The 72,089-nt window shown below is 39.2% G+C and overlaps 1 long non-coding RNA gene across 1 annotated transcript; it reads left to right on the top strand.

Annotated features, from left to right (window-relative positions):
* Positions 1 to 23,368: 23,368 nt before the first annotated feature.
* LOC107326849 (uncharacterized) lies at positions 23,369 to 42,250 on the top strand. Its single transcript, XR_001560322.1, has 3 exons — positions 23,369 to 23,405; positions 36,790 to 36,821; positions 42,205 to 42,250. It is a non-coding gene; the product is annotated as an uncharacterized LOC107326849 (long non-coding RNA).
* The last annotated feature ends 29,839 nt before the right edge of the window (positions 42,251 to 72,089 follow it).

Raw genomic sequence — 72,089 nt, 5'->3', positions numbered from 1 at the left:
ACCAACCAGATTCTGATTTGGTTTATTGTGGGCTCTTGCTCCTAGTTCTGTGGGTCCAGATAAAGACTGTGGCAGAGCTCAGCAAGAGAGTCTTGGAAGAATTTCAAACTGCAGCCTAAGCTGCTTCTCTCCCATGGAGCTATCAGATATTTCCTAAGCCAGCTTCAGAAATTCCAGTTTGGATTGCAGGGGATTTGTGATAGGGCCAGGCTGGTTATTGTCCTGCTCTTGCTGTTCCCATCTATGCAGGGAAGGCAAGCCTTGCTGGCTGGCTCTCATGTGAACCAGTCCCTGCCTTTTCCTTAGGGATTGTTCCCTTTTCACTAATCCCTATGACATTCCTTTGCTTTCCCAGATATATGCATGCATGGATGCCTTCACACACCCTTTCACCTATGATCTCCTTTGATTCTAACACAGAACCTTTCTTTTCTCCCCTTATGGAACCATTGTAGTTCCGATGCTATAGTAATCAAAGTAGTAAGGAACAGATTGTTCTCTGGTTCCTATGATTCTCTGTAGGTCCATGGAAACATTTGGTAAGGAAGTACTGATAAGTAAGCTTCATAGAAGTGAAGTAGCAACGTTCTTATGTTGCAAGTTGTTGTTGTTCAGTCATTAAGTCGTGTCCAACTCTTCGTGACCCCATGAACCATATCGTGCCAAGCCTTCCTGTCCTTCACTGCCTCCCTGAGTTTGCTCAGTTTCATGCTCATTGCTTCAGTGATGTTATCTAACCATCTCATTCTCTGCTGTCCCCTTCTCCTTTTGCCTTCAATCTTTCCCAGCATCAGGGTCTTTTCCAAGGAGTCCTCTCTTCGCATTAGGTGACCAAAGTATCTGAGCTTGAGCTTCATTATCAATCCTTCCAATGAGCAATCAGGGTTGATTTCCTTTAAGATTGACTGGTTTGACCTCCTAGCAGTCCAGGGGACTCTTAAGAGTCTTCTCCAGCACCACAGTTCAAAGGCATCAATTCTTTGGTGCTCAGCCTTCTTTATGGTCCAGCTTTCACAGCCATACATTACTACTGGAAAAACCATAGCTTTGATTATGGGGATCTTTGTCAGCAAGGTGATGTCTCTGCTTTTTAATATGTTGTCTAGGTTTGCCATAGCTTTCCTCCCAAGGAGCAAGCATCTTTTAATTTCATGGCTGCAGTCTTCGTGATCTTGGAGCCCAAATAAATGAAGTCTGTTACTGCTTCCATTTCTACCCCTTCTATTTGCCAGGAATTGATGGGTCCAGATGCCATGATCTTAGTTTTTTTAATGATGAGTTTCAAGCCAGCTTTTGCACTCTCCTCTTTCACCCTCATCAAGAGGCTCTTTAGTTCTTCTTCACTTTCTGTCATTAGGGTGGTATCGTCCGCATATCTGAGGTTGTTGATGTTGCTCCCTGCAATCTTAATTCCAGTTTGTGATTCTTCCATCCTGGCATTTCTTATGATGGATATAAGTTAAATAAGCAGTATGCAGCCTTGTCGTACTCCGTTCTCTATTTTGAACCAATTGGTTATTCCATGACCGGTTCTAATTGTTGCTTCTTGGCCCACATATAGATTTCTCAGGAGACAGGTAAGGTGGTCTGGTACCTCCATCTTTTTAAGAATTTGCCAGAGTTTGTTGTGATCCACACAATCGAAGGCAATGTTGCAAGTTAAAGAGGTTTTAAAAAAAATAATAAAGAGAAGGCAAGGAAAGCGTTGCAGCACTGCGGGCAGGTGTTGCTTCCACCAACTGCAATCAGCAATTACAGATCAGTGACTGCAATACCAATTTACTGAAATATCCAAGAAGGTTGCTACATTTTTAGTTGTATCAATTTGATGGTGGGTTTGCGGTATCATTAATTAAGTCAGCTACTCTGTTTTCTATTTGCTGTTAAGTGCCTTGAATGTTTTTGTCTGCTCCACTTCTTCTACAGGAATTTGCTATGACAATCCCCACTACTTTCTCTTGGACTTGATTCACATATGCCACATCGGGTCGCTGACGTATAAGTTGGTTACAAAGCTCAGCTGCTTGCAGGCTTTTTCTCTCTTTCAAATTATTTTGTAATTTCTGCTGATCTTTGATGTCGTGTTGGCCTATGGCCATTCAGCTAGCAAACAAACAAATAAATAAATAAAACATGCTTGATTTTGTCACTGATTAACTTGGGGGGGAAATTAGGTGACTGACGTGATTAGGACCGATGCAAAAGGGATGGGATAGGGGATGGCCAATGTCATACTGGTATAGTTTTCTGCCAGCTTAAGGATGGGTGGATAATGCTTTAACTCACCAACAAGGGAAAGACTCATTGGTGGGAAATATAGCTGATGTAATTTGTTCTATGTCTCATTGGATGGTTCCAGGTACTATTATTATGAGGGACTACTGTTCTATTCTTTAGCCATTTCTCCACATAATGTGCAATTTGTAAAGATACTTTAATTTAACTTTTTTCCTAGGCTAAAAAGTTATATAGTTTTTGCAGTTTTTCCTTCATTTAGATGTGTCTACCCTTTTTCCACCCCCCCTTTTTTTTTTTTTTTTGTGTCTTTGGGTGAGTGCTGAGTCCCAGCAACTGCCTGGATTAGTCCCTGAAGTTTTCTTGGCAAGACCTTCGGAAGTGGTTTGCCATTGCCTGTTTCCTAGGGCTGAGAGAGAGTGACTGGCCCAAGGTCACCCAGCTGGCTTTGTAACTACTACATCAACCTGGCTCTCCAACCCTATGTTGTTCCTTTTTGGGTGCTATGATCAGACTTGTGTGCACTATACCCCATTTTTGGTTGTGTGCTAAATTCATCCTTTCCTACTCTATAATACATTTTTTCCCTACTTTTCTGAAAGTAGGTTTGCAAGCGTCAGCCTGGAGATCATGCCATTAAAAAAAAAAAAACCCTACAAAAGTAGGACAAGTTTCAGAAAACCATTCAGCATGCACATACTGTAACTTTGCACAAAAAACCCCTGCTAATACTAATTAGTTTCTTCAGTTCTATCAATATGAATGAATTGCTTCTGTATTTGCAGAGGCTGATTTATCTTGCTTCATTTCCTGCCGAGCTGTGGTAATCAGTGTTTAATTATTGAAATATGATGGGGGGACTAATACAGCTTTATTGTACAGTTTGATGTTCCAAAGTTTCATAGGTAGAAGATATTAAAAGCACTTTGGCCATACGGTATAATTTATGTAGGATCTTGTGTAAAGAAGGGATAGGTCAGGAATGCACTCATACTTTGCCCCATGATTATTTTTAACAAAAAACAAAAACCAGCCAGAGGGGAGAGCAACCCTTCCACTCCCCAGCTGCTTCTCACTCCACATTATAGTTCCTTGCAGCTGCTTTTCTTCAAGGTCTTCATGTAATATAATGTGCAGTTTAGGTGTTAAACATAGGATTGCTATGAGATAAAAGGTATTCATCTCTGATAGCAATATTTTAAAAGGCCGGTTAAATGCAAACAGATTTATATCGGGAAGGATCATTCAACCATATAAAATGTTTGCATGAGTCTGATCTCTGGTCACTTTAGAAAGAAATTATATAAAACAGTGAAAATGTGTAGTTATGCTTGAAATGAAATGAACAATTGGTTAATGTATTGCTGATTTTAAAAGTAAAGTTGCTATTTAAAGTAAGTACCATTCCATCCTCTTGAAAAGAAGGTTATAGCATAAAAGCAAAAATATAAACAATCACCCATGATCTTGCTATAGATAAGTACCAACTCCTTTAAAGAGTTCTTAGGTACCAGTGGCACAAGAGGCTTGCCAACCAATTTTCCCTAGATGGTGTCCTCTGGATAAGCTGGATCACTACTTTAATTTGAAGTCAGCATGGTCATGTCAAGTGGGAATCATGGGAGCTGCAATCTAATACATTTGAAAGATAAAAAGTTGAGGAATACTATTCTAGAATAGTCCTGTACAGAGAACCAATTTTCTAAGTTGTGCAGGTTGGTTTGACTATCTGTGGTAATGACAAAAGTAACATGGCAGGGTTCTTTTTTTTTCTGCCATATGTTCTAACATGTAATAAAACTAGGAGGCCTACTCAAGTAGGAAAGTTTTCTCATATTTACTCTTAAAAAGCTAGCATTCTATGTTCACTCACTGTTTAAAGGTCTTCATCTCCCTCTGTCTCCTAGTATATGCTTTGCAAATATCCCAAAAAATATTTGTTTCCATGACCTCATACTTCTGTCTACTCCTGGATTACCAGGTAGCACCTCTGCTTTTGATTATATTTGATGCATTAGCTATGTTCCTTTTTAATCTGTCCATTTTCTTAATTACCTTGTCATCTACCAGATTTCAGAGCTACAATAATGATAAAATGTTGCTGCAGAATATACTATATAACACAAATCCCCTTTCATTTGCACTGTCATCTTATGACTACTAAACTGTTTATTGCCAACAGTTCATAGATCTGTACTTCCATTTTTGGGTTTTGAGCCAAGTACTCTGCTTACATCTACAGCAGAAAACAGAATATAAAATAATAAACACAGATATATAGGCATATATCAGATTTCTAAGCATCAGCTAGGCAACAAGACAATTTGGTTATAATTTAATTTTTTTCCATGGTGGCAGTTAGGTAATTTTAGACTTTATGCCAGGGAGCTTCTTATAAGATGCTATTGTGAATAATTTCATTTCAGATTATGGCAGGTCAGGATGACTGCATTTGACACTTCTCCTGAATGTTCTGCTAAATGGGACATGGACGTCTGCTGCAAACTCCTGTCCTGATGGTACCAGTTTTTTTTTAAATAAACTAAATATGTTGTTTCATATTTCAGTGTAAACCACCTTAAGCAAAATAGTTATTTGGAAAAATGGCCAAATAAATATATCAATAAAAAAATTTCAACCATAATAGTCTAGCTGAGATGGTAAACAAATGTCATTGTTACAAATGAACTGAATATTATCATTTGCAAAGATGAAGGCTCACATTAAATGCAAAACAGAAAACCCAAAAATAAAACTGAAGTCCTTGCATGCCTCATTCAGAGGAAATAGGTAGTTAACTGGAGGTCAGCCTTCTAATATAACTGTCTTAGTAAAGAGGAAGATAAAATCAAATCAAGCTGTTGGTTATTTAAGAAAGGAAGTCATGAGGACTGTTGTATGAGACATTTTAAACTGTTAGAGATGATGATTATAAACACAACATTTTTCTGAAGAACATTTTTGCTTTTTCACTTCTAAGGACTGACTTTGTTTCTAAATCTTAAATATTCATACCCATTTCCATTCTCATAAACATCTCATTAGATCACAGACAAAATTATACTATTTAAGGGAAAATGTAGATCCATACTTGAAAAGTCTGCTAAAACTTTATGGCATTCTTCGAATATAATCTGTAAGCAAATTATAGCAAACATAAATGTATGTATCTCCCCATGATTGCTTTATCTGGCATAAAATCTGCATCCTTAATCAGGAAGAGTTTGTAATGTACAGTATGTTTTTGAAATATCACAGTAAATGGATAGATAGACAGACAGACATTAACTAAAAGGCATTTCTAAACTACTTTTCTGTATGCTGGGGACACATTTTCATCATGCTAGTCTAGTTGCGGGTTGTGACTTGGCATGTTTTATAAACCTAGCCAATATGTTTATTTGGCAAAGCATAGTAAAGAAGATATGGCTTTGTGTGATGTGTAAACCTGGTCAGTAGGATCTCTAATGTGATGGGTTGATTTGCAAAATGTGGTTGTCAATCAATCAAATTTTTATTACAGTCAAAGACCAGCATAAGGAGGGCGGGGTATAGTCAATTTAAAAAGCACAGAAAATACATCAGAAAAATAACAATAAAAGGCTAAAGGATATAAAATAGAAAGTATATGTCTAAAAGGTATCTAAAGGAAAAATTATGAAAAGCTAGAAGATATAAAAAAAAACATATTAAAACAGAAAGTATATATAAAAAGCAAGAGTCTAAAAGAATCTAAAAGGAGGGGTAGGAGCATTAGATGGAGGCCTAAAGGTTAGTATGTGGCAGATGATATCAAATTATAGAGCACTCAAGTATGATGAACTAGATGTCCATTTAGATTAGTTTATGACCCTAATGGGTCACCCCATGGGTTGATTTACAAAATGTGGTTGTCTAATTTGTTGTTTAGTATATTGTACAAACCGGTCAGCATCGTTAGTTCATAGTTTAGTACATTGCATGAAACTGGACATTTGGATTAATTAAACTGATTTAGTTAGCAGATAATTTTGCAAATACAGTCATCTAAACTATCAAATCAAATCAAATCTTTATTATGGTCATAGACCAGCATAAGGAGGATGGGGCACAGTCAATTAAATAGCATAAAAGTTACATTGGAGATTATAAAAAAAAAATTTGAAAAGTTAAAAGATATAAAACAGAAAGTAGATATAAAAAACAAGAATCTAAAGGGATCTAAAAGGATCTAAAATGGGGGGTTGGAGCATTAGATGGCTATGGGGGAGCATAAAGGTTAGTATAAGGCAGACTATATCTATCAAATTACAGAGCACTCTAGTATGACGAATTATATACTCATTAAGTCTAGTTTATGGCCCAGGTCATCATCTGACAAATTTTAATCACTGCTATGTAGAACCTGGCAACATTATATGTTGTAGCAGGGTTGGTATCTGAAAGCAGAAAGGAGGTGTAAAATTGTCCTTTGCTTGTGCAGGAATGGTGCTTATGTAGTAATAGTGAGATGAGGCTAGTATGAATGTGTCTGTAATACAGGTACTGGAGAAGCACATGCTCTGTTGTTTCTTTGTGTCCAGAGTCACAGGGGCATTGTCTCTCCGGATAAGGGATCTTCCAATAGCAGCCTTCAAGGACAGCTGAGGGGAGGGCATGACATTATGCCAGAGTAAAGGTCCTCTGGTTTCAGGTACTTCGAGTTTAGTTAAGTATGCCATAGGGGAGGCAGAATACCTGTTGGATTCACTGGCAATAAAGGTTGGGGACCTGGCTAGATCCAATTGGTGCTCTGTGTCTGCTACATGCTGTTTGATGAATGCTTTGGCCTGATCATATCCCATGCTGAGTAGAAAACCTGGTGAGAAGCCCAAGGATGAGATTTTAGTTGCCACTGCCTGTTTCCATGAGGACTGAAAACTATCACTCATAGTTAATGGGGCAAGGCCAAGAGGAAAAATGGATAGTCTGAGCCAGTAGTTGAGTATGGTCACCCATACTTGAGCCTCCACTTTCATGAGGCCTGTCTCCAGTCTCAGGGTGGCATTAGAGACACATTTTGAGACTTGAAGGGGCATCTAAACTATTTTATGGGGGCTGATTTTGATTAGATCTCTATTGCTTATGGAAGAAGTTAACCCAATGCAAGGATTCTGTGAATTAATCTAGTATAGTATATGTAACCATATTTCCCCACATCCATAGTTAATAGTAACATACGAAGAGGATTAAAATGAGAAAATTGGCATGAAAAATGCTCAGTGCACTGGTTTTATTGAAATAAAATGTTCAGTATACATTAATGGAATTGCTATATTGCACATAGTTTGCATTTGTCACTCAGGTAAGGAAAATGCCTTTGAATACTAAAAGCTGGATATCTCCAGGTTACCACATCCTGCTCCTTTGTTATATTTAGATGACTTCCACCTAAATGCCATCCCACAATGTCACACACTAAAAATAAAATTACTAAAATCTTACAGGATTTTGGCCATATCTTATAATAAGTCCCCAAAATCTCAGGAAATCTCACATGAGATCACTAAAATCCTGCAAGATTTTAAATATTTTTTTTCCTTTGGATTATGTGAGATGCTAGAAACCTCTACAGAGATATCAGACAAGACCGATCATAATCTCAAGATATTTCAGTGGTTTTGAACTGTTTTAACTGAGGGTATAGGAATCCTTTTTTGAGTCTATCATGGACCATGGTGCCCACAAACATCAGTCCTTGATCTACGGGATTTCCAGCTGACATAGGAACATGCAGAATTTACTACTTGAATCACTCTAAGTAGAAATCTCCTTTTTAATTTTTTAAAATTGCATTACTGCCAAATTGGTAAATAGAAAGGTTTTTTGTCTAAATTAGCTAGCTACCTGAGCTTCTTATCCCTACTGAAACCTTAGTGGGTAATTTAAATCAAATATTTGATACTTCAGTGTCAAAAAAATGGCAGAACTGAACAGTGTGATAACTGAGTCACAGTAATTACTCAGCTTGAAAACTTGGAACAGATATGGCAAATGTTTTTAAATTAAACTAAGATCTTCATGATGAAATTATCAACCTGTAAGCTCATCATCACATAAATACTTTTTGCTTTTGAAACATTCCTTATATTACTGAACAGAATCAGCCTATAGAAGATTTCAAGAAACAAATCATACATGAGATATATGAGATGCAGCTAGAGTATAAACTTAAAATTGAAACTGCTTATCAAGTAGGCTTTCATTTTAATTCAGCTGAAAAACTGAGATTGGTTGTAAGATTCCTGAGATCTACTGGACAGGCCATATTGTACGTTTGTCAGAGCAAGCTCCACAGCAAATGGGAGCCCTTGAAAAAAAAGAATGAGTTTTCTAGAACTTCCTCCACAGAAGGTTCAGAAGGAAAAGCTGTCCACTAAAGCCCTTTTGCTTGCTAAACAAAAAAGGAATTTTTTTTTTTTCTGAATGTGGATGTTTGGACACTATCATGAAAAAATTTCATGACTCAGCTGCTACTAAAAAGTTTGTTGATGTGGGATAATCTGAACTAAAATTATAGAACAAAAACTAAAAAAACCCTAAAAAACCCCATATTTTAAAAATTTTGTTCTATACCTTTTCTTTTCTTTCCCTTTAAAAACTTTCTTGTTTTTTAACTACAGACATTCTTTTCTTTATTTTTTGTTATGTTTATGTTTTTGTCTTTTAAAATGTATGATGGGCAACCATTTTTGTTTTCCTTGGCCTATGGAAATTCTCCTTCTTAATCTTAGCCCAATATAATATCTTTGTTAGTTTCATAGAACATTAAAAGACCTTAGGTGCCCACTTCAAGTGACTGAGCTCTGAAATGCCAAGGTGTAGATGTATTAAATTTCTTCCTCATTTATTGCTTTCCTGCTCCAAACAATCCATTGTTTTCTTTCATGGGGTTGCAAACATATTTATCTTGTGTAGGTCCCCTTAGGTACAAGGAGTTGTTTAACACTGGCCATTTAAAATGGAAAATATCAGTTGAAGAAAGTCCTTTTCCCACTGCTTCTCCAGTATCAATTTACCACCCAAATGCTCCTTAGTTCAAAAATGTCTCTCAGAGGAATTTTGTACATATCTGTAAATAACACTGAGAGTTCTCTGATATTAGTGGGATCTTAGATATGGCATAATTTCTCTGGAATGTAGTTTCTGTAATTAAGAATGATATATTTGTCATACTCAAGTACCACTGACTCATTTCTAAAGGTGTCAGTCATATTTTATTTTGAGCAGTGGGCTGCAAGTCTATCTATACATAACCTTTTTTTTCAACATAGTCCTCTTCTTTCAGAATCTTCTTTCTTAATAATCTACAGATTAGAGCTGCCCAAAGATTTGATGGAGTAATTTAATTTGATGGTGATTTGACTTAATTACCCCATTAAAGCAGATCACCAGAATCTGGTGCACCCCCTTTTAAAAAAGAAATCACCTCTCTGCAAGTTCATCAAGAATTGCATTATTTCTGTGGCACAAATTTCCTTGTTGAACCAAACCCAAGGTGCCTTGCATAAACCTACTACAAATCTCACTATTTTATTTATAAGATAGTTCTTCCAGACCATGTTAGACCTTCTCAGCATTTCTTTAAAGAACTCACATTCCTGGCTAAAATGATATGATCTCCATTACATTCTGTATACTTATACAACACCAACCTTCACACAGCAGCTTTTAGTCATGCCTCTTGCCCAGTGTGTTCTAACCTTTGTTCTTTGAAGCTGTTAGAGCCCATTGAATGTTTCCTTTGGCCAGAGTCAAGTTAACAAAACAAATCTTGCCAGCTGAAAATAACATGCAACTGTTTCTAATAGTGACACCCCTGTACCCATTCCTCTGCTGACCTTGGAGAGCAGTTTAATATAGTCATAATGCAAGAACGTGAAACAGGTGTGGCAAAAGCCATCTAATTTGAAAACGGAGTTGGCATTCTGTATTAAGATGTAACTCTAGAGGATAAATAACAGTTATAAAACTTCCAGGCAGCCTGAAAATAGACTGCTTGTTTATATTTGGCAGATATTTGGAGATGTAGAAAAGATAGAAATTGAAACTTTCATTGGACCAACAAGTTGGTTAAAACCTTGCAAATTTCAAATGCTATTGGATCATAATCAGGTACAGATGTTCAAATTATTATGACCACAGTTGGGACCGGAACTTCCATCACTAAGCGATGTAGTTGTTAAATGAGTCACATCCAATTTTACGATCTTTTTTGCCATGGTAATTAAGCATATCGTGGTTGTTAAGCGAATCTGGCTTCCCTCATTGACTTTGCTTGTGGGAAGCCCCCTGGGAAGGTTGCAAATGGCAGTCACATGACCCTGGGATGCTGCAATCATTGTAAATACATGCTGGTTTCCATGCGCCCTAATTTTGATCACATGACCGCAGGGATGCTGTGACTGTGGTAAGTGCAAGGACTGATTGTAAGTAATTTTTTCAGCACTGTTGTAACTTTGAACGGTTATTAAATGAATAGTCATAAGTCAAGGACTACCTGTAATCTATTTTTATATATTAAAAACTGGTGTTTATGACTGTAGTTTGTCGGCAGTCATGTGGATATCTGACAAAATTTCCATTTCTTGATGTGCTTCCTTTTACATATGTAATTTTATCTGCTACTGGAACTTATGCAAATATCTCAAGCAGTGAGAAAGAAACTCCAAACATCAATGAACATCAGAATATTAGATGTGTGCTGGATAAGATTAAAGGCCTCTCTGGTATGGACCAATAATGACCAGCGAGATGCTTCTCAGAAACTTATCAACGAGATATGAATGCAATGCCATCTTTCCACTCATGTTGCCCAGCAACTGATATCCCAAGACCTGCTTGAGATGTGGAGTGTCCATACTCTGCTGACTATGGACACTCCATTGGATTAGTAATTAAGTCACTCTCTCTCTCTCTTTTTTTCTCTTCTTCATTCTGTCTATGCCTGGATGAACTTTTCTTTCTACTTAAAACTGTATGTCTGCTCTGCTGGCTATGTATACAGCAGAGTAATTTATTACAGCAGGAGTTCTACAGGCAAAAGTCTCTTTCAGGCAATTCTATGAGATGGAGATTGTACATATCAAGAATGTTGTACTGAAGATTTACAAAGGGATACATCATCATGCCTTATGTGTAAAACATGTACTATTGTACCAATATCCAAGAACTGCTAGGAGTCCTGTCAGATTTTCAGCAAAGTTAGGGTTACAGTTAGGGTTAAGTCTTGATAGATGACATTTTTTAAGTGAAAGGACCCGGAGCATGCTAACTCTGTCTGATGTAACTGGCCTGGCTGATACCATGGGAGATAGATGGTCTCTCAAGTAACCAGGCCCTGTGCCATATTGCCCATGCTGAGTGTTCTAGGCAAAATGCTAATGTGTTCCATTATTAGGACGTACTATTATTCCTCCATTTCTCTTCTCACCCCTGTAGTTTCTGCCTCCTGACCATTAACTCTTTCCTGTGACCCTGAAAGAAGTTTGAATTTGCTATGGTTCGAATGGTTGCATTTAGTGTCTTAATTTTTCCAGAGGGACACTAATGGAATGAAGGAGGAGTTCTCCCCTCAAAAAAAGTATGTTCTACTCCTAGTGACACTATGAATTAAGCCCCTAGCATCTGCATTTAATCAGGTAGCAAATAATACAAGTAATGCAAAAATAAATAAATATTTTTTTTTAAAAAAGCAAAACATAACAAAATACCTTGCCTGAAAACCTGAAATGATATTGCCAATAGAAGTAGAGAAAACTCAATTTAGTATTGACTATGAAGACTAGTGGGCATTTCTGCAAAGCAGGCTGGTGCTTTATTTTAGTATCTAAGTCTAAATGGGTGATCAAACCAGAGACTTCAAAGAAGCATCCAGTAGGATTCAGAAATGCTCATGGTTTTTGGTATAAGAAGTCTTCCTGCTGCGTCATTTTATTCCTCCTACACTTGCTATAAATATGAGCATTTTTTTTTCAGAGAGATGCATTTAGAAGTCCTATGAATTTGCCAACATTGGTGGAAGAAGAAGTAAAATAAGACTGAACACTGACTCTTTCCTTCTCCATGCATGGAAATGTTCTTGTTTAAACAAGAGCTTAATGTGCTAGGGAACAATTCTCACTTAAGAATCATACCCCAACCAAGAGAATTTCCTGGTAATTTATCCTTAAGCCTATCCTCAGTAAAACACTAGAAACAGCTAAGCTTTTATAATATTACAGATGCCATATGCTTCACTGTAGTGAGGTATCAAAAACTATTATTGGGTAAGGTCATTGGCATTGTATAAAACAACATTAGGATATCAGTCATCACTCCTATGTTGAATAATCTATGTTGCAGAGTTCTACAGTGAAGGTCATGCTGTATCTCATCCAGAAACATGGTTTACATGTTTATAGTATAATGTGGGTATGCAAGAACAGCAATTAGAAGAACCTAAACTATAGTTTGTGTAGTGGTTAAAGTGCTGGCCTAGAAACCATGAAACTAAGTTCTGGGCCTCCGTTAGGCATGAAAGCCCCTGGGTGACTTTGGGCCAGTCACTGTCTCTCAGCCCAACTCACCTCACAGGGTTTTTGTTGTGGGGAAAATTGGAGGCAGGAGTTGAATTGATCTATGTATGTGTGTGTGTGTGTGTGTGTATGGTAGGATATAATAATAATAATAACAACAACAGCAGCAGCAGCAGCAGCAGCAGCAGCAGCAGCAGCAGCAGCAGCTATTTTAGCAGTAGCTTAAAGCCATCTTCCAGTAGATTAATCTCATAAACAAAACAAAAACTCCTGCTGGAATAAGTCCATTTTGAACTTTTTAAAAGCCCTGCAATCAATTATCCATCGGGATGAGCAATGTTTATGAATGAATGCATAGTTCCTTTTTTCTCTGAACAGAAGAGCATTATGCATTTATGTTGCTAAATCCTTCATTGTAAGGGAAAGGTAAAATTCCCTTGAGCTGAGCTCAGCTGATGACTCCATAGGCATTGCCACGTAACCTCCTCACAACAGGGTGGAGGTAATTTGCAATTGCCTTCTTCCAGAATTTTTAAAACTTTCCTGTCTTCCCTATAGCCCTGAACTTTCCTGATGGTCTCTCATTCAATTACTAACCAGGTCTGATCCTACTTAGGTTTTTCAGGATTAGCCAAATTTGGCTAGATGCTTCACCATAAGATCTCCAGTTGAGGACTCTAGTGGGCAGTCTTTTAGCATCTTATTCATCCATCCATCCATCCATCCATTCATTCATTCATTCATTCATTCATTCATTCATTCATTCATTCATTCATTCATTCATTCAATTTCTAAGGCCACCTACTCTCCAACACTCTGGGTGGCTTCTAAAGGATCAAAACAAATAATACAGTCAATTACGAAAGGTGATTAAAAAACAGATATGCTAGTGGGGGTGGGGGTGGAGGGAAGAACAACAATTAACAATAAAACTTCACACAGCATCCAAGCCTGTGGGAACAGCCAGGTTTTTAACGCTCCTAAAAACTGCAGGGTCAGGACCACAGGGACCTCAGGGGGGAATGCTGTTCAAAAGGACCTCCTGAGTCATTAGCATGCTCAGATTTTGGTTAAACTCAAGTTAAACTCTGGAGCAAGGGTAGCCCCTACCCAATGAACTCATCCTATAGCATGAAGAGGGGGATCAATTTCCTCTTCTGAATAAATTCAGAAGCCTGAGGAATTGGTTATTATGGGATACAATTTATATTCCTTGCTTAACTGATTGATTAAATACTATCAGTTACATGTTAACTCTTAGTGACCACATACTGTAGATAGATCTTCTCCAGGATGATCTTTCCCCAACAGTACCCATCACTGCTGTAATTGAGTCCATCGACTTTGCTGCAGTTTGGGCCTTCTCTCTCTTTCTAACTTTCCCAATATTATGGATTTTTTAGGGTCTTGGGTCTTCACATAATGTGTCCAAAATATGATAGTTTGAGCCTGGCCATTTGTGTCTCAACTGAGAACTCTGGATTGGTTTGTTCAGTGATCAATTTGTTTGTTTTCTTGGCTATCCCTGGCCTTCTCCAACACCAGTGTTCAAAAGCATCAATACTCTTTCTTTTCTTTGCTTCCATAGAGTTTCACAGGGAACCCATTGCCTGTACAGTTCTGATCTTTGTAGGCATAGACATATCATAGCATCTGAATATCTTTTCTAAGGCTTTCGTTGCTATCCTACCAAATGTTTGTGATGTATTTCTTGACTGCTGGTTCCTTTACTGTTGATAATCAATGCTAAAAGGCAGAAGCTATCTACCACTTGGGTATCTTCAATGTCTATTTTAACTGGTTGCTGTTGTCATTAATTTGGTCTTCATTATATTTAAGAGTATTCCCCCCCCCTTTTTTTTTACTGTGGTCTTTGACTTTCATTACCAGAACTTGCAGATCATTTGCATTTTCAGTTATCAGAGTAGCATCATCAACTTATTTGTTGATGGTTATTGATGTTCTTCCAGTTTTAAAACCATGCTCATCTTCTTCCAATATGGTTTACCTCAATATATAGTCAACATATGTAGGTTGAATAAATGAGGAGAGTATATAACCTCATCCCCTTTGCTGACCTGGAATCAGTCTGTTTCACCATGTTCCATCTGGACTGTGGTTTCCTGTCCTGTGTGTCCTGTCTCAGGTCAAGCACATGCACACACAGAGGTGTAGGGGGAAACGGGTTTTACTTGGGAGATGCAAATACAGGTAGAAGCAAGCAGGGCATGGAAGTATGCACACTCACAGCTCCCAAACAGTTCCCACGTCTTTAAGAGCTTGCCAATAGTCAGAGTCCAGAGGAGTAAACAGAGGTGTAGTCTGAGTCACAGTCTGAGGAGCAGGGTGTTGTAGCAATGTCATAAGCTAGTCAGGGTTACAAAGGAGCAGAATTTCCAAAAGCAAGGTTTTTAGGAAGCAAACAGAGTGTTGGGTAAACAGACTGGTTGTTCCCAATGAAAGGTTGCTGGGCAGCGATGGTTCCTACCTGGAGTTTGCTGCCAGCACAGACAATCAAGGACAGGGATGCTCTTGATGGGCGAGAGGCCATGCAGAATGTCTTTGTGGTGCTTGACATTCTGTGCGATGTGCTCTTGAGCTGGGGGAGGTCCTACATCTGATCCTTCATCACCTGATGCTACCTACTGCCCTGCATATTCCCTGGTTCTATCAGACTCAGGTGACTGATTGCTAGGCTCTCCCTGAGGCTGGCCTCCAGAATGGTGACTTCCAGCTCTTCCTGGTGTTTGTCTGGGGCATCAGGAGCAGTATCTTCTAGCTCAGACACTTCTGAACCTGAGTTGACCAAGACACTGTGTAGAAGTTTCACATGAGGACAATGATATGTTCTGGGATTCCCATTTTCCTAAGTGCAGTCTGCAACCTGACATAGTCAACACAATTAAGGGCCTTTCTATAGTCAATGAAGCACATATTGACTTCTTTTTGGTATTCTTTGGCTTTCTCAATTATCCATTATGCATAAGCAATAATGTCTCTTGTTCCTCTGCCTTTTCTAAAGCTAGCTTGAAGATCTGACTTTTTTTTCCCCATGTATAGCTCTAAGCTGCATTGGATTCCTAATCATTATTTTGCTAGCATGTGAAATTAATGATATTGTGTAGTAGTTTGCACAATCTGTTAAATCTCCATTCTTTGATATTGGCATGTAGACTGATCTCTTCCAATCTGTTGGCTACTGTGTCATTGTCCAGATTTCTTGGCATAGTTTGGTTACAATCTTTATTGATTATTTTTCTAATTCATGCCAAATATCTGCAGATCTCTATCAGTTTCTTTAGTCTTCCAACTCAGTAATGACTGGAGTGCTAATCTAACTTCATCTTCTAGTACTAATAGTTGTTGTAAAAAGGTTACATCTTCTAAGATGTATTGGATGTTGACATTCCTACTGTACAAGTTTTCAGTATTCTCCTTCCACTTTTCTTGGATCTTCTCTCTGAATCAGTTATTGTCTGTCATTGGTGTCCTTTAGCATGCAGATTCAAGACTTAAATCTTCTTCTTCTTCTGAGTTTGGAAATCCTATAGAAAGCTTTTCTTTCTTTCTTTCTTTCTTTCTTTCTTTCTTTCTTTCTTTCTTTCTTTCTTTCTTTCTTTCTTTCTTTCTCTCTGATTCTTCAGCTATAGGGCCTGCCCATTGTTCTCACAATTGGTTTCATTTTCTCAATTGGCTGAGACAAGATTGGCTACCATTACCTGCTCATTGAAGAGAGTTCATTGCCTCATTCCTGCTTCAGAAAGGGGCACTAAGCAGAAACTCTGAAGACCACTGTTAGTAGCTTTCCTTCTGTTCCAAATATAGCCCATTAGAAAGGCAATATATGTGACTCTACAATAGTCCAAATTTAATGCTAAGTTGAAGGCTGCTGCTGGTCAAAAATATGTCACTGGGATCCAAAGAAGCTACTTGTATCACTATCATATGGCATTAGAAGCAACCTCTCACAAATCACCTCTCCCTCACTGTCCCACTCAGAGGACTTCTCCAAGTGAGATATTGATGAGTAAGATTATCCTCATTGCTGCCACCAACATAGTAGCAAAAAATAAGGAAGAGGAAGAAGAGAACAGCAGAAGTGGATCTCCCTGCATCAAATAGCACACTTTCTGCTATATGTGTCTGTTCGATTGCATTTCCTATAACTAGCCTCAAACCCATCACCTTTCTTGTATTAGATCTGCACCCTGCAGCAAATTAAATCTCAGGTCCTCTGTAACAAGCTAGATCTTGATATCACACAAGTGCATAGAACTCATAGAAGGCAGCAGGAAGATTCTGTGTGATGCTGTATATCACCCTTGGCTCATATTTTTATTCTTTACTTCAAACCACTCAGTTCCCTAATTTAGTTCAAACATTCTGCAATATCAAAACTTGCTCTTGATTTACAGCTTCCACTCTTTTGCATAATGTTTTGATGATGACCACCTCTTCCTCCTCCATCATAAAAAATGCTAGTTTGGTCCTTATGCTTATTGTATATATCATACCCTCCCTTACTGTCCCACAGCTGGAGCTTCAAAGCCATTTGCAAAGATGTATCAAGTCCAAGACCACAAAAGCACCTGTCACTAGATAAAAACAGAAAAAAGAGATGGCACTCAAGGAATTGAGGGGAGATTTCCTTACACAGAAATTGGATACTACTGCACATGAACACCAAGCAGAGCAACTGGTGTAAAGAGTTTTAAAATAAGTGCGAGACACGTGGTGGGAGAGAGATAAGAGTGCTTATTTCATGCAACTATTTCTGACAAAATGGTGATGGAATCTGATAGAATTTGTGGGGTATTTTGATCTGAACCATAAAAAACAATGGGCTAGCAAGTGCTTATACAATTTAGGCTCATTCCTCTTTGATTGCAATATGCTGTCTGTGGTCACAAATAGGGGGAGGAGATTTAACCAAGCAGCAGGAAGAAAACATGCTGAAAGCCACAAATTATCTATGGCCCAGGTGATTCCAAATGCATTTGGAGTGTTCAGGAGGGAAAAATCAGTAATTAAGATAGTTTCCTTCTTGCATTATAAAATCTATGGATCTGTTTTATACTTTGAGAGATAGTGCTGTGAGATCTCAGTTTGTTGGTTTTCATTATTGCTGCTCTCTCTGCCTTTAAAATACTTTCTGTAGGGTAGCCTGCCTGCCTGGCTCTCCCAGATCCTAGAAAACATACTGAAGCCTACTTGTTTAGGAAGACCTTTAGCAGTCCAGGTTGAAATGGCTTTTATTTAATTCATATGTTACTTCTTGGTTTTTGGTTCTTGAAAGTGCTGCTTCAGAGTTGTTTGGAATAGAGCTAAGACAAACATTTCTCAGAATCTTTTTTCTGGAAAAAAAAAAGCAAAGGTTTTCCTTTTTCTCCTCACCTGGGGGGGGGGGGGGGAGAGAGAGAGAGAGAGAGAGAGAGAGAGAGAGAGAATATTTTGTATCTTATGTTGGTGTTCATGCCATTTTCTTCCACACAGATTGTGCCAGAAGAGTCATAAGATTGGGAAAGATATAAAATAGTGGTCAAGCTACCCACACATTTCCTCCAATTGTGGCAACTGTGATAACTATAACAGGAACACTTTAGTGGGTGAGGGGTCTGTTACCATTTATGATAAGCCCCACATCTGAGAAACTTTTAGAACTCTTCTCTTGCATGGATGGACAGACAGACAGACAGGCAGATACGCAGCCCCCTCAATTTCTGTGGGAGAGTCTTAGAGGCTGTCTGCCCACTGTAGTGAAAAAGTGTGCTGAAGATACCTTTGTTCTTGCTGTTGTTTTAAGGAGATAATTTGTGCAGCTAAGTTGTAACGTCTTAAACCTACATCATCTCTAGCTTGTCCTTTTCTATAAATAACAATAAATGAATAAAGTGTGCATTGTCATGGTAACTCACAATGTAAAATGTAATATCAGAAGAAAGAGACTGAGAAAGAAGTCTCTCTGCTCTTGCCTCCCTGAGTACTGCAGCAACTGGTGCCAGGTCCGCCTGCTAGCCCAGGTCCGCCTAGACTCCAGCATCAGGCAGAAAATTCAGGACAATTTCCCTGGCAAGCAGGGCGAGCTTTACACCTCAGGCCAGGAGGACGGAAAGCTGCGTTAAGCTGAGATGCAGCTAGTTAACCTCCAGCCTCTTTACTTGCAGTGGGCCACACATTGTTCTCAGATGAGCCTCGTGCAGTCTAGCTTACGTGGCCACAATGCTGCGAAAAGGAGTATCTCAGTTAAGAAGGGACGCAGCAGCCACAAAACACTGCTCTGCTCCCTGCGGTTCTGGCAGCTGTTGACAACGTTACACTTGCCTCAGCTAATTGTGGAAACAGAAACAGGCTGCCAAAAGGAGACTTTCAAAGCAAGCTCTCTGACATCTGTGAACAAAGTGGGTGGAAGAGGAACCCCACACGTATACACACATTAGCTATCTCTCCAAATAGGAGCTTTCTTGGCTGAAAAAGTGCCCTTGACAGGGAGGGTGATATATTTACGACATTCAGAGCCAAGAACATAAAGAATTTGCCCTGCATCCGTTCCCTGATTCAGTGAGTGTAGAAGGAGGAGATTGTAACAGCAACTGTTATAACAGGGCTGCTGTGGTGAACTAAGCTTGCCCATTCAGCCATAACATTTTTTAAAAAGTAGATCTCTATCTTTTTTGTTTTTTGTTTTTTCCCTCAGCAGCTTTTCCCTCAGAAAAGTGATTTACAGGTAGTCTTTGCTTAGCAACCACAACTGGGACCAGCAACTCTGTCACTAAGTGCCGCGGTTGCTACTTGGAAAATCACGTGACAAGGACGGGCTTATGATGTCACGTGGCTTATGATGCCATTTGATTGTTAAGCAAGTTATCATGGCTGTTAAGTGAAATATCATGTGACCGTGACTTGCAATTTTACTTCTGCGTTCTCCATTAACTCTGCTTGTCACAAGCTGGTTGGGAAGCACGATCATGTGACCATGGGACACTGTGATGGTTGTAAATGCAAGGATTGGTCACAAAGCTGTTTTTCTTTACACTGTTGTAACTCCAGATGGTCACTAAATGAGGCAGTCAGTAAGTGATTCTGTCTACTAATTCATATATTTCATGGAAGCAAAATGGAATTAACAAAATAGAGTGTACCTGTATAGAGCCTTCCACCACCTGACACCAAGCCAAGTATCTGGGACTCCAATCCCCAGAATTCCCAACCATCACGGCCCATAACAGTGTTCTATAGACAAGAAACACGGCCAGTTATAAACATGAGAGTCCAAATGCGATTGACACTGAAGCGGGGTGGGGTGGGGGCTAAGTCTTGCTTTCTATGCCTTTTCCTGTTAGGAAATGCCTCCCCCATTTGTGCATAGCTTGGGCAGATTTCAGCTATTATCCAAGATGGTGAAATGGCAGCTAGGACTAGCAAATGTTTTTGACTTTGGTTTAAATCATTAACCCAGTTTAGCAGCTGGGGAAGGAATGTGATTTTCAGCATGAAAGGTCTAAGGAAGAAAAGTTAAATTTGGTCACAGTTCAGACTGAGGTCTCCTTTATTTTTTAAAACAAAGTAAGATGACCTGTCACAAGTGCACAGTTCAAAAGTACCTATCTGATTTTATCCTTAACTACGCCTTTTCACTCATTTGTACGTTATCCCACCAGTGTAAGGAGAATAATGTTGATTTAGCTAACCACATTTGGCTTAGGCCTAGCTGTATCTTTTATTATTATTGTCGGTCGCGCAGTCAGCCAGATGTTTAGACTGGATTGGCATTTTTATCCACCTATCAAGTCCTTCCCAAGGACCTGGGATAGGCAGATTTTGTTTAATGATGTTAAAGATACCGTCGCAGGATGGAAGCTGTTCCAAGTAGAGCTGCCTTTTGCAATTAACTGATGGTGATTTTGTCAATGCCCATGGTGTTCAAGTGGTACTCCAGTTGTTTTGGGATTGCACCTAAAGTGCCTATTACTATTGGTACTACAGTATCTTTGCTTTCTTTTGCCACAGTTATTCTATTTCTATTTACAGGTCTTTGTATTTTGTGATTTTCTCCAGTTATTTTTCTTCTGTTCTGCTGTCACTAGGTATTGCAATGTCCACTGTCCAGACTTTTTTGTCTTTCTTATCAACAATTGTTAAGTCTGGGATGTTATATGGCAGGTGCTTGTCTGTTTGAATTCTTAAGTCCCAGAGCACTTTAGCTTCTTCATTTTCTATTGCTTTGTCTGTTGTGTGGTCCCACCAGTTCTTGCTTGCAGGCAGATGGTATTTCTTGCAGATATTCCAATGCACCATTGTTGCTAATTTGTCATGCCATTGTCTGTAGTCAGCCTGTGCGATCTTCTTGCAGCAGCTGACCAGGCGGTCCACTGTTTCTTCAGCTTCTTTGCAGAGGGGCATTTGCTGTCTGTTGCTGCCTTCTCAATTCTGGCTTTGTATGCATTTGTTCTTGAGGCTTGGTCTTGTGCAGCCAGAATTAGCCCCTCTGTCTCTTTCTTCAACTTTCCTGCTCTTAGCCATTGCCAGGTCTTCTTGTTATCTGCTTTGCCTGCTAGTTTTTGTGTGTGTGTGTGTGTTTGTGTGTGTACTGGCCATGTAATACTTCGTCTTGCCATGTCTTTTTTCTGTTCTTCATACGGTCTTTCTTGTAGGCCAGTTTGGTCTCTTCAGTATTCAGTAAGCCTTCATGGTGTACTAGCTTCAGTGCATCTTCTTCACTGTCCTTCAGATATTCTTCCAATGACCTTTTTTCTTCTTCAACTGTCTGGTGTATTTGTAACATTCCATGCCCACCTATGCTTCTTGGTAAGTAGAGTTTGTCAACATCATTGCATATATGAAGGGCATGATTCATTGCCATTATTTTTCTGGTCTTCCTATCCAGGGCTTCTAGTTCTGCTTGAGTCCAGTCCACTATTCCTACTGTATATGTAATGAGTGGAATTGCCCAGGTGTTAATTGCCTTGCTGGTATTTCCTCCACTGAGTTTGGACTTTAAGATCTTCTTCACTCTCATGATATATTCACTACTATCCTTCTTATTTACTTCAATGTGCTTTATGTTGTCAGCTTGAAGGATGCCTCAGCCAACAGTCCTGAATTCTTTAGCCCACTTGTCACCAAATGTCCAGGAACTAGAACACCTAACATGATCCTTGTTGACCTGGGCGACAACCGATCCAGTATAGGTTTCTGTAAATTATGTCTCACCATATTGTTTATGGGAGAGATACTCTTCATCTGGCTTCTCTGATGAGACCTGTCCAGTATGGTTGAACCTCTCACCCTCCTTGGAGCATGGAAGCCCCACAACCACATGATGATGATAATGATGATGATTGGTCGCACAGTCAGCCAGCTGTTTAGACTGGATTTGGCATTTTTATCTACATTATTATTTTATTTCAGAAATTCTTTTTTATTATTCTAATTTCTGTGCAGATAAGGTTCTAAAGCATACCAAGAGCTGAAATGCTGCTTCTCTTTTAGCTTTAGATAGAAATAGTTACATATCCTGGAGGAGGAAAGGGGGGAGGAGGAGGAGGAGGAAAAGAAACTTTAAATGCTCTATGACATGGCTTCAAATCTTGACAAGAAATGAAGTAACCCACAGTTTCCCATTTGCACAAAACTGCCACAGGAAGAAGCTAGAACCTGTGATGGAAAGTGCCTAGTGATGCTGTTGATTGATCAGTGGAAGATTCATTTCTCTTCTCATTCAAACCTAAAAACAAATCTGGCAATGCCCTAAGTTATTTTATTTGAAGGTCGCGTTGGGCCATATGACACAGAGTACATTTCAGAAATAAAATTAGGTAATTACACCAGTGTAGAGAAAGTATGCTTCAAATATAAACTAGCTGACAATGTTGTGTAATGTGTAAAAGCTGAGTGCCAAATGCATAGCTCATGCTTCATTCTCTCGAATATCCTGACACTCTGCTTTAATTAAAGACTTATCTGTGAAAACACTTGCTTGGAACACTTTTTCACCTTCAAGGCATTTTAATTCCCACAGTCTGTTAATATACTACATACTGGTTTCTTAGAAAAGCAACTTTTTTTAAAGCTGCTTTTCCCAGAGAGTTTCTATGATGTTTGGGCAGCATTAAACTTGACAAATATAAATTTATACCAGTGTATCACAAGAAAGGCAGAGGTGTTACTCTACTGTGGTAAACTGATTTCATAACCTATTTTTTTCTTTCTTATATCATCTTGAATGGTGTAAATTCTATCATGCCGACCAAACAATTTGCATGAAGCTTACAATTGCTATTGTCTCAAGAGATGTGCACATATTACACTGAAGATATGTTCACACTGTAGGCACATCTGCTCAGATAGTTAGGAGAATTTACGTTTCTTTAAACATAAAACTTGGATGGGTGCAATAACACAGGAGAGATGGCATAGCTGTGCCAATTTTCAACAATATTTTATTTATACAATTTAGAGGCTGCCTGACTCCTGAGGACTTTGGGCAAATTAAAATACAATTTAAAAAGTAGGAACAGTACAACAAACAGCTTGATTACTTCTTGTTGACAAGGGAATATGGTAGGGATTGTATTCATATAAAGAAAAGCCTATGGACAGCAAGTTAAAGGTAGCTGGATGGATTCCGTTATCAAGGTAAGGGAAATAAACTATTCCCGTGTGTTACTAATCTGATTTCCACCGTCACCATTCACTCTGTTTAACTCAGCACAGTAATACAAAAGGTGCTAAACATGGCTTTCTTTCTTTTTCTCTTGTCTGTTTAAAGAAGGGCAAAGACCATTGAAGTGTGAGTCCTGTTCTTTAAAAACCTGAGTGTGCAGAATGCTTTGCTATTGTTATAGATCCATATTCTCCGGTGGCCCAAAGAAATGTCTTTGATGGAAATGGCAACTCATGATGGTCCATGAATTCAGCCACAGCTTCTTAGTTGCAGCGTCTATGATTCTAGCAGTGTCTTTCACTGGATCAGATATTTTGATTTACTGAGTTGCCTTAGTAACTCAATAAATACATTTTGGATGTATATTTTAGGAGGGTGTGTGTGTAAAGCCTGGCACGAAGGTGCTCCTGCCCTCTGCATCCCCATGTTTATTATTATTTTATCTGAAAAAAAAAAGCTACTAAATTCTAGAAATAAATACATTTAGAATTAGGGTGGGGGGTTCTCAAACATAATGTTTCTGAACCAAATTTCAGCCAACTGTAAGAAAGCTTAAGAATTGGGCTATCCAGTTTGATATATCTTAAAATGGTACTTGGCTAGCATTTGGCTTAAAATTTTGCCATGGTCATTAGAAACAAAATCCTGCCTTCAACCACTTCCAGCTTTGTTTGATCCTATTATTTTTCAATGAAATTAGACTAAGCCCTTAAATAGGAGCATGACATGTTATTTAAGTATCACCCACTAGAAACACAGTAAGGAGGGGAAGTTAGGAAATAGCTTTGCTGATATACCCATCACTTTGTTATCTCATGGAAGTTGCCAGGAATGGGGATCAGGCATTACGAAAAGATAAAATCTTCAATTAGAAGTCACTGACAATTCAGGATAGCCCAGGGTACAGCTGTTGCCAGAGTTATCGCAACAAATCAGTACATAGTGTGGACTCTGTCTCAACACCACAAAACTGTGTGGAAAATAAAGATTAAAAAACAACTAATCTATATTTTCAGAGTGGGGACACTCTTACTTGTACAGAGTATTATTTAACAAGGATTATTTTCTATTAGGTGTAATTGAGAGCAACAGAGCAAGGCATAAAGAGAGAATTTCAGCAGAAGAATGACTTCCTTAAATTTGTCTTATTAATAACCAAAGATGGCTATGTGACTATGGGGGGGGGGGGAATTACTGACCTTTAAAAAGTCCAAGTGGCTTTGGAACACAGTAACCATTGATACTTACTGTCAGAGATGTGAAGGTTTGTATAGATAAAGACTGAGCAAGTGCAGATAATGGTTCTTTGGGCCTCAGATAGAAGAAATATAACACAGGGTGAAATGATTGTAAGACAGTAGAAGCAGAGCTAAGAAAGGCAGACCACTAGTTTAGACTCAAGCTTTACTAACTTTATCAGAAAAATCTCTATAGATCTCTGGTAAAATGAAATCAACCAGCTAAGTAATATTATGCCATTTTCTAAAACAGCCTTTACTAACCTTTAACATGCAATCAGTACATAACCAGCATACTCATTATTAGCTGGGATTATGGGAGCTGGAGTCCAACATATCTGGAGACCATCAAACTGGCAAAGGCAGCCTTACAATAAAGGGACATCCCAGCTATTCACACAAAGTTACTGGATAAAGTGTGTATGAGAAGAACAGAAACAGAAGAACAAAAGAAGGGAAGAAGTTTATCTGAAAGGCCGAGTAACATTACACACATATCTATATTTGGAGATGCTGCTCCAAATTTCTTCCATTACTTCCTGTCCTTTCTGAAGTAATCTCATCCAAATAAATGCATGCATGCATAAATCAATAAATCAATAAATAGAATAAGGAAAAAAGAGACATGTTCCTGCCATGGTTCACAAAGGCTAAGGGTTTATTGGAAATGCACAAAAAGTTCTTCCGTAACCAGTGCTGAAATACTTTGATATAAATATTTTGTGTTTTTCCAAAAAGGCATACTGAAAAGGTTAAAAAGGGCCAGAGAGGAGGGGGGAGCAATGAAGCATACTCAAGGTGCATTTGCAAATAATGTAAGGTTTTGTACAGTGTTTTTTGCTTTTGTTTTTGGAAGCATAATTGCTACATGGGAGAAGGCCAGTGAAACAAATAGACTGGTGATCTCATCAAAGTAATAATGGTTCATCACCCATGTGGGCTGCCTGATGTTCCAGTGACAGGAACAGCACGTTTATTTTCTGTAAATCTATTTGGATCAATTTACAAAGCAGTGAACGTTTGGTGCATTGCAACGGGAAGGGGGAGAAGAGTGATTTTTCTCAAGGGGAAAAAACAATTTTGCAGCAATAGGGGGAGAGTGAATGGAGATACGTATTTTTGAATGAGTGTTTTGACAAACATCTGATGATGTTTTAATAAAGGAAACACAGGAAACAGAAAATGCCGGTGCTTTCCAACCTACGTTATTCCTAATAATGAGAAACAAAACAGAAAGATAAAGAATGTGAAGAAATTGCTAATGCTGTAATGAGCACTATGAAAACCCGCTATCCTCTGAAAAATGTTTTAAAACCTTTATATGTTCTTTTCAGTTCTTTGGTTCACACACCAAATGCTTCATCTGGTCAGGAAGGATCCCCCAAATTTTCATTGAATTTCTCTGTAGATAAAATTCAGTCACAACCTGATTTTAACTGGTGAGCCATAATTTTAGGCTGGCTTCATACATTGCATTAAGCTTTGGTTTATTTAACAAATAAACCAGAATTGGCCAAGTCCATGTAACAAAGCCGTACAACATGGTTTATGACCACAGGGCTAGAATCACACAAGTTAGACAAAAACCAGTCAAATCACATTAAGATTTAGCATAATGTGTGAATCTAGCTTTCAATATTTTCTTAGCCCTTTTTATTGTATGGGTCCAATGATTTATCCACAAGAAAATGGTTTGTTTGTTTGTTTGTTTGTTTAAAACATGTGTACGACTGCTGATCTTAAAACCAGACTCTGGGTGGCTCACAACCAACGAATAAAACAAACACCAAAATCAAAGCAAGAACAGAAAAACCTGGCATCGCAACAACACTTCCCTGATGCAGCCCACAATACTCTTCCCCACCACGCCAACCTCACCCGATCCCAATGTTTGGGGAAAAGCCAGCTCGTAAGCACTTTCCAGAAGGTTAACAGGGTGGGGGCCTGCCAGATCTCCAGGGCAAGGGGCTTCCATAGGGCAGGGGCTACAACGGAAAAGGCACACTCCTGAGGACCCGCAAGGTGGCAATGTTTAAGGGAAGGGACCTGGGGCATGCCTACTGCTGGGTTGGGCAGATACTCTCAGGGAGAGTTGACATTACCTAAGCAAGAATCCATTTTACATATTCTGAAACCATCAAGGAAGTTTGCATGTGGGTGCCTATACATTCAGGACCAAAGTAGGACATGTTTCAGCTAGGAGCGTTCTGACAAATTCTTATAGCCACAGCAGTTGTGGAAGAGAAATTTAGCCTTATTCTTTCTTGCAGACATCCTGACAAAATTCTTTTCTGAAAAGGTTAGCTGCTTTGAGAGGAATCCTCCCTTGGTAGTAGTCTGGAGAGCCTCTTGATGCAAACGCCAGCTTCCTTGTAAGGATGCTTTTCTGGACCACAGCTGCCTGGGTGAGTCTCCATTGCAAGCCTCCTCCAGCTAATGCAATCTCTCATGTGCTGAATGCTCCCCCCACCCCTCGCTCCCCCCTCCCCAGAGAAGACAAAGGGCCTGTCGTCCCAGCACTGTACAGCCCCCCTGCTGGGCAGCATTCAATGGCCTAAAACCAGATAGCTCACATGATGGCTTCATCTCTGGCAATGGGAGGGGCTTCCTCCAGGACTTTGGCTTGGCAGAAGAGTCAGTCTGATCTGGCAAAGTTATCTTGGTTACACCCTGCTGAGATTATTGCAACTGTGCTTATGAAGGGATGCTCTGGTGCATCTAGAGCGGTGTCTCTCAACCTTGGCAACTTTAAGATGTGTGGACTTCAGTTCCCAGAATTCCCCAGCCAGCATGGCTGGTTAGGGAATTCTGGGAGTTGAAGTCCACACATCTTAAAGTTGCCGAGGCTGAGAGACACTGCTCTAGAGGATGGGTGCAAAAACCAATAACCTAGGACTACATGCAGCTCACGTTGCTTGAGCCCCTCAAAAGGTTATTTTATATTATTATAAATATAAATATACTATATTATTTTAATATGACAGAGAGGTTACATTATTAAACATACAGGAAGCAATCATATTAACTGTACTGAAGTACTTAAACTTACCTCTCATTTGGTTTTAGTCCTGGCCCTGCCCATTTTTGGAGTGAGACCTGCCAGCATGCCATTAAAATTCAATTGGTGGAAATGCAGGAAGTAGTCTGCTAATTGGTATATGATGTCATTCATACAGTGCTCAAATGTTAAGGAGCCATTTCCAGAGGAGCGTATGAAAGTTTTTCTCTTCTGTCACTCCCAAATTCATTCATTCATTCATTCATTCATTCATTCATTCATTCATTCATTCATTCATTCATTTTCTATTATTTCTATAGGCACCCATCTCAACCAAGTGACTCTGGGCGGCAAACAATTCTAAAACAATTAAAACAATTAAAAACAATACAAAAATAAATATATACAGCAGCCAAAAAAATTATCATAATAATTATCAATATAGCCAAGAGACAGGGCCCTTAACACATTTGGGGGCCCAGGCCCAAGCACATAGCCAGGTCTTTAAAGCCTTACGAAAGGTCAAAAGGGTTGGGGCCATCCTAATCTCTGAAGGGAGAACGTTCCAAAGGACAGGGGCGACAGCAGAGAAGGCACGTTTTCTGGTCCCTGCCAGCCATCATTCCTTGGTTGATGGGACCCAGAGCATGCCGAACCTGCTGGACCGAATAGGACAGGTAGAAACGATTGGGAAAAGGTGGTCCCTCCCAATTCTAGTCGTAATTGGTGTCCACTCTGTTTATGGAATGCATTCCATGGCACATCTTTTTTTTACACAGCTTTTTAAAGTATTTCTGCTGTTTTTCATTTTATTACTTAATGTTTGGACGTTTCTGAATTGCTGTCTTGGTAGCAGTTTTCAGAAAATTGGTACAGAATAGTCAAGGAAAATAAAGAAAAATCCAAGCTGGGGATGGGGGTTGGGGGTGGACAGGAACGCCAGTTAGCCACTGCAAATTAATAATAACTAAGGTGGGAAAGGAAGAAGACTTAGCAGCCCAAGAGACACAACACCTTCTGGAAGACTATGAAGGACCATGGTTGTTCTTCTGATGCTTTGGTTTCCTGCTGATTCCAACTGCTTGAGTTGGGGAACCCTCTTTCACCTTCAGGAACTTAACCTGGCAAGCAGGTGCCTTCTCCCCTACCTGTAGTTCTCTTGAGTCTTTCTAGATTCTGGCACTGGCCTCTCTAACTATGCAGATGAAAAGTGGAGAAAAGGGTTCTTCCCAGCTTCAGGAGTGTTGCTCAGCATTACCTTTCTGGTCACATCCACTGAATGTCTCTTTTTCTTTTAAAAAGTGTGATGGTGGTGAAATCTGGGGAATGTTATTCCCTGAAAGTATCAAGTTGCTCTTGGTGGTGACAGACAGATCACCTGCAGTAGCAAATCTGATTGTCTGTCGGCTGGCATCTTCACCCCCAAATATAGTAACCAGGGCAGAGGCTGAGCACTTATAGGAACATCTGCTAATGTTACAGCCTAAGTTATTGGGAATGTAACACATGGTGGGGTTTTATTTAGAAAGAGAAAATGGCCTGTTTGAAGACACAGTGACCAGATTTTTCATTCTGACAGAAAAGGACAAAAGTATTGCAAGATCTGACAGCGCCTGACAGTCTTCAGGGGTGGCTGTGAAAACTTTTAAAACTGATTCTGGGAGCTGAGAATATAAAAGTAACTGAAGTAATCCTCTTGATGGGATTAGACTCTTGGAGAGAAAGTTAACTGGAAAAGGGATTCATACTCTGAGAAAGGTGAAAATGTCATTTTGCATACTTGAGGCTTAAAATGTCGTCATTCCATAATAGATATGTTTCAAAAGGCAATTAACTGGAGACACTGGCTATTTTAAGACATCTACCATATCTTTTGCAGCATCCCAGTGGCCACCAAATGTTACTCAAAAACTGATCTTTAGGTGAGTGGAAACCGGATGCCCTTCCTGACTGTGGCACCTTGCATTCCTAAGAGGAAGAGCTGGCATGCATCCTGTGGTCTTTTCTGCATGTTTGCATGGCGTTCCAGCATGGAATGATTTATCTATCTGATGCATGAGTTTTATGTCTAGCTTTCTTGCTTTACTTAAGACTTGATTTCTTATTCAATACTCTGCCGTGGAAGCTTATGTAATTCTCCACATACCTAAGTACAGTCAAATATGTAATACTTACTAAAAGAAGGCTGGCTTACTCCCCAGCTCACCAAAGAAATTGCTGCAACTAGCATAAGATACCTTTCTCTTCTGAGTAAATCTGTATGACATCGTGAAAGAAACACTGTTCCTGTTGCTAAAGATAGAATCTATAGCATACATTCCAAGCATTTGAAGTCAAGAGCCTGGGTTCCTTAAAAATATATTTGTGAGTCTTTATTTTTGCTTTTGTACGTGGTAAGAAAAACAAAATTGTCATCTTCTACATTACAACAACACCATGACATGCCCAAGGAAACCATTTATTTTGGAAAGAAGCGACATCCATTTTCTGTAAGTGCTACTGGAGCTGCATGGTGAGAATGTTTTAAACAACAATTTGTCAGACCTGTTTCCAAAACAAACTGCAGCCAGCAAAACTGTGGTCTTTTGAAACCGAATGGTTTGGGGAAGAGACTAGGTTCCGTTTTAATTTTTCCAAGCACTTTTTATGGTGCAAATCACCATCTGACTATATAAAGACGATCTGCTGTTGAGTGAAACAGCAAGAGACTGACACCGCCGAGTTCCAATCCCACAGTCAGCAAGGCCTTTCCACTGGGTGCCTGTCCCCATTAACACAAGCAATCACTACTAATCACACTTTAATCAACAAACAACATGAACACTTCAGATACCATCTTCATCAGCTGCAGCAGGAAAACCATTAAGCAGCATTATGGCTGATAAATCAGCATAATTCCTGTTCTGTCTCAGAACTCAACTTCAGTTAAAGACACTTAGCATTGATAGACTGCAGGTCACGGCACCTGAGAAAGGAGAGATGGAACTCTGGTAGACAAAAGGAACCCGCTCACGGATTCTTGGATGTAGCATGTAACCCAGAGGGCAGAGTTGCTGGACATTAGGCCAGCTTTTTCATCCAGCTGTACAGCCTAGTTTGTGATTTTTAAGAAGCTTCTCTTCACAGAGCTGGGTTCCAGTTGATGGACTGCTAATACAAACACCGTCCTTTGGATGAAATGGCTGGAACTCAGGCACACAGATATCTGAATCTTTTAATGCTGTGAACTGATCTCCTAAAGTTCATTCTTCTCTCTGCTCAAATTTTACTTCATTTGCCACCTTATCCCTCTGTTAGAGGTAATGATGAGTAGCCTGGGATTAGATAAGAACAAAGGCCATGGGAGGAAATCAGCAACCTTGACTGCATACAGGAATAAATGAAGCTATCTTATATGGAGTCAGAACTTAAATCCAACTAAATGTTGTCAATACTGACTGGCAGTGGGGATCCAGGATTTCAGATAGGATACTTCTAGTTCTACCAGGAGATACCACATATTAAACCTACAATCCTCAACACAGAATTTACATGCTTAGCCACTGAGCCACCATCACAGCTCTAGTTCTAGACTCATTGAAGACAAAGATGGTGGGCAGGAACAAAAGCTGAAGAATCAAAGGACAAACCAGGAAGCAGAACTGAGGAGCAAGCAGTAAGCCAGAATTGAACAAAACAAATATGTTATAAAAACAAGGTTTAACTAGAAGAGGAAAGCCCTTAATCATTTTTCCTGTCCAGGGGAATCTGTTTATCATTTTATGCAAGCATAACTAGCTCAGGATCTGAAGCATTAATCTGGTGAAGTAGAAATAGTAGAATGTAGTTTGGTGATACATTTCATAGAGCAGCTATTTACAAACTTAAAGGCTACCACTTGGTACCCCAATAATCTCTGCTTTGCATCTTTGTCCAGCTCTTGAATGCATCATCTTAGCAAGGAACCCAATAAAAGTGCACTTTTAATTTCTCACCTTATGTTTTTCCTCTCCAGAATATACTTGTGCTAAAGCTTTGGATGTTAACTTTATCAAGGAAAACTAAACAGACAGATCTGGCTTATGGTTTAGAAGTCAGTCAGTCTGTCAATCTGTCAATAAATGAATGAATCAATCAGAAGATTGCTCAGGCATCTGCCTGCTGTCATTGAAAAATACTTTTTGCTGTTGCATTATATGACCATTCTTTTTGAGAAAACTAGCTACCAATGCATTTTTTTATGTTTCCTGATACATATTATAATAATCTGGGGATTAATTATATTAGCACCACCAATTTTTACAAGTCTATAATTTCTGAGCTTCATATAATTATATTCTATGCTTATTATAATTTTATTCTTATTTGTATCCTGTTTTTAATATGTAAACTCTGTAAGCCTCCAGAATCTGGCTGGATTTAGGTGATCAAAAAAAATTCACAATAAGTTAATGGGTTCCAAACTGAGTTAGCCGAATTTGGGCTCCATGAAAATCATGGGGCAAAATTGATATTTCCTATTTATTTCAATAGAAACTTAGTTCAACTAACAGAATAATTGATCTAGATATAGCCATAGTTAGACAGATCTATTGAAATCAAGGGGAATAAGTTTTTAACATGTAAAATAATCCCCATTAACTTTGATGTAGCTAGTGTAAATATGAATAATCTGGAGCCAATCATTTACTGGATCCAATTCAAACAGTTCTATCCAGACTGAGTCAGAATGGATCCAGTGAACTACAATGGATATGTAAAAGTCATGACGAACTTAAGTTTCATTGTTTTCACTAGATCAAATCTATATATGACTAATTTGGAGCCAACTCATTTATTTCTTTCAAATAACATCTGTTTTTTTTTTTTTTTTTGGCACCTCCACAGACTTTCCCCCCCTGTAGTCTGCTTATAGATTCCATACCTGTAACACTTTTATAGGATGCTTTTAACTTAGCGATTGCTAAAAAGGCAAGTTCCTTTTGAACTGCTGCTTGTATTATCAGCAGCTTTATTAATAAAGGAACTCAAATTACTGAAGCATATACTCTGTTGGAATCCTTAAAAGCTCTGGAATTTTATATCAGATGGAAATATATTTCCTGCTTCATGGGGATTATATCTGAAACAGATTTTTTTAAAAGTTTATTCATTCTCTATAGAAGAGGCTGGCAGATTTTTTTTCAAGCTCAGCCACTGCAAGAATTGGGACATGGTCAAAAACAGTGACGTGGTAAATGTAAAGAAAGAAGTTCTAGGGTGTACCAAACAACTAGAACTAAAACCAAACTGGAATGTGTTTTATGGTCCTTGAGATAATATAAATAATATTTACCAGCGAGATTGTAATTCATTTACCTATTATCCTTTGTCAAAGTGATTTAAGATGAGAAGAACTGTTATTACTAGTTCATCAGCAACAAGGACAAGAGTTTTTGCCTAATATAGAAGTCCACTGTACTATTTTTATTACTCTTTAGCAGATTCCCAAACAAAGTTCAATGTGTTTAGGACTTTAGTCAAAGGCACTTGTATGCTGAGTTTAGGGTTAGAATATTTATGGGACAACTGATGGCCTCGGTGATTTAACATTGCAACCTTTCGGATGGTATTCAGTAGCAGGAGGATAAAATAAATTTCTGTCAGTAATTATGAGGATTCATTTATTTTATATATTTATTTTCATTTGCAATTACTTCTATTGCTTGAAGGCTACTTTGAGAGGGTTGTTACTCTGAAAAGCAGGATATAAGTAATTCCAATAAATCAATATTTATAATTTCATCTTGCTGTTTTTATTTTTTAAATTGCACTTCGTATTTTTGCAAACTGCAATCTACCTTTGTATTTTTGCAATTGCAATCTACCCCAACTGGTTTTTCTAAACAGAAAGTCAGCATGTCAATCAAATAAGTAACTACTTGTAAATAAGTAAATAATTCAGGTATGTACAAAATATTCCATCTCCAGAAGCAGAATATTCTATCCTTTCTCCAGAACTCACAGACCTGCTTCGTGCTTTGGAATAGCAGTGGGAAACCAGCAGTCCATGGTCTGCACATAACTCACATTTTATAGTCCACAGAGAGCCCGTGGATCACGTGAGTGAAATTCAGAAGCAAAACTGTGTCTTTTCAAGTGGGTAATTCTCTGCTCTTCCCCCCCCCCCAACAAATATGCAGAGCGTTGGGTTAAGCTTCTACAAATCTTAAAGCATCTACTCTGCACTTTAAAAATCCCACCTGCAAAAGCAAAAGTAAACAATGGAACAAATAAAATATGACTCCCAGATAGAAATGTTGTCCACTCTGTCTTAGAAGAATCTGAAGTAATAAAGTGAGCTCCACACCAGTCACCCCTTACTTGAGAAACCAGCTTGTGATGCTATGTTGGTTGGACTAAGATCAGAGATGATGTTGTTTTGAGAAGAATGCCAGAAATTCCCTTCCTACCTTTGATCATGTTCCCTTAAGTTTTTGTATACGTGCGCACACAGGCTGTTAAGACTGCCCATGTTTTTATACTTAAGAAGATTGTTATCAAACTTTTCTGAATCATTAGGTATAATACAAAACTAAGAATGCCCCCTCTAGCTGACACTATGCCATGTTTAGACTGTTGGGGCTACTCATTCCAAACAATTTGAAAGTGGTCTGAAGGTACGTTTCTCCAGTAATGTCCATATTTTCCTTCCCATGCTGTCCTAAGCCCTTCCAGTTCTGGCTTTCACTTTTTTCTGTATGTGCTAAATTCAGAATTCAGCACAACTTTTTCTTTTTGGCTTCAGCTTTGCTGATTAAGGGATAGTATTCTCCTCTTGCTCAAAAAGACATGGAGTACAAAATATGCAAATGCAATTATTGGAACAAAACTGACTAATGAGTTTTAAAGGCCAATTATTTTTGTATGCCTACTTTTCAAGCTAAAGTCATGGATCATTCTAACTTGTAATTATCCATATTACTTAATGCAGTTTTAAAAACTTCTGGTTCTATGTGTTTTTCAGTTGTAGAAGATAAAATGTAAGATAAACTGAACCAGTCATTTTCTGACTAAAATTATTCCTTGAATTATTTGTGTGTGCTTTCTGCAGGGTGGAATGAAAATGACAGATAAATAGGAACTTTGTTTAAAGAGATTGCTTTATTGTGTCCTGTTTGTTACTAAGTTATCATTTTGATATGTTAAAATATCAATATGATTATTGCATATGTATTCAATCAAAATTAGCATGAGCCCTGACTTTCTTTCTTCTTTTTCTTTTTGAGCATACCAAGAAAATAATCTTTTAAAATAAATTCAAAGCTATAATATTCCACAGTTTAAAATAATTGTACACATTCAAAAATAAATTCTACTGATTTCAGTAGCACTTATTTCTGAGTAGCACTCCTACACAAACTATAAACTCTCATTGGTCTGTCCTTGGGTCACAGATTTATAATTCTGTTGAAATCAATTAAACAGCAAAGTATATTGACAACGATGCTACTAAACAAGGAATGGCAGCCACATAGGCAGTAAACAAACAGGAAATAGGGAGGAATGTGGTTAGGATCTCAGTGATCTTCAATGATGCTGAAAAAGGGGAGGGTTAAAAATCAAGAGGACTTAGAAGGGAAGCAGGCAATCTGTTGGATATAACTATCCAGGTCTCCTTTGCAGAGTTGAGAATGAAAGACTGTCAGTCTGCCAGGTCTCTGGAGTGAATTGCAAAAGTCTGACTAGTGTTTGTAACTCACAACAGGTATGTGCAAAAGACTGCAGAGTAAGTTTGATCCAACCACACAGCTGAATAAACACATTTGAACTTTTTAAACAGCATTCTCAGCCTTGGAAACATCAGAATTTTAGCAGCACTTCATACCAGGAAACCAGTTCTGGACTTGTATGCTCATACACTGGCTGACTTTGTGATCTGAATTAGTTTGTTTAGACCAGGGGTCTCCAAACTCTTCAGCTCATCAACCTCTTCATGAAGTTTCAGGTTGTTCATTGACCCCCCCCCCCAACATTAGTTATCTGAAAATAATTTAATAAATACTGCTTTAATAGTCCTACAAATAATAATAACATCAACCTCTTAGATAGTCCCATTGACCCTTGGGGAACCCTGGTTTAGACTCTGCTGCAGTTGATTTGAAAATGGAGCAAAACTGTCTCTTTCTTAATGGTAGAATTGTATATAACTGTATATAAACAGGGAGCAAACCCCACACTCACTAGCACTGATCATGTTACCTGGTTGGGTAATGAAACATCTGCAAGCAACCAACCAAGCTCAGAGAGTACTAACGACTCCGTGATAGAATTTCTGTTCTCCCATGGATAGGAACCCTTGTCTCATCCCATAAGTTCTTGAACTCAAGGCAACCTAAACCAAACAGGTTTAGAGTAGCCCCTTTCTAGTTATTGCAGATGACAACTGTTGAGAAAAATGCCAATCCTGTTATAGCTTGCAGGAGCTATTAAGGAGGAGACGTGGCTTGGCAGTTTTGGCATTCTTCCTCTTGGTCCTTGCTAAGATTTTCTGACTTAAATGCACACATCATGCATGAAAATTTGGATAGTGGGGCTGGCAATTTATTATATTTCCATTTTATACTGTGTGGGGAGGAAGATTATTTCCAATGGTTGCAGCAGCCCAGGTGATGGGATGCTGAGTGAGGGCTGTCATTTTCATTCTGCTCCTAGTTAGCTGGTGAGAGCAGATTGGTTTAGGGCTATTTCTGCATATTCTCCTAGTTTCCAGGTTGGTAGAATGGAAGATTATCACATTTGGCTTTGAACTGCTTTGGAGTGTTGGGGATGGAAACAATGGAAGTGTCAGTAGCTCTCCAAGGTCTCAGCAGAGATCTCTCCCATAAACTGCCTTTTTAATGGGAGTTACAGAAGGGAATGTTCAACCTTATTCATGTTCGTCGACTGAACTATGTTCTCCCTCTTTCATTACTTTGTTACCACTGAAGCAAGAAAGGTAACAGACAAGGCGGGGGGGGGGGGGGGGGAAGGAAGGAGTGAGAAAGGAAACTCATACATACAAAGCCCACTTTCACCTTATGAATAAAGCATGTAGATGCTTTCAACCAAGTATTTTCATTCAGTGTCATGGTGTTTTATGTAAGGCTTATTCCTTTACAGAAAAAGCCTATGGTCCAAGGGATCATCAACTGGTAAGTACTATTTTTAATAGATAATGTTCATGTATTTGGAATCAGTCAAAACACTGGAGCCCTTTGCAGGAAATAATGATTCAAAGAATTAATGGAAAGGAACAAGACTGCAAATCTGTGCTGACTCCACCTCAAACCTTCATTGGTTGGATGGAAAATTGGAGGAAACCTATTCACATTCAGCTGAAAGGACATAAGCTCATCTGTATGATCTGAGGCGTGGACAGACAAATGAATTTAGCAACATGCTCCCCCTCAGATCTTTCACCCGACACATGAAGATCTGAAGATGGAGATGTAAGAAACAGTGCTGCTGGGGAAGGAGTTAAAGCACATGGCCTTTTTATTCCCTACCCTAGTATTCTTTGTCTGGAGCTTAATATGACACTTATCCCTTTACTGAGTTATCTGAAATATGATTATGGGAATTTACATTAGCTTTCTTGTAGGTTTTAGTGATTTATTTTTTGCTATTGTTCTAGGTCTTTGAGTTGGGAGGGAGGCAAAATCACTTTCCCCCTCCACATACCTATCCGTGTCCTTTAATTTGCAGACTTGATCTGGAATCTTCCAGAAAGTAATCCTTCTTAAGCCCATTCTGGAACTATTGGGTTAGCGCCATTGTTTCCAATGCTCTAGGGGGAGTATTGTTATGTAAATCATGCTAATAATGAAGTAATTTGAAATCCTGGATTTATTCCTTCCCCTGCAACCACTCCTTTAAAATAGCCACATATGACATTTTACCGGCTTCAGAACTAATGCTTCTGCATTTGGAAGTCTTAATGCTGATGGAAGAGACCTGGATCTCTGCCCCAAAGTTCTACCTTACTGGAACTGCTACATCATCCCTAACAATCCTAACAAATGACTGCAAGTCTGGCTACTTCCTTTTCCCTTTCTAATGCCCTCCCTCTTTTCTCCCCAGTTTGCAAAGCAATACCAAGAAGGAAGAAAGTCGCATTTCCACCTCCAATACACTGCTCACTTTCTGCCACAATCTGTTAATAGCAGCTTTTCTACAAAAAGATAATGCTGTTGCAACCCCAACTGTCCTTTTTTTGTTCTGTTGCAAAACAAAACAAAACAAAAATCACCCCCAGCTGAGCTATAGGCATGACATAGAAACTGTGAAAGAATTAAAAAAACCCACCAATGACACAAATTTAAAACGCTTAAAAACCGCTTTTGATTTCTTTTGATCGCTCCTCTGAGCCTGCTTTTGTTCTTACACTACAAGCTGCAATATTGGATGATGAATTTAGCAGATCACAGGTGTTGGTTTAGAGAGATTTCAACTAATACAGGGGGAGGGTAGAATGAGGAATGCTTGGAAAAGTAAAGCATCAGGAATCAGACATAAAGGATGAGGCGTATATGACACTGTAGAGGAAAGCCACAAGTTTGTGAGAAAGCCAAGAGCATCATCCATGTTTCTTCCCATTTAGCAACATGGAAGATGATCTAGTAATCTAAGAACTTCACATTAGGTGCTGCTCAATTATTTTGACTCCAGTTTGAATAAGGAGTTCGTATGGACTTCTTTCTGAGAATATATATGTACATGAAAAACAACGGAAGCCGCTGTGAAGTATATTTCTTACATAGCTATACTGCAGAGATGGGTAGATCAGTCTAAAGTAGTCCATATCTCTGTGATAGGTGCTAAAATATTCTATTCTATCCATCTTTAGATGAATAATAAAAAGCTGGAAAATGTCATGTGTTACATTCCGTAATATACGAAGCATTTTCTCTAATATACATTTTTAAGGCAAATACCTCCCTTACAGATTTGTTTGTATGCAGCTTTCTGAAATGTACACTCTTATCTAGAGATACCTTTCATAAATATACATTTTGTTATATGATTTTTAGAACAGGGAATGATCATTGCAAGTCCACTCCATTTACTGCTGTTTAGTCATATTAATACAGACTCTATTCTGATGGATCAGGGAATTCATTACTTTCCTTCTTACTTTTTGATTCAGCTGTTTTTGTTACAGCCCAGAAAATCCTTGCTCAACTTTGTTGCTTCTTTTCCACTGCTCCTTTTTCTTGGAATTTGCTAACAGTTGATCTCCAGGGATCATAAGATCATGCCTTATACCAAGTCGCAATGCACTCTGCCAGACTGCCATCCTTTCCATCTGCTAATAATTCTCAACATACTTCAAATATAGCCTGTATTTTCTCTATTTTGTTCATCCCATTGCCAATATAGATGGATAGAGATATAAATATAGATATAGTCACTTTGTGTGAGATCGGCAGCTATATAAATGTGACAAATAAACAAATAAAGGTATTCACAACATGGTATTGTCTCTATGCGTACAAGGTAGCACTTTCAAGCAACCCTGACTTCAGCTCTAGCTAACCGATAGCTGAATGCAGAGAATGCAAACCAGTCAGCACCCACTTTCTGTTTCTGACTTGCCTATCGTCAGGTTCATCCCCACCATCACCTTCCAATGCTTTGTGAAATAGCAAGCGACCCATCCTTTATAAAAAGAAGTGAAATGATTCCTAATGTTCCCCACACCTAACCACCCTTTGTCAATATTGAGCCACAGTAATCGGTGTACATATGTCAGTGGTTTACAAAAGCATTCTTTGTGACATATTGCTAAGGGACTAGTTGCAAAGAAGGATTGAGTTCTGAAACGATTACCAAATGGAAAGAAACTCAAACCCTTCCTTTGACCATGACACTATCAGCAAACCCTATGGAGGGTGTTAGTTCAAACTGAGCCTTGTCAGCTTCCTTGTAAGTGACCAAAACTTCATTTTAGAGCTTCTCGTTGGGCTGGGGAAAGAGTCATGAGCTGGGAAATGGGGGCACAACAGGCATTCTTCAGTGGGGAAAGATTGTTCATAGACACTAAGAAATGTCCTGAAATATACATTACATCCAGCCCTGAAACAAGAGCAGGAGGAATAAAAAGTTGGTTTTCTGAAGGCAGCCAGTAATCAGAGTGTTTTCAAAACCTTATTGCAGGTTTGCCATCAGCATTGTGCAATGGGTGGGGATGTTAAGGCAGCAGCAGAAGTGCAGTAACATCATTGGGAGGACGGGTTCATTATTAGCTCACCTCCTCAATACTGTCTACCCCAGTGTTTCTCAAACTGGGCAACTTTAAGGTGTGCTGGCTGGGGAATTCTGGGAGTTGAAGTCCACGTGTCTTAAAATTGCCAAGTTTGAGAAATACTGGCCTACACAGACATCAGTCTAAGCTTTTGAATGCCAACTGCATGCACATTTACCTTTGAACTACAACCCCTTTCCATGTCCAAGGAAGCACATGAAGGAGTGAGGAGAAGCTGTGGGGAAGAGATAGCTGAATCCCATTCTTCCTCCCCCTGGCCTGCACCCAGGATATTGGCAAGATTCCAGCAATCCTTAAACAAAGGTCCAATTTACAACATCTCTTGGTGTGTGCAATTCACCATCTGTTCAGGAATGAAACCTGGGAGCCTGCTGGCAAAATAATTTTTTTTTAAAAAAAGTTTAATATTTCCCAGCCAATAAGCAGCCCCTAGCTGGCTCTGTAGAGATAAATTAGAAAAGTTGTCCTTTCATATAAGCTGAACCCTAAGATGGCCATCCATCTCAAAGGTTAAAGCCATGTTATAAAGCCTTCGTTAAGTTATTTATACAGTTAGTGAGAAGAGAGAGGTCAGGATATTGATTTCCACAAAATGCCAAGAGTTCAAGGATATAGAAAGACTTATTTCTTTTTTTCTGTATTCCCCACAATTTATTGGAGATTACCAACTTGTGGCTAACAGCATTAAACAAAAAAACCAAAACGAAACTGTTCTTTCCACATGCCATATAATTAAACATTTCCTATTTTGCAAGTCCAATGGCTTATGATGAATTTATTCCATGCATCATGATCTATCCCAAAACATGTGAACTTCAGAAATAGTGCAGCATCTTGGATTAATACAATGGCTTTCAAATGATAGGACCCTCTGTATAAGAAACATCAGGCTTGATGTTTCTCAGCTATTGTTTTTAACCCATCTAATGCTGGGAAAGGTGGAAGGAAAGAGAAGAAGAGGATGACCAGCAGCAAGGTGGGTGGACTCAGTTACAGCAGTGATAAGTGCACCATTGGGAGTCTTGAAAGAACAGGTTAGAGATAGATTATCATGGATCTATGTAGTTGCTAGGAGTCAAAAAGAACTTGAGGGCATGTAATCAATCAATGTATTGGGGAAATGCACACACAGATCTAACCATCTTTCAAACTGGATCACAAACGACCCTGGCCCAGGACCTCCCCTCCTATGCAAAGGGGAAGGGGGAAATAGAAGTCTAAGGGTGATGTCCGTTTCTGTATGAGACGACAGAACTATGATTTATTTTATCTGAATTGGGCTGATATGCATTGATATGTATCAAGCATTCAGAAAACTTTGCAGGATAGTTATGTGAATATACAAGCCCAGAATATAGATGCTCCAGTCCTGCTTAGTTAAGTCAAGGCTGAGGGGATGCATTTTCTTCTGGCCAATATTTATAACTGCTTAAAAACAGGAGCTTGCATAATCAGTGGAGATCTCAGTGAGAGCTTAATTTATTAGGAAAGAAAAAGGTTAAAAATGAGAATCTGCAACTTAATCCACACAGTTAAATATTCCCACCTGTGCAGAGTCCAGCTGAAATCAATGGACCCAGGCACAGCTGCTGAGATACAGTGAAGCTATTTAATTAAAAGCCATATGAACACTTGAGTTAAACTTTCCATTGATACAGTCAGGAATTCTTATCTCTTTCGCAAGATTTTTCCCTCTTTTCTTTCTCCCAGAAAGGTCTAATTGAACCCCCTTTCCTATTAAAACTGATTGTCATATTCTGGCCATTGACCATAATAAAGTATTGCTATATATTATCATTGTTGTCCAAATGAATATTACAGTGTAATAACTGGGGATTGATTCAAATCATTTGAGTCCTCACTGAGGACCTAAGAGTCATGGAGATATCACCATAAAATATATGTTGTTCCAAGTAGGCTAGTCTTTGCAAAATTAGTGGTCCCAAGTACAGTATCTTTAAGACTTCTAACTATTGGGTGTATCCTTCTGGTATGACAAATGATTTTTTTCCTCTGTAATCTATCATCATCATCATCATCATCATCATCATCATCTCTGACTGTCAAATCTTTCTGTTTAGCTTCTAAATGTAAGCCATACCTGACCAAAAAATAAATCAGTATCAACACACACACACACATATACACATAGCAGATGCAATCCATATTGAGTTTCTATTCAGGATATTGTCCTTGAGTACATTCTGCTCAAAATTTCTCAGTAGTGGAAGAGCAAATCTGATCTTTGCTATTTCCTTTCCCAATTGCAGGACCTAGCACTACTTCTGATGCTATTCTGGAGAGTCTCCTGGCCCTTCAAAGCAGATTTTAAAGAGAACACAGGGAGAGGTAATTTCAAGGAAAATCATGTCCTCAGTTCAATCAATGGGGTTTCTTCACTGGATCAAAGACTTTCTATTCACCAGAGTCAAAGTCATACTGCAGGTGATAAAGTGTTATGTTCAAAGCATAAAAGGAGGGGGGAAAAAGAATAGAAAGAAAAGCAGTCAACATCCCATGCAACACTTTCAGAAGACCTGTACTATTGGATTTAGCAAATCAGAGTTAACTACCTAATTTATTTTCAAGCTTCTTGACTATTTCAATTTCAAGTTTCTATTTCAAGTTTCAAGTTTCTTGACTATTTCAGCTCTTAGTTTAAACAACAAACCCACATAAATACATTTTAAATGCTCGTTTGAGGGAAAAGCCCATTTAGATGAAATCCTCAATGCTTAGGGCAATATCTCTGGGGCCATTTTCTTCCCATCTTTTCTATGGCCACTCCCTTGGAGGGGAAAATTCGTGCTGAAACTTCCTTCAGTTTTTGAAAACAGTTTTTCTGATCTCAGACCTCAGGGGAAGTATCACAGGGGCTGGGTGAGGCCAAGATGGAAGGGATTAAGAATCTGAAATTTTCTCAGAGCTCTGAGACCTCGGCCTGCTTTCCAAAGTGGAACTAAAATTTGGTCTGCAACATTGCTTATGCTGTCATACTGAGGGCTTTGCTCTGACATTGGCACATCTGGCATTCAGATTAGGGTTGCTCTGGTTGACATGCATATTTTAAGAGAAACTGGATAAGAAAATTGTATTTTAAAAATGCTTTAGAGTCCCTATTTATGCATGGCTTGTCTACTTTTTAAAAACAAAATTGCTGTTTGGTTAATTTGTTGCATTTATAAGTTGTCTGAAGTTGCCCCTTTTAGGTTAGCTAACAGCATATTAAAACTATTACAAACCATAATCTAGAACACACAAGTACATATAAAAAGCTTACCAAGACAGCACAGAGGAACAAAGTTAGCAATATAAAGATAAGTAAACCAATAGCAAGAATAGCAAGTTGTTAGAAAACAATAAGATGTAAAAGCTAGCAGAAAATTAAATACTCAGCATAAATATAAGTTAAAAACTTTTTTTTTTAAAGTAGATTCTATATACAATTTTCTAGAGAGGAAATTCAATAGATATGGGGCAGTGCTTAAAAACTCTGCCTGTAATGTCCTTTGATCTAATAGTTCTTAAGAGTGGAGGCCATACATAGAGACTCAGTGCTGAAACTTTAGGCCTGGAAATGCATTTTCAAATACAGGTATTCCTTCAAATAAAGGAGAAATAAATCAATATGGGATGCACTTATTAGTAAATGTATGCAAATCGGCTGAAAATATATTTGATTCATCTGACCTTTCCAGCCTTTGAAAGATGATAGAAGTGGCTGAAAGATTTGCTGTTTCGCACATTTGTGTGTCAAAGCAGAGAGCATATATTCAGCTTCAGACCACTTTTGGTGCTCTCAGACATTCTGTCTGTTTTCACCTCCAATCTTGTACACTCTGTATGGTACTTGCAATCAAGCGCTATTTCCTTCCCATATTTTTAAAAAGTAATTTAATGCAGTTGAACAGTTAATGCTACACTTCAATGCAAATTTGAGAGCCCTTGCATCTTTTGACCCCACTGTTGGAACTGAGATGTAACTCTACCACTCTGAGGCGCATTTCAGAACCAGCATTGGCTTCCCTGTATCACTAACTCAAATGCAAGTCAGAGTCTCTGGAGAAAAGGGCACCCTACCCGTCTTCTAACCCTTTCTTGAGTTCTACCAGTTGATATCTGCTATCCCAGCTAAGAAGGTAAGGGCTAAATGGTATGCAAAAAAGAATATGCAATATTTAGCCAAATATTTCAACATGTTCTTTTGGGTGGCTTTTTCAGAGAGAAGAGATGATGTTCATGTCATTAAAAATGTAGGTACTGGGAAACTAAACATGATCTAAAGGCTATCATTGTACAGAAAAAGTAACAAACATTCAAATTCACTTATCAGCCAAAAAACATGGATATTGGAAGTGAAGGGATAACATGAAATTGCAGATTATAAATTGACCAGATTCATGCTATCCAAATGTGTGAATACGTTTCTTGGCTAGAAGGAAAGAAATTTAAATCTATATTTTGTTTTGAAAGAAAGCATGAATTTTCATGTAGACTTGTTTATCTGTTTACAAAAGGTGATTGACAAAGAAGTGGAAGATTTAGGAATATGAATACGTGAAACAGATTTGGACTAGAAATTGGTTGATTCATCTATCTGGGTGAGGGCTAAATGTAACAATTCCTTTAGGATGTGAACAATCCTTCCAAGGAGCCACAACCCTGTTCAAAGAGGTTAAACTCCGTATTGTTGGCTAGTTAAGCCTCCTGACAAAGCAGACTCAATTCCATCTGATCTGAAATAAAGCTCAAACAATATGTTATTTTAAATATGTAACAAAACAGCAGTGCTTTTTTTTAATCAACAGAAAGCACAGGTAAGAATTTAATATGGGAAAAGGCGTCTGGTGGCTTATGGTTTTGCTTTCATTTTGCTCCCAATCCAGATACGCCAGGATCTATTGCTGGCAAGGTCAGTTATAGATTGCTCCCCCCCCCACGTGAAAATTAGTATCCCCAAAGGTATTGGGATCTTGCACTTATTCCTGAGTACTAAAGAAGAAGGGGTATGCTTAGCTACTAGCTGTTTTAAAGTAACACGTCACCGGACCATACATTCAGGGTCAATTTGCTCCCTTGCAGATATTTTGGAATGCCACTCCCATAACTCTTTGCATCTGTCCTTCTGGTGAGGTTTGTTGGGAGCTGAAGCACAAAACTGTTGGAGGGGAGGAAATTGCCAACATTTTCATTTTATCTCTCCTCATCCATCCGTTCCCATTACTCTAGAAACATCAACATGGACAGGAGCTCTCAAGATGGCGCTTCCTAATGTGGAAGGGCAGCAGAAAAACACACCCTGAGTTTGCTTTGAAGGTGGGTGGGAGATTAACAGCAGGCAAGTTGTCCATTTCTGCCTTCCAAAAATGGTTGCCTACCCCTTTGGTTATGAAGCAACCGGGTAGTGTGAATAAGCCCTCTTCTCTCCTCCCAACCCCTTTAATTTTGGTGTCTCTATAATCTGGAGAAACTGATGTCACTGCTTAGTCCAATACTTAATTAAACAGTTTATAAACTTTACGGGAATTGCCTTGTATATTTAGGGAAAAAACTATTATAAGTACAAAGTGAAATCTTTTCAAATCTTGTTTTTAAGGGAAGTGAAAGCCACATTTGTAATCCTCTTGCATTCAAATCAATGGAATTGAAAAGCACATTGAGTAGCTCATATCTCTGCAATTATTTTAGTTCCCATTCAACACCAGATTCAACATTCTTGGAAGGGAATATACTTTTGAACTCCTGACCTACTAAAACCAGAACAATAACAAAAGATCTGATCTCAAGGTTTCACTAGCATTGTAAAAGATGAATTAAAATAGGAAAGTTGTTGGACCACCTAAAGACTGCTTTGAGAGATGGCTTGTGTGTATGAATGGGCTGCTGCAGCATTACACAGCTATTGCCTCAAATGTCACACATTTATCATGAATCTTAATTTGATTTCTCCTCAGAATTGCTGGCAAATGAATACTTGAACAGTGTGCACCGAACAGTATCCTATACTGAATGAGATTGAAGTTGTCTATATGATGATATGATTTGTGGTGGGATACAGTCATGAAGCGGTAAATGCATATGTGTAATCTGGATCACAGCCCATATTTTTTCGTTTAAGTGAAGGATATCAACTTGGCATGCTTAAAGTAGAATCTGGGTTCCATTTTGGGAAGTGCAGGTAATATTTCCAAGGAACACATATTGGCATCTGTAAAATCACATCATCACTTCAATAATCCCCAAAAGCACAAGGCAGTTCTGTCACATGTCTTTCATCTGCAAAAACTGTGACTGGACTGAGTGGACATCTTTAAAGTTTGGGACTCGTTCTGAACTGTCATAATATTTTCCGAAACAGCAAATGAGAATTGCCGCTTGTTCTTCCACTAAGGTACTGGATTCCTTTTTTTTTTTTTTTTAAATCAGAATGAGAAATTCTCGGAGGTGAAGTCCATGCATCTTAAAGTGGCCAAGTTTGAAAAACACTAGTTTAATTAATACATTTAAACATCCTGTTTCTAAATGTGAGGATTTGTCAGGGAATGAAATTTAAATGAATATGTGTCATCCCTGCCTAGTTCAGATCTGTACTCCCTGCACAAAATATATGGCTAATTTACAGTAGGCTTTGGTTTCATTACTTTACTAAATATATATTTAGTGGCATCCCATGATATTCTTCCTTTTCTTCATTTTGAAGGAGGCTTGACCCCATGTATGAAAAGGCTTCAGGGAACTTGTCCTTTGCAGCCCTCATCACAATTTGAGTCTGAAACCCCTGCCATGCAATAACCGAGCTGTGAAAGATGCATAAGCCAGAAAATCCCTTCAGCCCTTTTCCCCAGTCATGGCAGCAAAAATATAACAGCGGATAAAGAACAAAAGATTCATGGCCCTCAAAATCTGCAGCCTATGATGTTGGCTTCTCTCTCCTGAAGGATAGGGCTTTTATCAGGTCGGACAGTCTACAAACCAATTCATTTTTTTTAAATAACCTTTTAATTTATGCTAAACTGCTGGTCTGACTGTGTATTTTTTTTAAAAAAAACATATTAAAATATTTATGCAATAGCACTAAAATAAAAAGTGTTCTAGAATAGGTTGATTAAACAACATGTTGTATTTCCCAAGCTTTCTACTAAGCACATTTTAGCACTCTCTTCCTCCTCTAAATCTAATACTTTATTCTAAAACATGTACAAGTACGTTAAAAGATCATTAAGCAATTGTGCAATACTTATGTATTTTATGTATCTAGATATTAAAATTTAATATTTATGCATTAAAACATAACTTCAGTGGATACATGATTTTTTTTTTTTCCTGATCAGTCATCTAACCCCCAGCCCATATGGACACATAATGTCCATTACGTAACTCAAACATGGAGGCTTGTATATAGAGCAGATTTACCACTACCACTACCCCTACCAAATATATACAGTCAGTTACTATGTCCAGCTTTCTACAGAAAAGCAATATTTAGGAAGATTAGGAGCTACCAGATTGGAAGTACCATCATGCTTCCATGGTGCTAACCTGACTGATTAATCTCTACATCTAGTAGATTCTGACAGAAGGGAGCCTTAGATGTGACTTCGTTTTTATTACAGAGCTGGGAACTTCTTCCCACATCATGTTCTTCATGCACACAGAGCACTGCCCTCACAGACTATCTTCACCATACCTCAGAGACAAGGCTGGGCAATAAGCTCATTTTCCCACAATTTTGTGTAGGCAGTTTCAGGGCACTGATTGGTGGATTCTCTTCTGTCGTCTCCCATGGCAAAGGTGATTCCTGTGTCTACATAGTCAAGGCTCTCAGCATTTGAGAAGGTTCATAGCTAACATTTAACTGCTGTCATGTTCAGATTCCAGCTGAAAGGTATCTGCAGAGAAAAACTTGTGATGGAGAAGGGTTTGCATCCCACAGCTTTGCACCACTCTCCTCAACGGGCAGACCTTGTCTAATTTAAGTTATTACATTTGAGTTTTAATATTTAAATCTATTTAATTTGAGATGGGTCTGTCAATCTCCTGGTAGATAACCATATCTTAAAAATGGTGGAATTTAACCAGATGTTCAGTTTCTCCCACAACCAAGATGAAAGGACCATAATTTGCAGTGTCTGGTGACTGGACAGGGAGGTGGCATTCCTCAGCAGACCTGATAGATCACTAAGAATAGATCAGATCAGATGCTGACTTCATCATGCCCAATTTCCTTAGATTGTCTGCATGAGATGTTTTCTGTCAGGAAAAGAAAGAAAACACTTCTGCATACTGGAACACCTAAAGATGACTTCAGGATGCTTCAATAGTCAGCTAGGGGTGACATCAAGAGGAGGAGCCTGTCAGAAATGTAAGGTATCTTCAAGCCACAGCAAACAAGATGTGAGGATGAACCCAACAAAGCCAACATTTTAAAAAAAGAATGGTAGAGCCTCACTTTTGAGGCACTTCCAGATGACCAGCTTGTCTATCTTCCAGCCCTTCTGATTTTGGGTATATTTTATTCTGGAGATTCCTGTTTTGTGTGTTTTGTCCATCTCCTCCCCTGTGTATTGTAGCAAGCAGCAATGAAAATAACTAGAGTTAATTAATAATAGCCCGTCTATTAGCAAAGTTCTTAGCTTCTGGCTATTTTAGAGAAGGCAAATGCCTTGAAATGGATATTTCTTTGACTTCAGAAACAACATGTAGATATGTTGGTATTTTTCACAATTGCAAGTCCCCAATCATGACATCATTAGTTAGACAGAGGTTCGTTTTATATCTCCTATTTTACAAGAAACTCAGGAGAGTAAGGATCATTAGCCTTTAATTTTTTTCCCCCTTGAAATCATTTCATGGGGCTTTAAAATGTTTGAAGAAGCTGTTTACGGATGTAAATAAGTCATTGATGATTTGGTGTTTTCAGCTCCTTAAGCACCGCACCAAAGTAATGCTGATACAAGACAAGTGAAAAACATTTTCTTCAACCCAGCATATTTTTTTTAATTGGCAAAGCACATTAATTGGCAATGTAGAACCACAAATATTTTGAAATTTTCAGGATAACTAAGAAGTCTTTTGGCAGCTTCCTTTAGTACAGCACAAGGAAGATTTATTCTTGATGTGATCCATTTGCTGTATTATCATCAATGTAAAAAATATACCTGCAATCTACAACATACCTGTGCTTGTCTGAAATGAGGCAGTTTTTGCTGCAACAGATTACCACAGCTGTCTCTCTGGAAATTGTTCGCTTGAGTAGAAAGCCTGAACCGCTGGCTTCAGCTTGGGCAAAACTCATCATCTTTTGTGGCTTATTATTCCTTTTTACAGATCTCTCAGCTTATTGCAACTCTTCCCAAAGTGTTATCGGAAGGTCATGAATTGCTTATGTCTCTTACACAGCTGCAACAGCAGCAGCTTTCCAAAGCGTCTATTTCTGAAAGGAAAATGTCCTGGAAACAGCGTTCAGTGATATTAGTCATTGGGTTGCACTTTTGCAATCTCTAAGTCTATAAATTTAGCCACTCTAGAACAGTTGTAATCTATTTTATAGACACCGATCTTGAGGAAATTTAAGAGCAGTATTGTTCCTGCAAGGATTGCTGCTATTACAGGGCAATTTCTTTAATCACTATGCATCATCTCAAATTAGGATTTATCAGACATGTTGGTCTTGTGTAATGGTTAGGGTGCTGGAATAGTTTGAGCAGACCTCTCTCAACTATTTGCCTCTCTACTCAGTCATGAATTTCATAGAGTGACTATCTTTCCATCTTCCTTATTCCACCTACAGTGACATCTGCAGGGGAAGGGGGTAAACAAGAAGGTGGAAGCAGCATTGAAATGCCACCATGCCCCTTTCGTACATGCAAGCAACTTCCAAGGGGTACAGCATCTGCCACCTTGCCTTTTTTGACCCCCTGACAGATGCTGAAGTTCAGATGGTTGGTGTGAAGATGAACAGGAGTGGGAGAGACATTGGCCTGTCCCATCCTATCTTCCTAGTGAGAAGGATGAAATAGAAATAAAATTAATAGTAAACCACTTCTATATTGTTGCCAACAGGGTAACACAGGCATGTTGCCAAGAACTGAGCTCAGTCTGAGGAGGTTTTACGTAAGGATAAGTTTTCAGGGGTGCTATAGGGAGTTCAAGAATGATTATTTCACTAAGTATTATTTTGTCATTATGGACTAGAAACTTATTTTTTTTAAAAAAATTGACATAGTCTGAATTTCTATAGCAGTTATTAACATTCTTGTTGTTTATGTATGCATGTGTTAAAGTTGAATTTCCTCCTATTTTACTCCTACAACAATTCTGAGAGGTAGATTATATTAAGAGCCAGTAGATGTCATTTCAGCTAGAGGTAACCAGAGGTTCCTGGACCTACTCTAGCCTCTTAGGGGATGTCAGTTGGGTCTCAGTGGCAACTCTCTGGCGGGCAGAAGTTACACAGGGACAATGATATCAGTGGCAAAAGTTTCCTCCAGGTTACTCTTGGGGATAAGGGTAAGGTCTGTTACTCTTCCTAACTGTGCATAGTGGCCTAGTAAGAGAACTTGTTGCTGACCAAGAATACGATCCAAGCCAAGACCATCCATCTATTGCAGGTCCTCAAATTAATCAGCGTACCATAAAATACAACTTGCCATAAGCAAAGTACAAGCACCCTTGCAAAGAACCTGCCATTGTGTACCTAAATCATGTTCAGCAGTGCTGTAGGATAATCTGTCTTGATAACAGAACTGGCCACCTGCTAAATCACATCCCAGAGATTCCTAGATCCGCTTTTCATCTTTCCCACCAAAATTGTAAACTCAGAAAATCACCCTGGAAAGCAGAGATGGTGGAGGAAAATAACAAACTAGCCCAGCTGCATACGCTCCTGGCTGTGGGTATCTTTTTCTTCCAATTTTTTTGTTCTTTAAAATTAAGTGAAAACCCATTAACCCTGGGAGAGTTCTGCAGATTCTATATTTGTCTTGCTGCTGCCACTAAACCCTTTTCTGGATTAGAAATTCTTTTCTTTTTCACCTTTACTTCTTTGTTTCTCAAGCAACGTGACTAGGTGGAACACAGAGAAGACAGGGGAAAGCCCAGTCACTTGGTTAACAAGGAAATACATTGACTTTTATTAAGTGTCTTTAAATGGTTTATAAACAGGTTCACAGGCAATACTTACCTACTCTGGCACTAAATTTGTTCCTAACGTTGCTTCCCTGATAGATAGGGTGTTCTTAGGCTGGGATTCTGAATCCCTCTGAGACCTGGCCTCCCGCCTCCACCACCCCAACCCCTCTTCTGCTGGATCTCTTCTCCTTCTGGAAAATACACTGGGAGGTACCGCCCCTGCATTAGGCTGTTCTGATTGGAGATTCCATTGCCAAATCACCACAGGCCCAAAGTCACTTTGTTTGAGGGCTGGACCACATCAGAAACATTGCGCATAACTTCCTGTTCTGAAAGATTTCTTTCCAGAAATGGAAGAACCATTCCTAGAACACCCACTCGAGCAAAAATAAAAGAAGATATATTCCAGGGAGCAGAGTACACTGTTTTACACATTCTAGCTCGCTACGGAATGATGTAGGATGAAATCAGAGCCACGCAGAGTTCTAATCTAATCTTTCCTTTGCAGGCTCATTTGTGTCATGGCACAGCCCAGGCTGCTATGAATTTAGACTCTGGCCATTGCATTCCTCCACCAGTCCTGAGCGTATGCATTTTCCCTCTCACAGTACAGCTTTATTGCAAGACTCTGCCATACAAAAGATTATTTAAAAAGGTCTGCCCATACACAATAATATGCCTAATTGTATGGTTTTAAGCTCATGGGAAGTATACAGTTTTAACTCATGTAAAATTGACATCTATTAATAAAACTACCAAGAAAGACTGAAAGGGTATATTTATATTGGGGGAGAGATGTATACCCACACACATGCACAAACTTATATATAATATTTATCCACAAGTAATACTCTCATCTGCAAGAAGGCTTTGATGCAGAGAGGCCATGAGTTGCTATTTTTCATTACTTATGATTGGCAAACAGGCTGTACATTGCTCTGGGACTCTCTGCAAATACAACTTGATTTTTTTTCGAAATCTCATTTCCACATGGTGATTCATTCCAATTATGGAATCCTGCCTACACAGAAAAACACAGAGTACTGTTCCCTTCCAAAATTACTTATTCAGACTGTGCCAGAAACACAATCTCCTGCTGAGAAGCAGAAAAATAAGGATGAGAGAATATCTTAAAAGTATCTTCTGTGCATATGATAGACATTTCCCTGTCTAGAAATTGCCTTGAGGTAGATGATAAACATCCACAGAGGAGCTATACCCATTGTCCCTGTTCCTAAGGTTATCACACTCCCTTTGCCCCAGCTCCAGGTCTCTAAGAGTCCAGACTACAGTGAATGGCATGTCAACCCATATAAACACCGATTCAGACTTCCTGGCAAATGCATAGATGTCTACAGATGTGGGTTGGTGGTCTGAGGGTGGGATTAGAGGTTGCAGTCCCCTTTTCTCCTCCATTCATTTATCGAACAGGTGGAGGAACCATCTAAAAAAACCCTCTGCAGTCTTTTTGTGCCAGAAAGCCTTCCGTGAGAGATCCACCATAGCTGAGTTGATTTCCACATTCACTTGAAACATTCAGCCTTTTTGGAGGCTGAATATGATGCTTGGATGACCAGTTACCATTTGTCATTGCAGTTCAACATGGTTATATGGTTTAGCATTTCTTTTGGTGGTAGTTGAGGGTGGAGTGTGTGTTATTTTACAGATTTTATTAGTAATATTAATAAGGTTGCCTTGGGAGCACTCTATTGAGAGTTAGATTATAATGCTCCCACAAATAAATAAACAATGCAAATTATGTTTGATACCAACACAGACCTTGGACACCTATCAGAGTGTGTGTTGACTCTGAAGAATGCCTGAGGGAAAGTATTAATCAGCTCTGATTGCAGAAATCCTTCATGCGTGCCAATTATACGATGGCGGGAACAGTTGATGCACTTGTAGATTTCATACAGTATGTGTGTATGTGTGTATGTATGTGTACACACACACACACACATACACACACACACACACACACACACACATGGTTTGCCAGTTTGAATGATTGTGCAGAGGCCTATGGAATTCACCCACAAATGCTCAGATTCAAATTTCTGCATGCATCTTTGATGCAGAAATGAAACCTATGTTTCTGGGGGAAGGTTATATCCATATTCATTTCAAGAGGTGGGCATGTGCATGAACTCCACGAGCCCCAGCAGTGAGCACCACAGCTGATGGCCGTCCTGCCTGCAGCATTACCATCTGGAGCTCCCTGATATTGCTGCAATTCCCATGTCCTTCCCTCCCATCCCAGCAGTTGGTGTACACAACTTACCTTCCTCCTCTGGGTTTGCTTAGCCTCTGACATTTCTGACATTTTGGAATCAGTAGCCAAACACTTAGCTTCTAACACCACTGAGCAGCCATCATTTTTTTTCCTTCAAGGCAGACTTGACTCCTAGTGACTATATGGACAAGCTCATGCAGTTATCTAGGTAGCATTTTTGGAAGTGATTTGCCATTGCTGCCTTCTTCCTAGGCTGAGAACGACTGGCCCAGGGTCACCCAACTGGCTTTCATGCCTAAGACAGGAGTAGGACTTAGGTTTTCATGCTCCTAGTCCAGCACCTTAACCATTTGACCAAACTGGCTCCATGCTATGTTTCCCAAAATGCAGTGCATGGTGTCAGAGGGGAGGGAGGCCAAAGTTGATATAAGCATCCAGGGTAGTACCAGACAGGAGAATATGTGATGGTCCTTTTCAAACCTGGTGCCAGCCTTCCTTCACAGCTCTTGTCCCATAATAGAGCATAGCCCTGTTAATGATATCCAGTAAGAGACAACAAGCATTACTACACAGCACTTGGTCAACAGGAACCTAATTATTCATACTTTTGTGACTGAGTAGAAGAGACTTTCCAAAATATAAATCAGTTTTCAAATTGAATATTTGAAGGTATATTCAAATATATTTGCTGTGCTGAAATATTTTCTACCATTTTTCAATTACAGTAATAAAAGATGTTGGGAAACTAATGCAATGTTCTAAGTTTTTGAATGCAGCTAGAGGAAGAATCTGTAAAGAGAATGATTCCTTCTGTTTCAGACTTCATTGGGGCATCTTGATAATGAATGCAACATGACTTGACTGTGGACAGTTATTGATATCCCTTTCTAATGAATAGGTTGACTCCTAGTAACTGCATGGACAGATTCTTGGCAATGATATGGGAGGAGTTTATCACTGTCTTCTTCTAACTTCCACGTGTAGCTACCTGGTGGAGTCCCATCTAAGTACTAACAAAGTCCAACCCTGCTTAACTTTTTGAGATCAGCCAGGTCAACAAGATGCTACCACTTGTCTGTGTGAGTACACAACTATTTTTGAGCCAGTGAGCATATTTGGAATGTGGAGGTTATGCCATCACTTACACAATGGCTGCCATGGGAGGTTCAACCAATCACAAAACCAGAAGGCAAACTGATCAGGTTCCTGCCATCTTTTCTAAATAACCAGGATGTTCTCCACTCTTCCTTTCTCCTTCCCTTGAATACAGACTACAATTGTTCATCATGTCTATTTTCAAAGAATGTCTATGGAGTGTCTAAAGGTGATTACTCTGCTCTGCAGAATGCTAGCTTTCCTTTTAGAAATAAAGAAAATGATCTCTAAAAGGTCTAAAGTCAGGCAAGACAGGGAGTCTGAACAACAGAAATGAAGATATCTGTGGATACACTTCAGCCCATGGACATTAGAGAACTTACCTCTTCTCTTCTGTTATTGTGCTGAAATATGCTTCAGGGAAATTGCTATTTTCCCATTGTTTCTCATCTCATAGCTCGTTTTCTTCTCTCCCCTCTTCCTTGTTCACCGTATGCCTACCTTTAGACTGTAAGCTCTTCATGGTAGATAAGCTGTCAAACCTGTTCTTTAGTTCATGATGATGATGATGATGATGATGATGATGATGATGATGATGATGATGATGATAACATGTCACAACTTTGGTGGACATCTTGCCAGCTATGATCACATATTCAAGTCAGTTACTTAATTTTTAATAAAATAAAATCCTTTTCTCTCTTTTAAAATTTGCCGAATGATAGTGCTGAGCAAAGAAGAGTCTTTAAGGAGCTAATTTCATGCAACGATGTCTACTGAGACAACAAGTATAGATTTAAGGTTCAGAAGTCACAACTGGTGTAAAATGCAGCAACTAGGAACCACAAGATGCAAGATACAGGAACCACATGATACTTGGACTGAAAGACCTGCATTGGTCACCAATTGTTTATGGGCACAAGTTAAGGTTTTGCATTGACCCTTGAAGTCCTAAATACCATCTTGCCTGATTCTTTAATGGATTGCCTTGTTTTGAACCCCTCCAGTTATTAAGATCTGCAAGAGAACACTTTTGAAAGGTGTCTGTTGTCAGAGTATGTCAGCTATTTAAGGTAGGTCTGGTCAAGAGCAGACACAGCAGGGACTCCAGGAATGCTGTTTATTATACTGAAGAAGAATGACAGAATCTTGAAAGCCTGTCCAAGTTTCCCTCTGTCCTATCTTATACTAAAGATAATGAAGGCGGGGTTGAGTTTTTTCCTCATAGTTCCCTCTATCTCAGGACTGTGTAGTCTTTTCTGCCTGTTCCCTCCTAACAGTTCTCTCCTAGTTCTGAACTCCTAGCCCTGTTCTCCCAAGGCCAGCTCTAAATTCCTTTATGCTGGCCCATTTGCCTTGCCCAGAGGACAGGATTTTCTCCCGCAGTGCCTCCAGGTTATGGAATTCACAGCCTTAGGAGTTTTGCTTGGCCGCACTCAAAACATTGGGAGTCTGTAAACGCCCTTCTCTTTGGCCAGGATTTTAAGCATTAACTGATTTTAGTATCAACTTTGTCTAAATTCTGATTTCTAACTTTTTAGGATTTTTTAAGGTGAATACTCAATAGAGTAAAAGGGTGGGATATATATTGAATAAATAATGACAATAAACAATAACTATTCATCAGGAGGTTGCAGCTCCTAGCCAATCCAGTCAACCCTGGTTGATCAGGACAAAAGCCAAGCCTAGTCAGACTTGGATGGGAGACCACCAGGAATTCTCAGAGCCATAGGCTAGAGAGGGAGGTTGAGAAAGCACTTTGGAAGAAGACAGTGACAAACTGCTTCCATATTGTTGTCAAGAACATAGCATGGATGTGTCCATCTATTCACTAGGAGCTGAGCTCAACATGAGGCTGTCTTTACTTTTAATTAACCTTAGGTATGAATTGGGGATGAATGCAACTATGTTTTAGAGCTGGATTAACACAAATGATGCCTTGTACTCAAGAATGCTTTTGTTGCCAAGTATTCACTCAGTAAGTGGCTGCTGTCTATATTTGCACATTTTTATGGGTGTGTATATACGAGTAAGTAAATAAGTGGTGTATGTATGTGTGATTGAGGTAAGTAAATGGTTCTTATAGAAACGTGTGCATATGTGTAAATGGGTGCATGTCCATACAGGTGCAAATAGCGTGGCTATTCAGTAGTCTTCAGAACTAAAAGATTGTTACCTGTTTGTTCCCTTATTAATACAGATTCTGATATTATTCTGGGTTTGACTGATGGAAGGGATTTGTGTTTATGTACCCAGTTTTTATTCTTATTTGAAGCTAAACAGGGGTCTGCATCACCAATGTATATAGAAACTGATCCTTCTCAGATTACCCGCAACAGGTAGGTTGTATGAGTAGAATTAGAAGATAATGGGGATAGCCTCACATGCCATGAAAGGAGGTGCTTGAATAAAGGTAAAATGGTTTGCATAATCTGATCACATATCCAAGTAACCCTCCAGATCTTATTAACTTCTACAGTAGAATTGTGACATATCAAAAAAATAAATAAATCATGATGTAAAATATGCTAGTTTCATGGGCCTGCCATAAAGTGAGAACCACAAAGGAAGAGTGACTGAAGTTTTAGCAGACTACACTTTCCCACCTCTTCCACCACTCTTTACGAGGGAGGTTATGGCAAAGCTATTTTATAAGCAAATATAAAAGTACTGTCTGAGCTGGTGTTTTCCATATATCCTGCAGCTGTCCATCTTCTATTTATGTAGCGGTAGGTTCAGTGGCCTGCTTCGTACTGAAATTGTTTCCAAATACTTCTGCAAATCTTCATTGAGAGCCACCTCACCCCCACCCACCAAATTCAGCACAAAATGTGAGTAGAAATAGAGCTGTTTAATCAGAGAGCTGTGGTTTTAAATAAGTTGAACAGCGGGCTAAGGACAAAAAAATGTATTATTCATGGATTCATACTGTTGCTAAAGCTTAATAAAGAATTTGATTAATTGTCTCAGCACATGTCTCACATATTTTTACTCTGGTATGCATACAGATGCAATGAGTAAGATTAGACACAGCTTCTAATCTCTTCTTGTCATTTATGCTTTTTCCAGCATTTGTGATATGGAAGAGTCAAATCATATTGCAAAGCTGAGGTAAATAAAACTGAATTGTTTTTATGCTGGAGAAGGGGTGGGTGGCCATTTCCACAAAGCACTCTTTGGCACTCTTCTTACACAGAATTTGATCTTTTGGAAAGGAAAAACCAGTGTCCAGTAAATCAAGAGGGAATTTGAAAAATCAGAATGTAAAGGAACCAGAAAGACATCCTATGTATTCAATGAAATGAATGGCAAATAGCTAAAAATGGGTCAATAGTATTAAAGTAAGTCCACTAGTAAAGTTTAGTCCACTCATGATAACTTGGCAGCATTTTTCTAAGGTGATTTTCCTAAAACAGGGGTGCACCAAATTTTTCAGTGCCCAGAGGCTGAATTTTATAGGCCTCAGTGGGTAGAACTAGGTCACACATGGTATGGCTATATCCCCCCCTCCCCCCGGCTTTGGTTTTTGAGGGGAAATTTTGAGAGTTTCTTTGTTTTTTAACCACATTAAATCTATTTTAGGACTTATATTATGGCTTTGATAAGTGCCTTGCTTCCAAATGTCGGAAAACTGTGTTGCCAATTTTCAGAGACTAGAGACCAGAGACCATATGAGGCCTTGAAGTTGCAGGTTGTTCCAAATACTTACCTAAGATAATTTAATTATAAATGGTTTCAACATCATCCTTTGTCAGCCCTATGAGGTAGTCCAGACAAGAAGCACCAACCATGAGCACTAAGACTACCTTTATTGTAAGGTTACAGTAACAGCATCTTGCAAGTCTGAAAGTACCTCTCCCCTCCCTTATTTTTATTCTCCCAGACACTAGGGACAGTCCCTTCTGAGATGCTTTCTTCACCCCCACCCCTCCTCTGGACTCAGATTTCATTTATCAGGCTGTTGTTTAGGTTGTGGCTCTTCTTCCTGTCTCCCAAGGTCATTCCTGCATACCATTACAGCCTTTTAATAAAAAATATGTGGCAAGCAGGTTTGGATGTCTCCATTGTTTAGAAGAACCTGAAAATGTATTTCTTCCTTCAACTTTTTTTGGAGATTTAATCTACAGTAAGTAGGACATCTGACATAGTCTATGGTGGGGCTCAAACACAGATACACTCAGAGGCATGCACACATATGGAAGAGTTACTGGGCTTATCAATCTTCTTTTGATTTCCCAGTAAGTATTTCTAATGTTTTATCCAAGACAAAAAATGAGGAAATATTTCTTTAGGCAACATTCAAAATAGAATTCTAGAATGCTCAGCTTTATAATTGTTTTATGTATCTTCCATTCACAGCTTCCCCACTCCCAATCAGGGATTGTGGCTCTTTCATTACATTTCAAGGTTAACCCTGAATCTTGGTCTGATTTCAAGATGTCCCCTACATCACCCCCGACCAAAGATGTCACTTAGGAGGGCAATGAAGTGACAAGCTAATGGTCGACTGAGAGAGCCTACCAATGTTGAAACTGGTCCAACATCTTGTAATCACTCTTTTACTTCTTAAAAGCAATCATCTCAGAGGGTGGCATTCCTCCTCTCCTCTCCTCTCCTCTCCTCTCCTCTCCTCTCCTCTCCTCTCCTCTCCTCTCCTCTCCTCTCCTCTCCTCTCCTCCCCTCCCCTCCCCTCCCCTCCCCTCCCCTCCCCCATCTCCGTCTGCATTGTGAAGACTGTCCACCAACCAGTTTCTTTTCTTTACCTCACTTCTTCCAGCACTTAAAATTAAACCTGCAGCAGAATTACAATGATGTGCTGCTGCCATGTTTTCCAACTTCCAGTATGTCTCAGTACTTTTAATTATAAGTGCAGGAGGGGAAGGTGATAGCACTGCACCGACACACAGTAGATTGAGGCAAATATCAGATTCCCAAGAAGAAGAGACTACTAGCAATGTGGCTCAGATAACCAGCAGTGAGGATTAGCAGGCCCAGGAATAACAGCTAGCAAGGCTGTAGGCTGGCACAGCAAGTATTAATCTACTGGGACTGTTATTTTAATTATAACAGCTCTGGTGCCACTATCTACATCTGCCCACTGCTTCTGATGTCACTGGATGTGTGATATGGATTGAGAGTAGGGAAAGCTCATGCCAATGATGAACAAAGCTTCAGGTTGGTTTCATCAACTTAATTATGCTTCTCCTGAGTATCATCTTAATCAATACGGGTAGAGTCAACAATGCCTAAAACTGGATCTGGGCTTGGAAACCAAAACCAGACCTGCTGGTGATACTGCTACTTTCATCAAAGGGGAACAAAAAGAAAGGAGAGGAAACCCACTTTCTGAACATTCATGTTTCTTGGTAGACCCCTCTGTTTGTTTCTTTGTTTACATAATGATTTTAAGCTGTGGTAACATCATTTTTTTTAAGGATGAAAGGAATGAGTCCTCCAATTATAGGCCTATCATTCCATTAGCTATCACTGGTAAACTTTATGCCAAAATCTTCATTCTTAGACTGAGGATGGAAGAGTATGGAGAGATAAGCCAATAGGAATTCAGAAGAGGTTGACTGTTGTCTAATTCTAATCATTCAGCTGAGAAATACACGAGATCTTTTGGTAACTGTGTTTATGTCACCTTTGCTGATTTAAAAGGTCTGTTTTTAATGCAGTCCCAAATTGTTGCTACAATTGACAAAAGCCTAATCAGAATAATCCAGATTGGATGAGGTTTGTATTTATTGTTGGAAAATTACTGCAAGTAATTTGCAGTTTAGCTGGCACAATCCTAGTCAAATACTTTTAGGTGTAACAGATGGGTTTGCTCCCATTCCATACTCATATGGGGTTTTATCTGCACTTTTTGTTGATAAACAGTTTTGCAGATAAATAGCTGTATTAAGTCCTTATCACAAAAAACTGATCAGTAACCTTGCATCAACCAGGTTTAGCAGGCTTTGATTCTTTCTTTCTGCAACACTATTTTGTTCAGGGCTATATGTTTTTTCATGTTTTATATTTTATGTCTTTATGGTTCAAGTATTTTTCTAATTCCTGATTGCAATATCCTCCCCCTGTTATCAGATCTTAATCTCTTTATTTTTCAGTTGAATGTGTTTTTTATATAAGTACAGAACAGTTTTAATTTCTCCCACACTTCATTCTTATTGGTTAAGAGTTAGGTGCAAGTATACTTTGAGTGACAGGCTATGAACATTACAAAGTAGTTTTTCTTGTCTTTTGCTTTGATTGGCATGGGACCACAAATGTCTAAAAAAAATAAGTTCCAGTGGCTGGCTGGCTTGTTTGAATTCAAGCCTGGGAAAACTGCTCTTTTTTCCTTTTGCTTTGACATTGCTATTGAACTCATTTGAGTTTTTTCTTTACTGTTCCATTAGTATAACACAAAGATAGAAGATAGATAGATAGATAGATAGATAGATAGATAGATAGATAGATAGATAGATAGATAGATAGATATTCCATTAGCGGCACTAAGAAGTATTTAGGTTGAATAATTGTGAATACATCATCAGCCTATAGCTTCAGTGTATGTTCTGGCATTGCTAATTTAACTCCTGGGATTCTATTATCTCAATGTATTTTCATTGCCAATGGTGCTAGTAACAGTAAAAATAAAAAAGTGGAAAGGGGCCAACCCTAACCTTTCAGTATGGTGCACTGTTGTGATAAATTACCATTTACTTTTATCTTAGCTTTTTGTTCTTTGTAAATACTTCCTTTCCATGTAAGGAAATTAGAGCCCAATTCAACTGCTAGCATGAAAGACCATTCCAAACTGTCAAAAGCTTTTTCTGTATTTAAAAAGATCACAGCCCCCCCTTTTTAAATTTAATTTATTAATAATATTCAGAATGTCTAATGTTATTTCTATTATATATAAGGTATTTCTCATATAATTTCTCATATATTATATTTCTTATATAATTCTCTTTGCAAGTATTGCCATGAAAAGCTTGCAAACTCCATTCAATAAAGAATTAGGTCTGTATGACTTTGGATGAGTTAAATCTTTTCCTTCCATGTAATTCAAAGAAGCTTCTTTCCATAACAAAGGAAGTTCTTTGTGTTACTGAATCTCACTCATTACTTGAATCAAAGGTTTCACCAACATTTATTTGAAGAAGCAATCCCTGAAGTTCCCATTGTCACTGTTAAGCCAAAATCATAGGTTGTTAAGCAAGCAGCTCCTAGCACCTTCCTGCCAGCTTCCAACATTATTGTGTTTTTGTTTTTAATCTTACTACATTTTTGGAGTCATATTTGACCCAGACATGATTGGAGTGGCACAGAAGGTTAGCATAACAGCCTGCTTCCTGGAGTTGTGGGGGATCCATCACTGGAGGTTTTCAGATAAAGGGCAGCCATTTGTCTGGGATGCTCTGAGGATTCCTGCCCTGGGCAGGGGGTTAAATTAGAAATATTCCAAGATCCCTTCCAACCCCTATGATTCTATAATCTATGATTTTAATAAATAAATAAACCGACAATTCAACTTTGCAAAGCTCGCAGAAAGCTCCTGGCATGATGGAGACATGAGGGAAGGCGTGGAAGTCAGCTTTGTCTCTGTTGCTATATGGTATTCCAACCTGGACTGTCTGTGCTTTCAAAATTTTCTGTTCTCTTTTTCTGAATCTTATTGTATGCCATTGTCTGTTCTATGCTTTAAGGCTAGTCCTCCTTCTTTAAAATGTAGAGTTTGGTTTTAAACAGTTGAGGTTTGGCTAAAAGTTATCTATGCAGATATACTTTTAGGCTATTTATTTCTTCTTCAGAAAGAGATTTGTGTTCCTTTTTGATTATTTTTTTCCTAATGATATTTATTAAACTTTTCTATAAAGGAAAAGTGGAAGAGAAAATCTATTTCTAATGTTTATAGTAGGCACACTGATAGTACAGTTGGTGTTCGTAAGTTCCCTCTATAGCACGGCTCTTCTTTAATTTTATTCCAGCCCATTCAATCCATTTGGATATTTTCATTACTTCCAGAAAGCAGATAATTTTTCTGAAGCTAGATTCAACGGTTTGATTTCTGCTTCACTAGATGGACAATTTCTGGTTATCTGTTAAAATGGGAAATTCTTCCCTTGCAGGGATGGGGAGAGAGAAATCTTAACAAAAGCTTTCTTTGTATGCAAATTTTACAGCGATAAGTGAAACTGTTCATTTAAACCAACCCTTTTAAAACATCCAGGAAGAATCTTTGAGTAAGCTCTGATCCTTTTATCGGCAGATCTTAAGAAAAGCCATTGCAACTCTCATATTTCCTATGCAAAGCATAATGTATATTCTATTGCATTTAATCCATTATCTATTTTATTTTCAACGATTGACATTTCTTCCGCTCAATATGTGTGCAAATGCAGATTTATACTTTTACACGTCGATTTTGGATATCTGTGGGACCATTTCCTCCAGGTAGAATTTGCCTGTCTGGTAGGAGCTAATGGGGAAGGCTTGCTCTGAGTTTTAACCCACAGGAATGTCAATACCAGAAAATCAAGAGTGAGTTCCCTCCAAACTGGCCCCCCACCCCTGGAGAAGGGTGGTCCCTTCCTTGTTATTGTTCTGAGGCCCATTAAGACCTGGCTTTGCCAAAGGGCCTTTGGGCCCAGCATGAATAGTGGAATGATTATTGTTTGGGGATTCGGAGAGTTTTGCAACAACTGATATGATGAGATTTGCTCTGCTTTCAATTTAGTTTCCTGGACTGGGGAGTATATGTGCTGCTTGGAGTTGTTTCTGGTGGGAGTGCACATAAGCCCCAATAAACAAATAAATAAATAAACTTCTTGTTTTGCTTCTGAGTATAACAAAAGAGCTGAGCTGAACTTCTGCCACTGTCATAAGTAGTTATATTTAAATGCTTAAACAACAAAGGCCCAAATCCAACCTGTTGCTGCTTTTGCTGGTTCACGGTAAGCCTCTCTCCAATTGAATGAATTGATTTTTCCAAAATAAATCAAAATGGCCATTCTCATTCACCACTATTGAATGGGGGTGGCAAATTGAGGTAGCTGTTTCATTCCAGTTCTATTTTTATCTCAGGCTATTACCTTCTCTTAATTTCAGCAATAATCTCTTGACATTTGAAATCAGGCTGCCCAAAACTTTCCATCGTTTGGATTTACAGTCTCAAAGCAGGTTTCCAAAGGCTTGACTTAATTATCAAGCACTTCAGTTTTTTTTAAAGTGTCCTTCATAGCTATTGTTTTTCCCCTGCTGGTTCTATACAGGCAGTTTTAAGGCTTCTTTCACTATTTAAGCATGATTTCACACTACCAAGGAACACGTCTGAGACACGATAAATGTCATACCAATCTATAGTCGATCAAACTGGGCAACAGATTAAATAGCTACTTCTAATAGCTATAATTACAACAGAGTTCTGTCTTCAACTACTTTTAACTCTCTAACTGGTTTAAGAAAAAGAAAAAAGAAAAACTTTTGAAGTCAGGCTCCTTGTCGAGGAAAGCATTTGCAAAATAAACCGTCTGCATTTGGCTCAGCCCGGTTTGATATTTACTGGCCTGTCAATGAGTAGCTGGAGAAAGCAGACACATGCGTTCTTTGTTTACCAGAAATTATGATAATTATAAGAAGACATCCCCTCCATGCCAAATCATTAATGGATGGTACGGAGTAGAAAATCAAGTGCTAAAGAAGACAGCAATGTGATGCAGGATAAGTCAGCTGAAATACCTAAGAAAAACATGTTTTCCAACAATAGGAAGGGCCAGATGGATATCTGTGATCCAGATACTCCCTGGAAGTAATTTTGTCTGTCCCTATTTCACCCAGTGGCCTTACAGATTTTGAATAAAGGCACAAGAATTGTCTGTCCACCGAACAGGCTAGGAATGCCACATTCAGAGGCCTGTGTTGAGCAATAGAGTCAGTGTTTTTCTCCAAATGTTCGGTTGTGTTTTCTAAAACACTTTCAGGGGGGAAAAAATCTCAAAATGCTTTAGGCAAGATGTTTGAATTGTGCTTTAATTCAAATATTCAACTGCAGATTGGTCCAGAAGCAGAACAGCTGAGTGCATTTGAAACTGACATGGACCAGAAGCAGGGCTCTTCCAGATGTCTAGAGGCATACTTTGCTCAGCTCTCATTGCCTTTCCCTATCTGGCTGCCCTAACAAAGCCTACAAATTGTGCTGCCCTTGCTGTTTTAATGTGGATCAAATTCATGAAAGACTGGTAGATTCTCTTTCCCCTTCCACTATGCGTCACCTGCCAGCAGAAAAGCAGCCATCAATTGCTCTCCCTCACACATGCTGGGGTGAGCGTAGGTAGCAGCTGCCTAGAACAGGCGGCTTAGCCACCTATCAAGTTTCCCCATTAACAAGCCACAGGCGCAGAGAAGGGACACAAGGGGAAGCCAGAGAGAGGACTATGAACAAGCAAACTGCATCCTCGACTAGGGCTGCAAAGGAACGGCAGTGCCGAAGTGAGTAGCCACGGCCAGCACCATCCAGAAGTAACTGTCAGGTTTGGCCCAAAGAACTCCAAGAGACGATGCAAATCCAGTTCTACTGTGTTTATTAGCTACAACCTCTAGACAGAAAATCTCCCCAGACTGAAACCTAGCTCCCAAGCCACAACACCGTGAATTCCTCAGGGAGGTGCCAGCCTCATCCTCTTGAACTTCCCACACTCCTCCGGTGAACTAAGAACACGCTTATCTCCCTGAGCCTGGCCTTCATAGTTCCATTCCATCACAGTAACCCACGGAATAGGCAAAATGGCAAAGAATATAAACCATCGTGCCCCTTCAAGCTAATAAAAACAATGCAAGTACAGCTGTGTGTTACTCCTTGTCAGGAGAAACAGCAGATCTGCAATGTACGCATTACACAGCTGGCAAAGTGCAACTTGATCTCCTGTGCAGCAGAAAGCACTAAACCTGTATTTAAAAAACAGGTCTGGTGCTTTTTCAAAACAGCCCTAAACTAAGGAACTCATATAAGACTTGACAAGCGCTTTGGAAAATGCTGGCCAGGCATGATGCCTCTGTGGAAGCCAGTTTCTCCTTTAGCCTAAGCCTAAATGACTGTGGATCAAAAAAGTCAAGATGGCCACGACTATGCAATTTAATAACCATCCCTTTTTTACCCACATTGCAAGCACGATGCACATAACAAAGGGGCAGGGCTCAGAATTCATGATTGCAGGTGACCTTTTTGGTCCTCCCTGCATAGGAAGCCATAGAGACCAGTGTCCAGTGACAGGAATAGGTTCACCTGAAGCAACCTAAAGGGTCTAAGAGAAGTTGCACAGATCCCAGTTGCTGGCTGTGTCAACAACCCCTTTGTCAAAGAAGCATGCTAGATCCATGTCAAAAATTATGTCAGAAGAAGAGGGAAAATACTATTTTAAAATTATTCTGCTGTGGCCTTGGGATAAGATGCGGCCAACATCATGAGGACATATCACATAAAAAGGGCTCCTGAGGCATGATCAAGGGAACAGAAGGATGAACCCAAAGACTGATTTGCCTATCCTTAGTGGATTCATTTTTTGATGACTCCCTCTGCATTCTTCCATTGGCAACACATAGGAGGTTTTGCCGTAAAGGAAGGCATTTCTACAGATTAGCCTTCCCCAGTCTGATACCTTAAATCAGAACTCCAAAAACCTTCATGCAGCAAAACCAGGGCAGGGTAGCATGTTGGGAGCTGTGGTCTGAGACATTTGGAAGGTGTCTGATTGGGATTGCAATAAATGAATATTTCTCATAAAGCTTCAGGAAACATCAGAACTCTTAGGAGCCCATTAAATTCAAATAAGCTTGGCAGCAAAACAAGATCTTTGTAATCTAAAATGAATCACAAGTTTGATATCTGAAGTTCTGAAATTTTGAAGAGTTGTTGTTGTTTTTTAAAAAAAACCTCAAAATCCAATCCTACAAAAGGGCTGCAAGAATGAAACCGTCTGATTCTTCATTAATTCACTTGGAATTCACAAGACCTTTAGAACAGAAAGACCTTGATTAAATTCTTGTGGATTGCAGCCACTGCAGGTTCCATGTCAGACAGAAATGTTGTGCAGAGATTAAGCCTGATCCTGTCAGGAGTAAAAGCAGGATGGAATCTACTCACATCCTATCCTCACTCCTACCTACCTTCTTTGTTGAGGATAAAGGCAGCTTCTGTTCAGCATCAAATGAATAACAATGGAAGGCCCTATGCAATTTGGATCCTTGCTTTATTACTGCAAAATTCACTTGAGTCTCTAGACTGTCCAGATTAAGACAGAAAGGATTTGCATAAACGCCCATACCGCCCCCCCCACCCCACAGCACATGAAGCGGGTGAATGCCTGAATAGGGATAGACGGGTAGAAGGCAATAGATATTTTAGAGACGTATTTGTTGTGCAGCTTTGCTGTGGCTTGTTAGGTAGGTGTTGTTGTTATGTCAGTGTTGTTCCTCTTTGGGGTGTGAAATTCATTCTTTCATATTTTAAAATTGTGCTCCATTGCGTAACTGTTCTCTTTGGTGTGTAAACATAAAGGTCAATATAGCGTAATTTCAAATGAAGCATTACATCATGTGAAAAAACGTTAGAACAACAAAGCCAGTTAATCCATGAATTGTTTCTCCCTCCCTCCCTCCCTCCCTCTTTTCCTCTAGCCCAAAGGTTTGGTCATTCTTAATCTTCTTCCAGCTCAGGCTTTTACAATGCCAGCTATATCTTATTCAATTGTGTCTTTATGGATCATAACAGGGGAGATGGTGAGGGGTGGGGTGGGGTTGTGTTTCATTATTTTTGTTCGAGTGTCATAAGTTATTATTTTTTCTCTGAACTGAAAGGAAGGGAAAAATTGTGGAGCAGATGCAGATTGTTACACAAGGTCAAGTTTAATCTCTTCTCTCTCACACTCTCTTGCTCTCTCATGCACAATTCCCTCAGAGGGCATGAGTGCCCCTAATACTGCAGACCGCTTCTAAAATCTGCATGCTTGATGTGATGTCTAGAGTAGGGAAGCCTCTGTGCATGGAGATTTGCAACGCTAGGTTTCCCACTCTTGGGCACCAGTGTTCGGGCATAGTCGCTGCAATTGGAGATGTGGTATCAGTTTGCTCCTATGAATTGCGCAGAGCAAAAGTTCTTTAATGTAAAGCCTTCCAGATGAACTGGGGCTGCAGTTCTCAGGATCTGCAGCCAGCGTGTCTTTCACCACTTCATGCACATAAGATGCAGAAAGGTCTAAAATGCTACATATTTTAAAATCATTCACATTGGTAAGTGTCATATCCGAATACTTTATATTTCAGGGTTTTTAAAAGACTGATACTAACACAGAATTTTTTTAGTGACATCCATGTCTTTTACTGTAGGTCTTTATTTCAGTTCATCCTTTGAGGAAATGCATAGTTGTCAGTGAAACAGTCACTGATCACAGGTTCCCTTTATTATTATGTTTATTTGTCAATGAAGGTAAATTCCAGAGGCAGATGGATTAATAAGCATACTGGAGCATACAAAAATGGGTGATTCAATAGATTGTCTCTAAAACCATAATTAGAAAGTGGGCAGGCAGGCAAGCAAGCAAGCTGGCATGCATTCACAATTGTATGAAATGAATAGTAAATGGTTGGGTGGTATTTTTTCCCTTCCCTTCCAAAATGGAGTGTTATTGTTTAATCTGTAAAGCCATCTCTCTCTTGTATTATGTGCCATCCATGGAATTACAAGCATTTTCTTGCTCTGCCAAGATCATTTTTGCATGTGAATTCTTCTGTATCCTGTGCTGGTTTCCCAGTGGCTTGCAGATGGCACAGGGGAAAGCAGGTGGTCCTTGTTATCTCTGGATTTGTTATTCTGCAGTGGTTTTGCATATTCACAACCGATCATTAGAGACCAGACCTTGATACATGTCTAAAAGGTTTTGTGTATCTGCAGTTTTAGTCTTGGTTTTGGTTACATTGAGAGTGTGCAAAATGGAAGGTGGGCTTTGGGGTATGCATGATGTACCGTTTTCTTAAGGATTAGGGTTAGGTAGTCTGCAAGTGTAACTGTATTTGTTCGTTCTCATTGCTGGTGATAGATCTTGTGGTGTGGAAACTTGCAACTTGGCTGACCCCATGGCTGAGTGAGAAGAAAGAGGAGGATACTTGGGTACCCATCAGCAGTACCCACAAAATCTCATTGTGGTGACAAAAGCAGTGTTGCAGTGTTGTGGGGAAAGCTCTGCTCCTTTGGGTCCTGTGATTAAATTTGTGTCTCATGGAGAAAATGGGTGAGGTGTGCACCACAACACTGCAATGCTGTTTTTGTCAGTCTGACTCCCCTTGCCCTGTCTGTGGACACCCCCTGCAAGGCCTGGAGAAAGTGGGAAGATGGGTTTATGGGAAGGAAAGGGTGGAACCCCATCCCCCAAGTCCCATTTCATTAGTCATGGTTTCCTTATCTGCATTTTTATGCTGGAATGGGACCAGCATAATGAATAATGAAGCCTGCATTTCAAACAGAATCCCAAACAGGGTTTCCCAGCCCTAAGCACACAAAAGGGAAACATCACAATTTTTTTTCTAGGCTGAGAGTCTCTGAGTGATTTCACAGGAGCCACATTCCAAAAAGTAGTCAGGGGTCCATAACAAAAACTAAATGTAATGTAAATCTCCAATTATGTACTTAATAATTTTCCAATTCTGCCCTTTCACCATATGCAATTACAATTTAGTAGCAACATCTGGAGGTCTTTAGGGGGTACTGCCCACACTCTGAAAAGCACATTCAGTCTTGGGGCCTTAGGCTGTACCTTTCTACCACAGGGAGATTAAGACTGTTTTTGTATTTGCCTCTCATGTGAATGAAACAACATGCCACGACTTTATCTGCCACCTTACAAGTTTTAGCAAGACCAGTTTAGAACCACTTAGAGACATGAAGATCAGGTGTTTTTATGATAGGAACAATCCTGACCTTTGGATCAGAAATCTGCTTCACTCCTATCAGCCCTCTGAGGTAGGCTGGCTCAGAAAACAAACTCCAAAGGACTAATGGAGTTCTTCTTTACTGTTAAAATGTATAATAACAGAATTGAACGCAATAACAGAACACTCTTGAAAGCCGGATGGAATTTCTTTCTCCCCCTTCTTACAGCAAAAATAAACAAGGTGAGATAATCTTGAGTCTCACCCTCTCCCCTCTTTCAGAGCGAAGCTGATGTTTATGTAACTGCCCTTATATCCCTTGTTCAGGGCTATCTCCATACTCCTCTCTACCACCTCCTCCATCAGACTCAATCTCCCCTTCTGCACATGAAGAAAACACTGCCAAGGGGCTGTGGGAATCAGCTACAGAATGACTCCTCCCACCCTCACTTGTCACTCCCCAAGGTCAGTGAATGTGTCTTATTGGGCAGAGTCAAATGGAGTTGGAAAATCCCCCCTCCCTTTCTGTTGTATAGTGGCCTGCCCTAGAAAATCTAATGGCGGGAATCACTGTGTCCTCTTTATTGTAGGATTCACTGTCTCCTAATAGTAGTGGCAGATTAGAGGGACAGGGTTGTCTGGGAATTTGAGATGAAAGACATGGGGTGTGGACATCCTTTGTGCTTTCCCATGATCTCTGAGATTCATGGAAGCCATTCTAGTGAATCAGCTATTCCAAATTCCCCTCCTGTGTCTAGAATCTAGAAAACACTCAACTTCATATTCTTCTTCCCCATCTACTAGCACAGGAGGGGGAGAAACTGTTTTAGAATGTAAGGGGCAGGAGGGGCTGCTTATAAACAAGGAGAGCCCAGTGGAATACCTGATGAATCTTCATCAAAGCAGGGATTTGTAAACAAAAGGCTGCCTGATTAATTTGCTGGGAAACTGGGAAGGGACCAATAAAGTTTGAGTCCAGTTTTTTAGATGCATGGGCAGAAGGCTAAACTTAGTTGAAAGCCACTCCCAATCCCCCATCTTAATCCTGTCACCCTCTTGCTTGTGTGCATTTGCAGTACACTTGTATGCAGCCTCAAATCTAGCTGTTCCTTTAAGAGGAACTGTGGTGCTGCCATTCCTAGAGAATGGTCAAGGTGTGAGGAACACCAAATGCAGGAGTTCTATGGATAAGATGTGGGCAGGTAGATATAGGTTACTTGAAAGTGAGACATATCTATAGAAGAACATACTAACTTGTTACAGGCAAATTCTGCAAGAGGCAACTGTTGAATCCTACTGAGCTGCCAATAAGACACATAGCACCTCAAGTATCGTTCTAATATTCGGTTTACTCTCTCCATTTACCTATTAGAGGCTAGATGATTCAAGGATGCATCCATGTGAATCTGAAGGTCTAATAGCTGGAAGAGAGCCTTCCAAAATTTGGATATAAATTGAAAGCCATAGTCTGAGATAACATGATTGACTAAGCTGTGTACCTAAAAACATGGTCTAAAAAAAGTTGTCTGACCTCCTGACTCAGTGGAATAAAATGAACCATCTTGATAAATAAATCCACTACTACAAAAATGGTCATGCAATTCTGAACAGAAGGAAATTGGTAATGAAATCCATTGAAACAGAATCCCACAGTTCTAATGGAGAAAGTAGAGGCTGAAGTAAATTGGTCAGCTTCCCAGGAACAGTCTTAGCCCAGCAACAATATGACAAGATAAAGCATAGTCCTTGACAATGTGAGTACCTGATGCGGAGTTTCAAACATTCACCCATGTCCAGCAGTTCTATTGTCACAGCACAGTTGCAATACTTCTTCCCTTAAAAGAAGGCGAACATGTAAATAGCTATTGTGAAACAACTGTGTATCGTTCGTAGATAAAGATAAAAAAATTAGTCTGTGGGGCTCCCTGGAGGTCATCCATGTGAGGCCTGACATATGCATTCTGTTCTGTTGCACTTTAATCCTATCTACATCATCCAGATAAGCAGAGATTAACACCAAGATTATCACCAGACATACAATCAGCAGTAAAAATATCCTAATCAAGGAACTACCAGAGGGAAAAATAAAACAACCCCCCCCCCCCAACACTGGCAGGGTAAACAGAGAGCAGACCCCATCCCATTCTAGCGCTGAAGATGTTACCTAGCCGGATAACAAAATGTTTGCAAGAAAACAGCCAAGCTCAGAGAACCCCAAGGACTCCACATATCTACAGCCTGTGTCCCTGCTCCCAAACGTCTGGGAGGAACTTTTCTCTGTGGAGGGGCAAAGTTGTTTGGCTTCAGGATTTTGATAGGAAGAGATGAGCATGGAAGATCATATTCAAATCTACTTGATAGTGCATCAAGTATTCTGTCCTGTGAGCCAGGAATATAGATGATGCAAAAAATTGAAATGGAAGGAAAAAAATGTACGCATCTGATCTGTCTAGGTGTGAGAGATTGTGCCTTTTGCAGGTTTTTGAAATTTTTGTGATCTGTGCACATCTGTACTGGATGGATTACTCCCTCTATGAAATACTTCCATTGCTGGAAATCTGTTTTTATTGCAAGCAACTCTTTACTGAAAATGTTGTAGTTCCATTCAGCTGAGAGAAGCGATCTAGAAGAGAACACACATAGCAGGAGATCTCTCTTCTCCCTCCCCACTTCGATGCCTGAAGGAGAATGGCTTCTAATGCTAAGTCAGAGGTGTCTGTCTGTACAACCAAGGGACTGGAGGGGTCTGGATAAACATGGTTGTACAGACAGACATTTCAGGAT

Source organism: Python bivittatus, unplaced genomic scaffold (assembly GCF_059951505.1).
Source record: "Python bivittatus isolate LINGU-HERP-01145 unplaced genomic scaffold, Pbiv_v1 ctg000020_np1212, whole genome shotgun sequence".
NCBI lineage: Eukaryota > Metazoa > Chordata > Lepidosauria > Squamata > Pythonidae > Python > Python bivittatus.
Note: the sequence above shows the minus strand (reverse complement) of the source record. Positions and strands in the feature narration are given on the sequence as shown.